The sequence below is a fragment of the Bactrocera oleae genome, chromosome 3, assembly GCF_042242935.1.
Source record: "Bactrocera oleae isolate idBacOlea1 chromosome 3, idBacOlea1, whole genome shotgun sequence".
In the NCBI taxonomy this organism is placed as follows: domain Eukaryota; kingdom Metazoa; phylum Arthropoda; class Insecta; order Diptera; family Tephritidae; genus Bactrocera; species Bactrocera oleae.
The window spans coordinates 32587652-32653748 of NC_091537.1; the positions used below are offsets into that span (position 1 = coordinate 32587652).

The 66097-nt window shown below is 34.9% G+C and overlaps 1 protein-coding gene and 1 long non-coding RNA gene across 4 annotated transcripts; both read left to right on the top strand.

Annotated features, from left to right (window-relative positions):
* The first annotated feature begins 13175 nt into the window (after positions 1 to 13175).
* SmydA-3 (SET and MYND domain containing, arthropod-specific, member 3) lies at positions 13176 to 45263 on the top strand. Of its 2 annotated transcripts, none has more exons than XM_036372504.2 (4): positions 13176 to 13916; positions 43720 to 44049; positions 44123 to 44349; positions 44422 to 45263. In XM_036372504.2, the coding sequence occupies exons 1-4, from the start codon at positions 13570 to 13572 to the stop codon at positions 45015 to 45017; spliced, it is 1500 nt and encodes a 499-aa protein (XP_036228397.1). In that variant the 5' UTR covers positions 13176 to 13569; the 3' UTR covers positions 45018 to 45263. The 2 variants fall into 2 exon arrangements, with proteins under 2 accessions (XP_036228397.1, XP_014098807.1); XM_014243332.3 differs by lacking the exon at positions 13176 to 13916 and adding an exon at positions 38415 to 38806.
* On the top strand, positions 18567 to 20137 carry LOC138855978 (uncharacterized). 2 transcript variants are annotated; one of them, XR_011395120.1, is made up of 3 exons: positions 18567 to 19226; positions 19306 to 19978; positions 20048 to 20137. It is a non-coding gene; the product is annotated as an uncharacterized lncRNA (long non-coding RNA). The 2 variants fall into 2 exon arrangements; XR_011395121.1 differs by having other exon boundaries at positions 19306 to 19995; positions 20048 to 20134.
* Positions 45264 to 66097: the final 20834 nt, after the last annotated feature.

Consider the following 66097-nt stretch of genomic DNA (forward strand, 5'->3'; position numbering starts at 1 on the left):
ATAAATTTAATCACTATTAGTAACAAGTATCATACAAAATATTAATTAGGAATGCATATTATATAAAAACTGTATAGTAATATTATTAAATGCCCAAACTGACTATAAATATTATTTTGAAAATTACATAATTTAATAGAGTCTTATCAGTTTTGCATGCATTCATAAAAATTGGCATAATGATATTCATATCAATAAATATGATTGCATATACGCGTATAAAAATATTTATAAGCCAAAAGAGTAACATGCGGCTGTAATATCAATGCAAACTTCTGAGCATAATTTTCATTGAATGCTCAGCTCTGTTTACGCACCACTGTTAAAATTTCTCCTTTCGAGCTAGCTGTGGTGAAACACACTCATCGTATTTTGTTAGGTTTTGACAATTCACACGCTGGTCCGTAGTTGGTCCTTCTCTATATTTTACATTCTCTGCTGTATATGCAAACGGATTCCATCGGAATTTTTAATTAGATTTGTTGTATCAACAAAGAGAGGCATATACTACTTTCGCCTGTCGAACGCTTTACTGGATACTGTTCTCATTGCCGAGGGTATCGACTACATGATTGTTTACATGTCATCAATTCAATGTCGTCAAATCAAAATTGTTTAAGCGTAATTACCTATGCGTTTTAAACAAATAATTTCATATAGAAAAAGATTACATATATAAATTAGATTATGTATATAAATTATTTTAAACTCATATGTACAAGGTGCAATTCAAAAGTTTCAGGACTTTTATTAAAAAACGAATATTATTTGTTTTTTTTTTGAAAAATTTATTGGTCGGTATAGCGTTGAGGATGGCGGTCGTCGCCTTTTGGATGACATCAATGTCAGCATAGCGGTTTCCTTTCATGGCCAAATGTAGTTTTCCGAACAAATAAAAATCGCAGGGTGCCATATCAGGCGAATAGGGTGGATGGTTGATGATATGAATGCGATTTTTGGTCAAAAAATCTGTCTGATTCTGAGGTATTTTTCGTGTTGTTTCAAAGTGTGCGGGACAAATCGAGCACAAACCTTTCTGAGGCCCAAATTTTCTGTCAAAATACGATAAATTCACGCACAATTTCCGTGTTTTTTTCGTTTACAACATCTTTTGGCCGGCCCGAACGTTCGTCGTCTTTCAAGTCCTCCCGTCCCTCTTGATAGACAAGCATGTTGGCTCTTTGTTCGATGCTCATTTTCCGACCGACACTACAAATGTAATGTCACATGTAGCGCGATATCTCAGCTGTTATACAAGTCAGCTGTTATATACATTTTATACGACAACACTGAAGAATACACAATTGAGGGATAACAATTTTAGACAGATGGCGCGACTAGAAGCCGCGTTGTTTAAAAAGTCCTGGAACTTTTGAATTGTACCTTGTACGTGTTAGCATATCAAATATTTATATTTACATATGTAAGTATATGTACATACAAGTACAAATGTATCAAAATCTTCGTCTTCTATTGGCGTATCTTTAATTCTTAAAATATAAAAAATATAGTTTTTTTAACCTATGAAACGTCAACCGATTTCTCGAAGGAGTACGAACATGGGCTGGAAAACAGTTTTTCAATCTGGGCGGAGGAATCAGGTATGTTCAACAATTTGAATGATGGTTTTCCTAGTGTTGTATATTTAATTGCTGCCATACTCCCAAAAACGATAGGTTTTTTAATATTTTTTCGTACAACATTGTAAAGAAACCGATTTTGTATCGAAAGAGATCTCACTCTTCAATGCAAGCTCAATCTAGGATTTAAATAACCGATAATTTTTGCGTACTGTTTTTGACCTCATCCTCAAAAAATTTGAATCGTATAGAGTTGCAACAATATTTCTCTTCATGATCGAATCAGCAGCAACGATTTTCATACATTGAACATTGTTTAACAAGTGATTATATGCATCGCGATGTGAACACCATCGTGTTTCACAATGAAGTTTTATTCGGCCTTTTTAATAGCTTTATCTTTATACCCGTATACTTCAATTCCTTCAAAATGGATGTGACTTTCTGATTCAGCTCTCGATTCAAAACATCTTTTGCTTAAGTAAGTAAGTTTCCCGTATAGCTAATGCAATTACTCTTTTAAATAAAATGATTGGTTACCATTCCAAAATTTTTCATATATAATATGTACTATTTCCGATAGTTTCTCTGTTGCTCACTTTCCTTAGTGGGATGAAATGCTTCTAAAAATGCCTGTTCTCCAGTCACGTTATGCAACATAGCAACGACTGGTTTGCTGTTACTGGATGATTTTTTCCTTCCATCAATCAATAACACTGAATCAGAACTTATCGTGCCCTTGGCTGTGGACATACGCTTTTCATATACAGTGTCCCACAGTCTGTTTGACAGAACTTTCCCTTTTCTTGCTGGAATTGGACGGCATATACTGCCCTCAATTTTTTAATGACATTTTGAAAATGAATAGACTCTGAAATATAATAATGGAATATTGCATTCAAAAAAGATTTGTGCCATAGACTTACTAATTTCGCATTCATCTTTTTGTGATAACGTGTCAGCGAAACTAGACCTTGATTTGCCAGTCGGTTTCGATAACATACGATTTTTGTTCTTACTTGAATTTTGAAATGTAGGTAACAACGACGATGGTTGTTCGAAGCTAGATTCACCTGAAGCTGGCAATGATTGGTCACTGCTGGACTCTCCCGCCGTTGCAGAACATGGTGTCACTGGAACCAAAAAATATATACATACATATGTAGGGGAGTTTTTCGGGGACGGATTCATGATTGACATTTATTTTTTTTTATTTAAGCACAGCAAGTTCACTTTTTCTTTTCGTCTCAATGCCGCTTTTTCTCCATCTAGTAGTTCGACCATCTCCATCTAGAGTAAACTTTAAAATTTTAAGTCAGGCTTTGTTTGTTGATGCTCTTCGTTTTTAGCAACACATGGTCTCCTACGTTATATTTCATCATTTTTGCCTTATTCTTATTAAACCTACATTTGCCTTAACGAGCATTAGCTTCCATGTTTTCTTGACTTTGTTTTCTTAAAGATTCTCTATCAATTAAATTATCCTCTTCTTCACTTATGGGCAATAGGACGAAAGGTCTAGCTTCCACACCGATTAACATTTCTAATGGGCTGACCTTAGTGACTCGGTTGGCCATGCATTTCATTTCCAACTATACTTCGGTTAAGGCATCTTGCCACGACCTCTAACTGGTTCCGATGGTGATTAAAATACTCTTAGTCGTGCTCATTATACGTTTAACCTACCTAGCTCAATTTTTTGGGAAGAAAAAAATTCACAGAATCCTAAGCTTGAAAAGTTACGGCGCCGGTCGGATATAATTCGAGTAGTACACCAAACAAACACACGACGGCGTTGGCTTTTTTTGATTGAACTTTCAGTGTCAATGTTTAAGGTGTGATGAAAATAAACAAATTTTGTGAACGCATCCACCAAAAGATTGTTTTTAAAGACCGTCTTATCGGAGTTACTCTGGTCGCCATCGGAATATACAATATTTTCATAATTAGCTAAAGTTACGACATCAACTCTTTTTGTTTTGTAAATACTGACTTTTTCAGCGTCTATTGTCACTTATACATCGTATTTCAGATATTTGTCCATCACAACGTGCAATAAAGTCTCTAACAACACTGTTTAATATTTATATTAAAAAGAATTCGCAATGTACTAAGGATTGAGTCGTTACATATGCCATTTAGTTTTACAATATTGTTAAATTTGTCTGCAACACTTTTCTTAACCAATGAATATTCAGCTCTGAAGTCGAAGCAAAATGGAACGGACTCACCTGAAAATTTTATTATTCCACAGTGCAAATAACCACACTCTTCTCGTAGATCTTCTCATTTGCGGTGGTCTGGATTTAGAACACGAAGTAGTGTAATGTTCCATTTCGTTGTACTTGAAACATCGTATATTGAACCGATCTTTTACTTAAGAATTATTGCTTCCGTTTTGATTGTTTCTTTTTGCGTTCTGTCCCTTTTCCAGTCGACTACGGCATTCGAAAATTTTATGATACATTTTTCTGCAATGGTGACATTTCACTTGGAACTTGCACTCTATACCGATTGAATATGCCTCCACTTCCGTATTACGCTTCTTAAAAGCGTGGACCTGAAGTTGCGACTTATTACGATGATGGTATATACTCAGAGCAGCATACTGTTGTCGATTTTCGCCATGTATGTCAACGCTACTGACACTGCGATTTTCTCCAAGTCTTCAGCTTTTCACTTATACATGAGGGACGTAATAATTCATCTGGCATATTTTGCAGACCCTCTCCCGATTCAGGACGACCATTCAAAACGCTGTAGTTGTCCCTACTCCCATGAATCGTTGAAGAAACAACTCTTTAAATTGTGTCCCGGTTGTGCCTGCGAAAGATATTTAGGATAGCCATTGTGATGCGCCTCGAGCGTAAAACGAGCACTTACGATGGGATACGGTTGCGGACGGAGATCTATATTTGACGTATGAAATTAAACTATTGTAATTCTTATAGCTGAAACAGCCACCGACATTCCTCCCTACCGTACTTACCGCCCGTATCAAACCAAATCAGTTGTTATCTTTTGTTTTCATTTCACCAATGTTGCCATTGTTCTGTTTGTATACACGATTTTTCACACATTTAGTTTTTAGTTATATTTTTCCATAATGTAACTGCTCAAAACTAAAATCCAACTATTACAAATAGTTTACCTATTTATAAATAAATGTATTCGACTGTGATTTTGAGTTATTTTAATGATATTTCAAATATATTCAAGTTTATTTTTTAATTACTACAAAATATCGAGATTAACAACCCTGCATTGCAAGATATTGTTCTCTCACTCTCAGCTCACTCATTTCTACAGGAAGAATCCAATTTTCACGGATATCCTAACGTACGGTCTGTTGAAGCGGACGGTAGAAGCGGTGGTGAGTGTTCATTTACATTGCGCTCTCATAAGATAGGTCGTAGCAGCTGACGTACGGAAGGGAGAAATGTCGGTGACTGTTTGAGCTATTACTCGATAAAATATCATATAGTCCCTTTTTATATGCGAAATTGTTCAACTCCAATCTAATTGTCACTCAACCTTAAATATTATAAACTTTGATACACTCATTTGCACGTGCACATATACAGACCGGTCGCTCCTTATACGTTTACGTTATTAATTCAATTTTAATTTTTTTATGTAACATATTCTTATTTTTTATTTTACTTCATATTATTCTCATTTTTAATTCAGTACACCTTTCTGGTAGACGAGTAAAACATGTTAATAGTATAATATAGTATGAATATAATGTAAATATGCATAGCAAAAGGAAAATTGGCTCAAGTATTTCAAATTAAGAGATATTAAGAGCACTTACAGAAATCTTCATTTTGAATGCTGGCAACACTGAAGTTATTTCAAATTTCACAGCTGTCTAGTGGTCGGAAAACTATTTAGTAACGCTGCCACTGAATATGATTGCGGCAACCCTGTTCATTTATTGGGCCAATGGCTCATCAAACAAAAATGGACCAAAACGGTAACCATGGTTGTCAATACGGAAGGGCGGCTCGCCGGTTACTAACAGATGCATGACCATTGTATAAGCCTAGTACGTATATTAGTATAGGTATAAGTATAGTAGATTTATACAATGAGCATGACTCTGCGAGCGCGGCGTCCGATTATTGGACACTCCTTCTTTGCTTTCCAAGTACCTAATGGTTTCTGTCTCTCTCCTCTCTCAGTTCGCGGAATACGATCAGACTTCACTCAATGACAGTTTCTCTATTTCTGCAACTATATTTATTTGCTCTTATTTTCGGGTTTGATGTTGATTGGTCACATCAAAAATTACTTGATGCTGTTGAACTTGGTTTTATAGAAGCTAAGGAATCTAAGCTGCACGTTTTAACATTATTACATAAATATATGTGCTATATTCGTGGTTTCAATTGTATTACTTCCTATCTGACCATATTAGAAAATATTATCTTAAATATTAGTATTTTGCATTACTTCCAAAACTTACGGTGATATTCAGTGTTTTTGTTTCTGTGTCCAAAACATTGTTCTTTAACAAATAATCAATTGGTGTTGTATCTGGATCTCTTGTCTTCAGTTCCATTACTTTGCAAACATTACTATATTAAAAAATTTAATAACCAAATACCCAAAAACATAAAATTTCACCTGGGAGCTCTGAGACGAACTTTCTGCAATGTAATTTTTTTTGCAAATATTGCAAAATGCTTCAGTTTTATCTTTTTAACACTTCAAAGTCCAACTCAACAATTGCTCTCTCATTTTCAGTGGGAGATGAGTTGGACATATCTTTATCTCTGGTGTGGACGGAAATCCATATTTTACATATGAAATTCAACTAATTATTACTCGATAAAAAATCATATAGTCCCTCTTTTAAATGCCTAGTTGTCCAATACCTTTGCCACTCAACCTAAAATAACATTAATTGTGATACATTCATTTGAACGTGCACATATTCAAACCGGCATAGACCCGCTGATTTGCATTTTCACACTGTAAAGCATTGTATAAGCCTACAACCTAGATTTATACAATGCTGTAAAGGCAGTAACACAATGGCATGTTGTCGTTTCGTTGTGGTCGTGCCCATCCCTGGTAATGATAATAAAGTAGAGGTGGTAAACTGTCGATATTTTTCTGTCAGGCGACACGTGAACAACATTGACGACACAATTATCGACATTGTCGATTGTCGACACCATTGCGTCGATAATTAAAAACGACGCGTATTGGCACAACATTGATTGTTGTAAAACCAGAGTAAAGGTTGTTACGAAAAGCAAAGAACCGCTAAAAACTGGTGCTTTATGTTTTTAAGCGCAGACAAAGTGTTATACAAAACAGATGCCGTTCTTTAATCTTTCTTTTCTCTCTCTTTGTAACATAATTATTTGTGTATATTTTTAACTGTTTGATATATGCGTTATTTTAGTTAGCAAGCTTTCTAATTGCTTAAGAATATTAGCATTGTCATATCTACCCTGAAATCGATAAGTTCCAAGTATAGTGTAGTAAAAAGCAAATTCAATGATTTTATTTAAGAAAACTGAAAATATTGATCTAACATAACTGGTGATTTTGGAATTTATTTTAAAAAAAATTTAAAGCCATTTTGAAAAGAAATCCAGATTTTAATATTGTTTAAAAAAAAAAAATTTAAAAAATGGTTGGCCTCAAAGGCCATCCCTGCAACTTTAATGGGAGTTTAATATAAGACTATTTCCCAAATTTCTCAAAGACTAATCAATTTTGGTGATTTCTTTAGTTAACGATGTCTCGTTTTTAAATTTTTTGTTTTCGATATCTCGCAAGTAAATCAACCGATTTCGACCTGGTTTGCGGCATGTGTTTTTTTAAGGTTTAGAACTGATCAGTTTTTTGGTATCGATCGGTCGAGTCGTTTGGAAGTAATTTGAAAAATAAGCGATTTTTTCGGAATTTTTCGTTTTCGATATCTTGCAAGTAAATCAACCGATTTCGACCCGGTTTGCGGCAAACGATGATAAGTAATTTGAAAAAAAAACATTTTTTCGAAATTTTTCGTATTGGTCCGATTGAGTCCAAACTTACACGAAATTCAAGTGCAATGAAACCCTTTGGAATGCCGTTTAGTTTATTCAAATCGGTTGAGCCGTTTAAAAGTTATAAGAGGTTCACATACATCCACACACACACATACATCCACACATACATATAGACATACGAACATCATCGTAGAAATGTTCGGGGAAGCTTGCTCGACCCTCAGAACGTCGAGATCTGTTGAGAACTCGATTTTTACAAAATGGGGTGAAACCAATATCTTCCCGATTTTTAGAAAATTTTCAATTTTCTTAGCGGGAAGTTAAAAAAATTTAAATCTAAATGCTGAAGCCTTTTACCAGTCACAAACGAAAATATCAGTAAATATAAACTTTCTGCAATTACTTCCTGTGTCGTTGAAAGATCCTTTTTCGCTTTCAAAATGGGTTTCGGAGAGAAACGTCAAAGCGGCAGTAAACACATACACACCACCACTTTCCATCCGCAGTCGAATGGAATGGTGGAATGTCTTCACCGCCATTTGAAGGATGCGATTCGTTGTCACGAAAACAACTCATCGACATTCTACCAATCGTCTTTCTTGGAATTCGCGCTGCTTGGAAGGAAGATCTTGGCGCATCTTCTGCCGATCTCGTTTATGGAGAGCCAGTTCTCCTACCAGGTGAATTCCTCGCTCCTTCACCACGATCTGGTTTGCCACCATCCAATATGACAGAACGCTTGAGAAACTACTTCGCAGACCTCGCACCTCAACTCAACGTCAGATATGGACAGAGGAAAACATTCATTTTTAAAGAACTGGCGACATGTTCACACGTTTTTGTTCGTTGCGACGCTTCACACCACGCATTCACTTCACCGTATGAAGGACCTCACCGAGACATTTCAAGGCATGAGAAACATTTCACCATAAACGCAAAAAAAAAATAATTTAGAGAAAATTATGGTTGTATATAGTAATACGAATTGTTTTGAATAGTTGTTAAGCCTTGTATAGGTATATGACGTATCATATATTCTTCTTTAACCATTAAATGCATAGCGTACCGTGTATGGTTCATGCCTTAAATCCTTCGTAATTCGATCAAACTAATTTATATCGTAGTTTTATAGTACAGGAAATAGGCGTCTTATAAACTAAAGGGTATTTAAAAATTACCGCAGCTTTCTGAGGTTTACACTCAGTTGACACTGAGCTTTCGAAGTGGTTAGAAGTAAACTTTGCAAAAAATTTAAAGTTTTTATTTTATTTATCCATTAATAATAATTTATTACATTGTTTGTCCAATAAATATTACAGGTATTTAGTTAATTTATTATTTAGTGTTTATTTTAGCTAAATATCATGATATAGAATATAACTAGCCAAAACTTGTTTTGCTTTTTTTCTTTCGTATCGTTTATGTTTAAGCCAAATAAGAAATTGCATTTTGTTTAGCGCTTGCTATTTTATATTTACTTTGTGTGCAGACATTGATGAATTTGGAAATAATGGAAAGAGATATAACGCAAATGAAGTGGAAAATATGTTAACATATGTATGTGAAACAAAAACATGGAAACGTGTGTTATGATGAAGAAGAATTTGCAGATACTTTGAAGGAACTAATAGATGAAACCCAAAAATCGGATCGTATTAGAAATCAAGCCGAAATAGGTAGACTAAGAATTACTGGATAAAGATTCGCAGTCTGTATCCTGTAAGGATAATCGGGTAGTTATTGTGTCTCTACTTTCCTTGGGTTCTTTTGAAATGTAGCCAAACATAGAGCATGCAAGAGTCCAATAGGTTATAAAATATTAAAATTAGATTTTAATTTTTAATCCAATATGTTCGGGACTAGCGCACCCTAATGAAACACACCACACCTGAGAACACTCAAGGAATTTCACCTCACACGACGACACCACACTCAACATCGCTCCGGATGCGATTCATTTCACTATTTAAATATATAAATAAATTAAGTGTAACAATAATTTGTGTTAAAATAAATTTTCGCATATTTCCTATTATAAATATTAACCGCGAGAGTAAGTGACTCACAAAAACTTAAATACTTGTATGCTGTGCTGTGTGCTTCCCATTAAAGTGTGCACTCAACTATTCAATTTTTTTTTTATATATTTTAATCCGGTAAGGGGGATTAAATTTTTTTTTATAATTTTTTAATTCCGTATTTGGGATTACAAAATAAAAAAATATTTTAATTCAATTAATTTTTTAATGCATTATTTTCAGCCCTTGCTAGGGGTACTGACGCCAGTCTCTCGTGCAGCAAAACATACATCACCACAAAATTTTCATTTCGATGGCATTGATTATTTTCCTGAAGTTAAAGGTTGTGCAAGATACAAAAATGAAACATGTTATGTTGAGGACAAACACGTAAACACCCGTGTTTAAATGATAGTTGTAATTGTTTAGTAGCTTATCATAAAGATGATCAACAATAGTTCAATATTTATACTCTCGCAACATGTTGCTACAGAGTATAATAGTTTTGTTCACCTAACGGTTGTTTGTATCACCTAAAACTAATTGAGTTAGATATAGGGTTATATACATATATAAATGATCAGGATGAAGAGACGAGTTGAAATCCGGGTGACTGTGTGTCCGTCTGTCCGTCCGTCTGTGCAAGCTGTAACTTGAGTAAAAACTGAAATATTTTTATGAAATTTGGTATACATGTTTGTTGGTACCGTAAGACGGTTGATAATGCAGATGTGCGTAATCAAACCACTGCCACACTCACAAAATGCCATTAATCCAAAACAAATAAATTGCCATAACTAAGCTCCACAATAAGATACAAGGCTGGGAGGGGCATCTGCGGTATACATTTTTTAAAAAGTGGGCGTGGTTCCGCCCTTAATAGGTTTAATGTGCATATCTCCTAAACTGCTAAAGCTAAAATAACAAAACTCACTGAGAACACTGGTTTTTAGCACCTCTATCTATGGTGTGAAAATGGGTGAAATCGGGTGACAACCCCGCCCACTCCCCATATAACAGTACTATTAAAAACTACTAAAAGCGCGATAAATCAAGCACTAAATACGCCAGAGTCATTGAATTTAAACACAGGGATCGTATGAGCTGCCTTTATAGGAGCCGCATTCGAAATTAGACAATAGACGTGGCGTATATTTAGGTGAAAACCCATATCTTAGGATCTGCTAAACCAATTTCAACCAAATTCGGTACATAATATTCTTTTCATATTTCTATGTTATAGTGCGAAAATGGGCGAAATCAGATTACAACTACGCCTCTCTCCCATATAAAACCATTTTAAATTTCATCTGATGTTTTCACGTTCCAATATACAAATCGAGCAACAATGATTTAATCGGGGTAAGACTTTGCGTGAATAATACGCTTAAAGTATGCCACCTTGTGACCAAAATTATGCACGCCGCTAGGTACTGAATATGTGGACCCCAGTGCCTATAGCTAACCTTCTACCGAAAATATCGGTCAATCCGCAAAGAAATCTCAAACGAGTATACCATTTGACTTTGCGAGAGTAAAAAAGGTTCGGTTACATCCGAACTTAGCACTTCCTTACTTGTTATAAACTATTTTTATTTAAATTAATTTTTCTTATATTTCTTGCCAACTTAAAAGAGTTACTCCTCTTTATGTACATTTATTTTCCTTAATTTTAAAAAACTGAAGAAAAATTTTCATTTAAAAACCTTTCTCACTTATTTGGCACCAATGCATAGTGTAAGATATAGTACATATAGAAAAGCAAACATTTTGGACTGTTGGATGGATTGCCCTTCACAACGCAATTCACTTTCTCAACGCCTTACAGAGTGACCCCCTTGCAAGTGAAAATATTCGCTATTGCGAAAATGCTACTCTGTAAGTCGATAACTGCATTGGAAATTAAAATAGGAAAAAGGAAATATAAATAAGCTGTTGAAAAATTCCAACACAAAAAAAGAATTGAAAAAGGATGAATTTAGGATCAATGACATTAAAATCTGATAGTTATTTTTTTAAATATCCTATTTACATTTACTATAAGCCATATAATTTATAATCCATATTTTCACCTTTTATATTTAAAACTTGCACAGCTAATTTAAAATACTATGCAATTTGAATAAGGAAAAAAGTAAAGTAAAAATACTAAAAATTGCTTATAACAAATAAAAATCTACTATTTATTTTGAAGAGCACAGACACATTATAACATATTTAATTCTTTAGTTTTTACATTTCCTATTATTTCAAAGTTTAATTTGTTATCTCGATTTATGATTTTTCTAAATTTAAAATGTAATAATTATGTTTATAATTGTAGCACATACCTTTACTAGGTGCTTGACCGAGTTTACCTTCCCATTTGTGGCGTCCACATTGATGTACATGTGTATGTATGTATGAAAAGAATTTATTTCGGAATCCTCCTCTTACTTGTGTTTGTTTTGTTTACATTCACTAAATTTTTTTTTCGGAATATATGCTAGAGATTTCTAGTAAAACGTAAATATAACAAGTAAGGAAGTTCTAAGTTCGTGTGTAGCCGAACATTTTATACTCTTGCAACTTGAACTAGGATCAAAGGACGGGAAATTACTTGAGGTGTTAGCAAAATTTTATATGAAAGGAAGTATTGATTCGATTCAACCCATTTTTGACACAAACCGTATTATTTTTGTTATATGCATTTCAATTATATTATCTTACACATTGACCGATATTTTTGGTAAAAAGTCAACTATAGGCACTGGGGGCCGCATATTCAGTACCTAGGAGATTGAACTGTTTTGGTTAAATTTAGGAATTTTTTGGTCACATGGTGGCATGCTTCAAACGCATTATTCACGCAAAGTTTTATCCCGATACAATCAATGATGCTTGATTTGCATAGTGTAAAGTGATATAAACATATGCATATTTAAAATGATGTTATATGGGAAATACCAAATAACAGTCTTGTATCTTATTGTGGAGCTTATGGCAATTAATTTGTTTCGGATTAATGGCGTTTTGTGGGCGTGGCAGTGTTTCGATTACGCACATCTGCATTATCAACTGTCTTACGGTATCAACAAACATGTGTACCAAGTTTCATAAAGATATCTCAATTTTTACTCAAGACGGACGGACAGAGAGTCACCCGGATTTCAACACGTCTCTTCAACCTGATCATTTAGATATATACTTGTATATAATATATTAAAATATATAATATATTTAGATATATATATCTAACTCGATCAGTTTTAGATGATACAAACAACCGTTAATAGAACAAAATTATTATACTCTGTAGCAACATGTTACGAGAGTATAAAAATATTGTAACATACAAACGAATAGAAATTAAACTAGCACATACTCTTATATTGTCCTAACCGGATTATTTCGCCTCTAGTTTATAAATTGTGAGAAAATAATGTTGTTCAGAGTTAACAAAAAAGTAACAAATTTTTTGCAGAACATTGTAGATGTAAAACTTAAAAATAAATAAGTCTTCTTTTGTAGAATTTTGGTACAACGAGATTGGAGCTCACTTTAGGGTAAAAATCATGTGTGCACAAGAAACAAAAACTAAAAATAAAATTATCTAGAAACACATATACATGACGTCGGTGCAGTGCTATTGACATATAAAACCCATCATTGAGTATTTTCCTTGAGAAAAGTATTATTCGAAAAGTGTGTTTAATCACGAAATCACGTCTATCAGTTAACACAAGCAATTGAACTTTATTAATCTTTTTCGTCGGGAGATTTTAGAAAAATTTACAAATAAATTCAATAAATCAAAATCGAATAAAATTATTATTTTTGATTTCAATTTTCAACTTTTCTATTACATAAATATTAAGATACAAATATAATATACAATATATACGATTGAAAAATTTAATAATAATTGAGTTTTACGAATTATCTCAAATATATTCTGCCCAAACCAGAGGAGCTGAAATCATGCTTAAATCGCGTATCGAAGTGGATCCACTTATGGGTCGTTCTTTAGTGACTACTGAAATTATAAAGAAGGGTGAAATGGTGGTAGAGGAATCACCATTTGCGATTGGCCCCAAGCAGAACAGCGGCATTGTTTGTCTGGGCTGTTATCGTGATTTATTTTTCGGTGAAGATGGTGATTCGTTGGATCGTTGTGAAATATGTGATTGGCCATTGTGTAGCGCTTGTTTTGATACACCCGATCATATGGGTGAGTGTGAGATATTTACTAAAGCTAAAGTTCATTTTGCGGGAAATGTAAGCGAGGATGGAGTTTGTACACAACTTGATTGCATAACACCTTTGAGGTTAGTGAAAATTTTATTTATCATCACAATTTTGCTTACTAAACTTTTCGCTTTGGATCTGACAAAAAATTAAAACAATTAAAATATTCCCTTTGCAATAATTCATTAGTATACATAGAAAGCTTAAATCGTTCGGGGTTTCCACTCCAATTCACTACGTAAACCTACAAGTACCTACCTATAATTTACATACATTGTCCTTCAACTTATTAGATTTACTCAGGAGAGCTTGTATTTTGTTATTTTTCTCAGTACATATTAAATCTATTTACATTCTCCATATTCTATTCAATAATATTTTGGGGACAATTAATTTGTGCTCAAACAACTAACTGCAAATTTTTACAATTACTTTGTATCTTTGTTTTGATCATTCGCTTCCAAGATTCCATACTATTTTTTGGTTCAAGAGAAGAAATTGGGTAACTAAACGACACAAATTTATTTGATTATGTAATTCATTATATTTATTGAAAAATGGACCACGGAAACCATTATACTGACTATTATCAAGTTTAAATCGTATCTATTATATCTATATCGCCCAAAAAAATTCGTGGGAGGCAAAATGTTACCACCAATTTAAGGAAACCAACAAGGCTATGGCGAAATAATAAAGTTGGTATTAAGCTCGTTAATACCGTGACAATCACACGAAACTTAAAATAAAAATCTATTCTGAAAGATGCTTGTAAGTTTACTTCATTATAAATATTATATTTTGTTTGTAATTACATTGACTGGTCGAAGCATTGGCACACGTTGATTTTCTCTAGTGAAAACAAGAAAAATCCTTTACTGCGGCTACACCGAAGCTATTCACAGGGGTATTTCTATTAGCGATTTTTTGTATTTATATTTAAATCTAAAAACGTTAGCGGCCAATGGTTCGCATACAACGGAAAACGTTTTGCTGGTTCTTTCAAGATCTTTATATTGATTTTGATCAGTCAGTTTGTATAGCAGCTATATGCTATAGTGGTCCGATTAGAATAATATATTCGGAGATTGTAGCGTTGGCTTGGACAATAATCTATGCAAATTTCGTGAAGACAATTTGTCAAATAAAAAGTTTTCCATATAATAACTAACTTTTGATCGGGCAGTTGGTGTGATTGTATATGCCATAATGGTCCGATCTAAAAAATTCAATCAAAAATTGTAGCGTTCCTTTGATGATGTCTTGTCAACTAAAAAAGTTTTCCATACAAGAACTTGATCTTGAGGGTTCAGCTTATATGGCAGATATATGCTATAGTGATCCGATACGAAAATTTATTCAGAGATTGTAGCTTAAGACAATAATCCATGGCAAATTTTAATAAGATATCTCGCCAAATAAAAAGTTTTCCATACAAGAACTTGTTTACGATCGGTCAGTTTGTATGGCAGCTATATGCTCAAGAGGTCCAATCTGAACAATTTCTTCGGAGATTAAAGCGTCGATTTCAAACATAATTCGTATAAAATATCGTGAAGATACTTTGTCAAACGGTTATGGCTAAATCGACTCATTCTGATCATCAATGGCAACGAGCAAGCACTGACAGTAACAGATACTTTTTGATGGTGCTGTCTTACTAATGTCTTGTGATTTCCGATAGATCAGTCATTTCTGGCTCAACTTTATAGTATATTTAAAACAACCATTCTTATGGCGAAGCTTTGAGACTCTTCGATTGGCTTTAAACATGCGAATTCAATTACCAATTGATCCATCGGCACAAATACTTTCCAAACAATTGCTAGATATTAGGAACGGTAGAATAGAACTGAAATCAAATACGCAATGTTCAATTGATTCCTAATTTATCTACTTACAAATATGTATACTCGAAATGCCACTATATAATCTTCGATTGAAGGTTGGTTTACCTACAATTCTTCTGCGGTAATTGAATTCACCTCGATTATGCAACGAAAGGCATTTTCCAATCAAAAAGATCACCGAAGATATTCTTGAAGCAACCATTTTGACTGGAAAATTCAAAGGAAACATGGTACTGTTACCACATATGCCAATCATACTGTCAGAAAATATGATTCCCTATTCGTTTAGCTTTCACCATGTCTACTCGTATATGTAAATAAATTTCAAGGCCAAACAATGCCTATTTGCGTTTTATTCCGATATATTTCAACAATACTGTATAAAATAGTTTACTATACTTTTAATATAATTTAATGTATACCTTACCAACATAAATGAACATTGAGTAATATTTTTGGAATTTTACTATGTTGAGCTTAGTTTGTAGAAACAAAACACATGTTAGTTTGTAAAAATTGCAGTAAAAAAATCACACAACACCCAAAATATAATTTCATCATGCACCCCTTGCATTGTCTATGAAAGGCGAATTGTGAAGCTTTAATGTACATACAGTCAAAGACAAAAGTTCAAATATACCAATAAAGTCTCACTTTTTATTGAAAAAAGTATTTAAACGCAAATATAAGTTTATTTATAGTAAATTATTTACTAACATTTTTTAACAACACCAATTATTTACCAACATAAAAATACACGGGACAAAAGTTTAAATATATTACAATTAAACTAAAATAAAAGTCGTAAAATATACTTAGTATTTGGTTAGTATACCTCGTGATTCAATAACTGGTTTTAGACGGCGTGGCATAGATAGAACCAAATTTCCTGTTTCCGTTTCTGACCATGCCTTTTCCGAGCTTCTTCAAGTATTGTTTGCTAGTTAAAGGCGCAATATCAATATTCCGTGCCAATAGTTCTTTTATCTCATACGCGAAGGTTCGGTTATGTTCAAAACTATTAAAAGTGATATAACTCTCTAAAGTTGCATACTTAGTCATTCAAAGGATTTTTGCATATTGTGAGTGTGTCGAAAGCAACTCAACTGTCCTAGTGATACAAAATAAATTTAGTATCAGTACGTATTCAAACTTCGAAAATAAATGCAAATTAAATTGCATGTACTAACCTTTTGACCCAATTTAGCAACAACCATATAACGGGACATTCTTTTCGCATGTTTTATTTTCATGAGTGAGGGAACTTCAATCCGCTAAACCTAAACTACTCCCAACTCATGTCTCTTATACGGAACTAGCGGATTAAGTATTACTTTATGGGGGAGAAAAAGACATTTAAGTCTCCTCTATAATACAAACTGACTTATTCCTAATCTGTTGTAACTATCTTCATGCCGCTTCACTGACAGCTTTCCATTTATCAGAGGTACGACACATATGTGCTGCCAAAGTTTCGATCGTTACACACTGGAAAAATATATGTTCAGAGTCTTCTATGCACTCTGTTCATGTCGAACATCTGGTATAGGCGCGCGAATTCGTCCCCCTGGATGTCAATGGGCGGCATACTGGCTTATACTTCAACAGCATCGCTTCAATTCGTTCAGAATGCATATATTACTCAGATTAAAGAAAGCACTTCATTTATTGATATAGCATATGATTTTGTGTCTACCGCTTGTATCTGCATACAATATCACGGAATGCTTATGCGTTTAAAAATTTCCGGCTGGAACGCACGGCTTTGTTAGCTTGGTTTACGTGCCTTTGACCAGCCATCATATTTTCCAACACTTGAATTTTACTACCCAGTGTGTTAAAATTATGAGAAGTTTCATTATTTTGTGATTTTTCTTTTAATGTTCTACTTTTGTTGCAGTTTCACAATTAAATGATGATCTAGCAGTTCTCAAAATTTTAAAATTCCTCCGAAAAAGATTATTTGGTGTATGATCCATACTATTCTCAGAGACCATACCTCAGCGAGAAAATAATTTGAGTACACCTGTCAATGGGTATGTTCAATCCCTAGCGTTAAATCCTTATTTAGATTATGAATGGTTGCCAACGCGAAAACCAAAGGCAAAACGAAAACGAAGAACAGCTGGTTAATCAAAAAAAAAAAAAAAAACGGCATATTGAAAATAAGTGAAGAGTTTAAGAACCAGTGGATGGTGGACTGCTTTACCAAAGGTGATATTTTGCTTAACGATTCTCCTATAGCTACCTTACATGAGATCGGGAGCCACTAAGCTCAGCGAAGGTAACTATGACGTCACTAAGGTAATACAGACAGCCTTTCGCTACTGTTTTATTGTTATCCTTTGCCTACTAGATATTAACGTAAATTTTTTTACATACCATATTTCTGCTAAATAGTAGCGAATACATTAGAAAATGGTGAATTCATTACTCGGTCTTATTTAGCTCTGTTAGCCGTCCGTTGTTTTTGTACAACAATGTTTGTATTTTTTGCTATTGGATGACATACTTACATTTGTGCGTATAACTTACATATATGTACAGGTATAGGTTTGTGGTAATATCATGATTTGAATTCTTGAATGCGTATATATATACTAATATTCGTGTTTAGATGATATGTATGTATGCAAATTCGTAGGCTCATATTAAGTGTATCAATTTACATACATATGAACACATACCTCAATATAAAGTTTTTAAACGATAAGTAATTAATTATTAATATAATAAATATTGGCAAAACAATGGCAATAAAATTGCTGACGGCAAATCAATACTTGACTCCATATTGATTTCATATTCATACATATCTACATGTGTACATACATAAATTATTTAAATAAATATTATAAAATATATGTTAATATGTCGTCTTAAGGCTTTAAATATCTTCTTAAAGCTTGGTACACATGTTCCTTAGCATCATAAGAAGATTGGTATTGCAGACCAGCAGAATCGGTACATTGCCACGCCCACAAATCACAATTAATCCGAAACGTATAAAGTGCCCTAACTAATCTCTATTATAAGATACAAGACTTTTATTTGGTGCAACGAATCGCATTAGGAAGGGCGTATGCGATGGTCCCGCCCTCTAATAGGCTTAATGTATGCACATACATATCTCTGCAACAATTTGGGCTAAATCAATCCAACGTGCTCAGAACAAACCTTTTAACATAAATTGTAAAAATGGATGAAATCGGTTTACTCCCCTGCCCACTCCCCATATAATGGTTATGTTGTAAAATATCAAAAAAGGTATAACTCCACCAAATTCGGTTGCTACTGTTATCCTGACATTCCTATGCGAAAACTGGCGAAATAACACTACAACCACGACTACTTCTTATGCTACCTAATATAAATATAACTTGAAAATACCGCGTGGTCCTCTTTGTCGCGTAAATCGACGAAATAAATGACAATCGAATATCAGAATTCCAATTTATTCCGGTTTATCTAACAATATAATTCAGTTCTTGGACAAATAGTTTATATATTTTTCCACTATGTCAACAGATAGCGGTTCAGGTAAGTTAACGACAACGTACTTATTATGTGATTATAAGGATAATAATATGTTGCAACTTGATAATATGATGATCCGCAGATACTTCCAATAAATGGAAAAGAATAAGGCAATTATCATCTTCAGATGAATAATACCAAGACATCTCTGAAAATTTAGAAACCCCAGAAATGGTGCAAGACGAAGAGACAAAAGAAAACGGGCAAGAAATGAAGATGGTTACGCACAAAATATTAGAAAAATTAGGAAAAATTGTGGCAAAGAATACACGACGAAAAAATCAAGACTTGTGATTGCTAAAATTTTTGAAAATAAGGATTGCTTTTGCTTAAAAAATTTTTTAGATCACGTAGAATATAATGATAGAAAATATAATTTTGATAATTTTTTTGAAACCCAGAATCTATACCTGTGTACTACAATTCATCAACAATTAATAAAACAAAGGCGGCCCAGAAATTTTTGAAAGACCAATGAAAAAATGCAGCTACAAGTATTTTCTGTCAAGAAGCAATAAGTCAGAAGTAGTGTCGGTTTGCAGATAGTTTTTTTTAGACACCCATAAAACTTCTGTAGGATGGTTAACTCGTGTTCTGAATGCTGAAACTCCTGGAAGTGATCGTCGTGGTAAGGTGCCTGGATCTTTTCGAAAAGCAAACGAAATTAAGATATGAGCTGTGCAAGAGCATATTTTAAGTTTCCCAGCATATGAGAATCACAATACCCGAGCGACTCAAAATATTTGAGTCCTGAGGTAGATATTCGATAAATGTATAGCCTGTATGTAGAGAAATGTGAAGAAAATAACCAATCTTTTGTTAAGGAATGGATTTACAGGAAAACATTTAACACTGAATTTAACTTAAATTTCCTTGGTCCTCGAAAAGACACATGCCAAAAATGTGATTTACACAAATCAAAAATCGAAGCTTGCAATAATGAGGAAGATAAATTACATCTTAGAGAAAGCCATGATTTACATTTACTAAATTCGAACGAGCCAGGAACTGTCTTGCAGAGGGTCAAAAGAGAACACAAGAAAATTCCATGGGAATATTATGGACTCTCATTTGATTTGCAAAAAGCATTTCCGTATCCTAAACTGCCTGTTTCCGTAGCCTATTTTAAGCGAAACATGTATGTACGTATACAACCTGGGTTTCCATAATTTCCAACATGACAATTTTAAAATGTATGTATGGGATGAAACAACAGCTTCAAGAAATGTACAGGAAGTAGCATCGTGCATTTTAGCGCATATGGAAATATCTTTCCAAAAACACGTAATAGTTTACAGTGATGCTTGTTCAGACCAAAATCGCAACATTAAAGTAGCATTGACATGGATGAAAATTGCCCAAGTCATCGAATGATACAAGTAATATTGAAACGATAGACCACAACTTTTTGGTATCGGTTCCTTCCTTTCAACCGAATGACCGTGATTTTGGTTTGATAGAGATGGAAATAAAAAAGCAAATTACTTTTCCAATCCTGAACATTACTATGAATTGATCGAGAATTGTAGAAAAAGAAATACATTTTCGATTAAATGAGCGTCGCAGCCGGATTTTATTTCAACGAAATCACTTGAAAAATCAATAACAAGGAGATTAAATAATACCGCGGGCAAATCTGTCTCTTGGCTAAAAATTCAATAGATGAGATTCTTGAAAAATTAGCCTTATAAAATATTTTATAAGACTTCTTTAGATGATTCTGAATTCCAAGTTTTGGATCTTTCACCTAAAAGAGGAAGACCAAAAATATAAGAAAATTGTCAATTACTTCCATTATGCAAAACCACTAGACCAGTAACGGAAGAAAAGCATAAAGAATGTATTTATTACCATACATCCCTCCAGTTTTTCTGGAACATTTTAAAAATCTTAAAAACTCAAAATTGTGATAGAAATGGATTACTTTTTAAAAATAATTAATAAATGTTTATATTATTTCGTTAAAGTTGTTGTTTCAAGTAAAAATCACAATTTTTTATTACTTTAAGTCAATTATAGAACATTCAGTTAATTTTGAAAATGGTCTAAGTCAATTCAAGGTCTAAAAACAACATTTTCCTATGAAATTCACACAAAATTGTATATCTATAATAAATTTATATTAATCAACACTTAGAAAATTATAAATTAAAATGTCGCTAAATGTAAAAATATTTTTAAATTTATTCAAACGAGTTTCATAAAAATATCTCGAAACAAGAAATATATGACTTATACTATGTTCGCACCGAATTGAAATCCTCTTGAAAGTTGTGGATTGTGGAACCAAAGTCGTTCTGACCGACATTGTGTGTTTTCGATGAGTTTTCATTGACAGTTCACACATCTATTTGCTTACGTTTGTTATGTACCCTACAGTGACGGTCATCTGATGGTAATATGACAGTCATAGCTGACAAAATTTAGTCAGCGCGCAGAACAAAGTTTCAGTCATTTTCTTAAGAGCCTTGTTTTCTTTTTGTTTGTTTATTTTGTTTTTTCTGAGTCATTGCTGACCATAAATCCGTCATAGCTGAAAATTGTCAGTTATGACTGAAACGCTATCAGAAGTGAAAAATTCTTTTGCGCAGTAGATAATACAATTTTTATTTCTTTAATAAATTTTAAACTTTTAATCAAAATTAGTTATAATAATATACTTAAATATAAAAAGGAATGCAACAAAACATATAATAAAATATGAAAATTAAAAATAAATTTTCACTTCATGCCATGTCCTCCTCTCAATAGCTCTGCGTACGTCTTTCTCCAATCAGTGGATAGTTCTGAATTTGGTGAACCCAGCAGCAGTTTCTTGTAGTGTACGTTTAGGCCAATTATGGAATGTAAACAAATTGTCAACTGACATTTAGGGCTGGCAAAATATGCCTTTAAATAATATCGATTAAACTAGAGCAGGCACCGATTATAGTGAGTGGAATGTAAGTTTTCAAATTTGTGAATATCAGTTTTTTGTGGACTAAGGCAAGTTTTGTCCCGATTTTATTCATTTTAGGCATAACCTGCACTGTTATTAGGAAAACACGTTTTCTCAATTTCATTAAAGTAACTAACCCCGTGCCCGAGATGTGGTATAAGTCGAAAATCTTTATACTAGGTATAGAGGGGCTAAGGGAAGTGGTCAACCGAGTCAACCCATTTTGGACTCAAGAGTATATTATTATGAAAAACAAAAACATGTTCCCCCAATTTCAACTATATATCTCAAAACCCTGGTTTGATATCTTAATTTGCGGCTTAGTTATGGCAATTAATAGGTTTTCGATTAGCGGCTTTTTGTTTTTCCGATTACGCCCATCTACGAACTCGTCCTTCCCTTTTTTGCTAAATATATAGTTTTCTTTGCTTGCACATCAACTTTTTGCACTTTAGCACTTAAAATCACAAAATTCAAAGTTTGATATACCGGCCGTGATGGTATACTGAAATAATATAAAATATATAAATCGGCTTCCAATTTGTAATTGGTCGGAAAATTGCGGACGTCTGAACGGATCGAATGCGAACGAAAGAGAAAGAGCTCTGGTCCTGTGTTAGTCCCTTTTGAGTGTTGGGTTGTGTAGAGTTGTGGTGTGATGTAATGTGTCTGCAGGGGTGGTGTGTGTTTGTGTGTTAGTGGGTAGAGTAGTCTTTTGGATTGTGTTGATATGGTTTGTTGGCGCGCAGTGGCGTGTATGGAAGGGAGAGGCGTAACTCATCTAGCCATCCCGGTTCCCTAGGCGAATTCTAGCCTAGCAATCGCTGTAATTGCTGCAGCGTGGTAACAACGCTGCTGAGGCCAGTGGAGCGGCGGTATGATGGCCTGGGCTGCCGACGCCGCGTTGATACCTCATGTCGCCTCGGTTTGGATGGAGGAGGAGCTGCTGATCTTCGGAGTCGATCCGGACGGCTGGTCTACTGCGATCTGCTCGCGGCATGGTGGCTTAGGGCGAGTTGTCGCCCGAGGGCCCTCTTAGGGACTACACTTCGGAGTCGGGTATGCCGTAGCCAAAGAATTGAGGCAGTACTTGGGCAACCTGCTGACGTTGCATGGGCTGCATACCTCGGAAAATCCCGCAGTGTTGCAGCCGGTGTGTGCGTCAACACATTGGGATCGGCCGCGCTGAGTTTCCTTGATTGTGTTGACGAAAGTGGTTGTGGTCGCGGGTCACTATGGGGAGCAGTTGCAGGAGCGATTGCCGCTGTTTTTCGTGGCGCTAGAGTTGCCCCGGGGCGCGGCACGTTAATGGCGGACCTCACAGCTGGCGTTGGTGTTGCTGCCATATCCACATCCATATTTATCTGAATGAAGAGATTATTAAGATTATATGTTACATTTGTTGCATGTAAATTGGGATATGGGATTGTGCCACTTTATATGGCAGAAAGGGGTCGTCATGTGGATCGACCATTGCGGTTAGGTTTGTTAGTATTTGTATCGGTTTTTATTATTTGCGGGTTTATCCGTTTGTTATACGATTAACTCATTTGCGTTGTGGTAATATCGCCGGATTGTTCGTTATTTACGGTTTCGTTACTAAATGCGGTTGGCAGAAAACATAATTCTACGAGCGGTCTTGTTAGCGTTCCGCTTTGAGTACGGAGATCAACTACTCGTATATGACCGTCGGAATCGTAATGTAGTTTTTCTATGCGGCCAAGCCGCCATTTTGTGGGGGGTAGACAATTATTCATCGTGTATGATGACACAGTCTCCAAGCTTTGGCGCCTTTTCTGGAGTTTTCCATCGGTACTTGTTTGAAGATCCTTGATATGCTCTTCCTTCCATCGGCGGCTGAAGTCATGACGGAGAATTTTGATTCTTTCCCATCGATTTAATAAGAATATCGACTCCACGCCTGGCTCAGGTATGGCCAGAATGGACGCTCCTTTGAGAAAATGCCTTATAATTAGGGCTGTGAAGTCAGAGGCATCTCGAGAGTGTCGAATGAGTAATGTTGTAAGTTCTTCATAATTAAATTTGTAATTTCCAGCTACTTTTTTTAAGGGGGATTTGAAGCTTTTTACAGCTGATTCCCATAAACCACCCATATCAGGAGCGGATATATTGCCAATTAATGCCTTGGGGCGCGTACTTTTGTACAATCTCAGGTGAGACCTGTTTAATAAAGTCCACAAACTGTTTTTCGGTGGCTCTTTGAGCGCCGATAAAGGTTTTACCATTGTCGCTCATTATCTTCGATGGAAAGCCGCGTCGTCCGACGAAGTGAGCAAATGCCGCAAGGAAAGCCTCCTTTGTCAGATTAGTACAAAGCTCAAGATGTACTGCTTTTGTCGTAAAACAAAACAAAATCGACACTTGTGATGGAGAAAGATAGAGCGAAGTTGCAACTGTGTTCGCATCTTTTGCTTGTGCGTAGTACAGATTTTGCACATGAAGATGCCCTATTTTATTTGAGGCTTCAGTCGGGGAATATAAAATTCTTGGCGGACCATATATTGCATGAGGCGATGTTCGGCGTGAAGTATTAATATGTGGATATAACTTAGGAGTAATGTGGCAAGTCGAGACTTCTCTGGTATAATTATGAGATGGCGTTCGTTAAACGTTAGGCTTGAATTGGCAAGCCGAGCATTCAACCGAAGCAGACCTTTCGTGTCTATGAATGGATTTAGTACTAAGAGTGAGCTCTTTTTATCAATGTCTTCGATGCTCTTAGTCATGATACTTCTCGGCAGAAGTAACGCGCTAGGTTAGATGCGATATGAGCGACCATTGTCGATTTTTCGACATTCTGGGGCAATTATATTGCGCATGGGCGATTGTGGCCAAGAATCAGAAGATTCTGTTAACCATCGGGCCAAGTGGTTGATCCCACTAGGTTAAGCATTTGAGACGTTATATTTCTTCATGTTCAAATGGGTGTGCACCATGGAAGCTTATTTTGCGCCATGGAAGCTTAGCGCGCCACATAGCTCAAGTCGAGGTAGACTTAGCGTTTTTAGAGTAGTCACTGTTACTTTGGCTTGTGGTCGCGGTATCGCTTTGTGTGCGCACATGGATAGTGTCACGGTATGCCTTCTCAGAGGCATCACAGAAGCCGTGTATTTCGACTTTGTGTTCGGGGAAATATTTTACCCAACGTGGGATTTGTATCTAGGAAATGTCTTCCAGATTGTTTGCGAATTGTGATAATTTTTCTAAGCGAAGAGGTTACACTTGTTCGTCGAAGTCGGTTCCGTCTAGCCATAATTTTGGTATCAAGATTTTTGCTTGTATCATTATTGGCGAAAGCCATCCTACGGGGTCGAAAAGTTTTGCCGCAGAGGATAAAATTTGGCGTTTCGTTATAGCGGATAATGCTGATATTGACTCTGTAGTGCATTAAAATTTGTCAGATATCGCATTCGATTGGATCCACAGAGTTTTTGTTGTAGTTTTCTTTTCGAATTTAAGGAAATTAGTGTCCAACAGATTTTCTTTAGGTATGTCCTTTAAGATATTAGGGTGGTTCGCCGTTTTCTTTTTTAACGGAAACCCTGCGGTTTTGAGGGCTTTTGTCACTTGTGCTAGTAACTCGTATGTTTGTGAAAGACTGTGACTTCCAGACAGGATATCGTCTACGTACGTTTAAGTTTTTAACACTTCGGTTGCCAGAGGAAATTCTGACTTTGTGTTTTCTGCTAATTCGTGGAGTGTTCAAATGGCCACAGTTGACGCCAAAAGTAACTGTTTTTAGTTTATAGTCGCGTAGTGGACTATTGGGCGATTTTCTGAAAATGATTCGCTGAAAATCTTGGTCGTCTTTATAAACGACTATTTGTCCATACATTTTCTCAACGTCCCCATTGAATACGTATTTGAATATACGCCAGTTTAATATGAGGAGCATTAAATCTGGTTGGAGTATGGGTCTCTTAAATAGAATATAATTTAGGGAATTTCCTACGATAGTGGACCGTGAGGCATTGAAAACCACTATGACTTTTGTTTTTTTTTATCTGGCTTTATTACTGCGTGATGAGGCCAGTAAAATGAGAAATATTTGCCACATATGATTTTTTCGCCTGCGCTTACTTCCCCCATGTGGTCTAAATGGAGGTATTCTTCTAAAACGCCATCGTATTCTGGCTTAAGCTCATTTTTTTTATACTCTCGCAACATGTTGCTACAGAGTATAATAGTTTTCTTCACCTAACGGTTGTTTGTACCACCTAAAACTAATCGAGTTAGATATAGGGTTATGTATATATAAATGATCAGGATGAAGAGCTAAGTTGAAATCCGGGTGACTGTCTGTCCGTCCGTCCGTCCGTCCGTCCGTGCAAGCTGTAACTTGAGTAAAAATTGAGATATCTTTATGAAACTTGGTACACATGTTTCTTGGTACAGTAAGACGGTTGGTATTGCAGATGCCCACGCCCACAAAACGCCATTAATCAAAAACAAATAAATTGTCATAACTAAGCTCCGCATAAGATAAAAGACTGTTATTTGGTACACGAGATCACACTAGGGAGGGGCATCTGCAATTAAATTTTTTTTTAAGTGTGCGTGGTCCCGCCCCTAATAGGTTTAATGTGCATATCTCCTAAACTACTAAAGCTATAATAACAAAATTCACTGGAAGCAAATGTTTTTAGCACCTCTACCCACGGTGTGAAAATGGGTGAAATCGGGTGACAACCCCGCCCACTCCCCATGTAACGGTACGGTTAAAAACTACTAAAAGCGCGATAAAGCAAGCACTAAACACGCCAGAGACATTAAATTTTATCTCAGGGATGGTATGAGATGACTTTATAGGAACCGCGTTCAAAATTAGACAGTGGGCGTGACACCGCCCACTTTTAGGTGAAACCCCATATCTTGGGATCTTTTTAACCGATTTCAACCAAATTTAGTACATAACATTCTTTTTATATTTCTATGTTATGGTGCGAAAATCGGATTACAACCACGCCTATTTTCCATATGACACCATTTTAAATTCCACTTGATTCTTTCACTTTCCATTATGCAAATCAAGCAACAATGATTATAGCGGCTTAAAACTTTGCGTGAATAATACGTTTAAAGTATGCCACCTTGTGACCAAAAATTCTCTAAATCGAACCAAAACTGTTCAAGCCCCTAGGTACTGAATATGTGGACCCCAGTTCATATAGTTGACTTTTTACCGTAAATATCGGCCATTGTGTAAGATATATAATTGAAATTCATATAATAGAATAAATAAATTAAACTATCGATAATAGTATGTCTTTGTTTCAAAAATGGGTTGAATCGGATCAATAGTTCTTGTAGCCCTCATATATCTAATATAAATATTTTTGAACTTCCGCGTGTCTTTATAACGCATATGTGAGTTATCTCAATGAATATCAGAGAGCGTGTTTTACTCATAACAAGATCAAATCGGGTGAAAATTTTCCTTATCCCCCATGTAACTAATATCAGGATTTTCGAACATTCGTCTGACTTTACTCCATTTGATTAGTGATGGTATGTGAGGTACCTTAATGAAACAGTGGGAGCATTTTATTAGTCTGTGGCATGTTAGTAGTATGTGGTATTGGAAAAAATTAATAAAATCGGGTTAATACTGCCCTCAAATTCCATATACTACTTATAATGCTTTTCGTTATTCTAACCAGTTTTATGCCGAATATGTCGGTCAGTGAGTATTAATATTTTTTTTTATATAATTATTATTATTATTAATTAATTTATATAATATTTTTATATAAAATTGCTTCAAAATATGGTCTCGAGTATAGCTGAGCAATGTCAAAATTAATATATTTCTCTATCCCCAATATATATATGATTTCCGTCTTTCCACCTGACTTTACACCGTTCCGGTTGATCAACGTGATATTTTAACGATATTAAGTGGAAAAGATTTCTTAAAAATTATGTGGTTTGACGCTGAATTAGAATGAAATTAGTATATACTAAGTCTAAACCTCACACCTTCATATAATGAATTCCGATTCTCTGGTTGACGTTTGCCACCTAAGCTTAGAATATAAAATTTAGCCACTTTGGTGGAGTTAATATCACATTCATACTTATGTATATCTCACTTTAAGCAATAAAACTGAGACTAAGTTTATGGCCTTTAATATAAGTCAAGAAGATACCAAATTTGATTGTAATTTAATCACGATATCATTTAATAATGGATGTTTAATTCAACATTTTTTAATATACGGTTTGAAGGAATTTTTTGGTCTTTGATTTTCCCAGCTCACATGTACTACTTATTATATAATTTTTTTCGTCAATTTGATAATTTAATGAAATTAAATGGACAGTTTTTCTTAAAAATAATGTATATCGCTGCATATGAATGAAATTGGTCTAGACTTTGTTTAAACCTTATAACCCTAATATACTGATTTCCGCTCCTCTGGTACAACAGCAACCTCATATACCCCACATATTAAATCTAACCCCTTTGGTTCAGTTTATATCACATATACCATGTTTGAGTTAAATAGCTTCTTTTTATAAAAGTTAACATTTCGGAGAAAAAAATAGTATTGACACAAAATAAATCTATGATCAATAACATAAGTTAATAAGATACCAAATAATAATCGAGTAATGAATGTTGAATTCTTTCGCAACATTTTTATACTTTCGCAACATGTTGCAACAGAGTATAGTTTTGTTCACCAAAGAGTTGTTTGCATCACCTAAAGTGATAGATATAGATTTCTATATACATATATTTCTACTTATATTTGGTGATAGTCAGTGGTTAGGTATATTTTCTCAGCCATCATTTTGAACTTATTATAAAATATACCAGTCAACAATGCTAAAAAAGTTTCTTAGAGTGCTGGACTTTGTATAGAGCAAAAAAATCTTTCTAGAAAAAATTGCATGAAATAAATATTAGTAACGTAGTATGAAAAGGGCTAAAGACCCTTTTTATGTGGTTATAGATAAACTGCGACCCCATCGGTTTACATGCTACTGTCTATTATTTCGGTTTTGCGACACATTTTAATATGAAGGTCATGAGGTGAACTGAAAACTCAAGAAAATTACATTTTTACCTAGCGCCGTTGGCAGCTTATGAAAGGTTTAGATATTGAGGCAGAAAGAAGAAAATCTACTTACCTGCTCTACATATGTGTATACCATACTTATTATATGTAAGTTATTGTTAATTTAGCCTTCATGGGTAGACCCTTCAAAATAGGTACCATAGATCCCCCTGTTTTAGAAAGCGTTTAACAAAAGTAATTTACGGAGGGGTTTTCCGAGAACTTAATTTCAATACAATGAAATAAACTACTAATTTCTAAAATATAAATATAACTAAATATTATGTATTATTATGTTAGTGAATAGCTAAATAATATATAGGTATACAAAAGTACGTAAGCTGTACCAACATGTTGCAAGAGTATAATAAATATCAGTAAACTGTGTTTGTAGTTTCAGTTTCACTAGATGTCTTTACCAGCAAAGTGCTTTATTCAAACTAATTTTAGTGTATTAGTTATATAGTGTTTAAAGTATTATTATATACAGTGACGAGCAAAATCGTATTATATACAGTGGCGAGCAAACACATATACATATATGCACCAGTATACCATAGTACCTTTACACGGAACAGGAAAGGAGTTATAGCAAAGACTTACAAGGAAAATCAGTGAAAGAGAGCAGCACCTAGGATCCAACTTTTAACACCCTTACGGACTGAATTATATAAGTATTATCTATAAGTATTTTATATATTAATCCATTTATTATTAATTAATTATGCCTAGATTAAGTAGAAAATCTATATTACTAAGTCGTCTTCAGAATAGAAGACGTATGAGAGTTCTTCGTGCAAACTCTTTATATAGAGATAGTGAGCAGTCACAAAATACTGTAAGTCACGCTAATCGTAGATTAGATTTCGATGTACGTCTGTCCGAACAAGTTATCAATACAAATCAACATAGAACCAGGCGGGAAAATCTCGAGGTACGGTCTTTTGAACAAAATTTAAATACTGTTCAACATAGAACAAGGCGGAAAGATCCCCAAATTCGCTCTGAAGAGCAAATAAGAGATACTCGAAGTCATAGGTCTCGGCGTGAAGACCCCGAGGTTCGATCTGTTGAGCAAGTCGCAAATACTGTTCAACATAGAACAAGGCGGAAAGATCCCCAAATTCGCTCTGAAGAGCAAATAAGAAATACTCGAGGTCATAGATCTCGGGGTGAAGACCCCGGGGTTCGATCTGTTGAGCAAATTGCAAATACTGTTCAACATAGAACAAGGCGGCAAGATCCGCAAATTCGCTCTGAAGAGCAAATAAGAGATACTCGAAGTCATAGGTCTCGGCGTGAAGACCCCGAGGTTCGATCTGTTGAGCAAGTCGCAAATACTGTTCAACATAGAACAAGGCGACAAGATCCGCAAATTCGCTCTGAAGAGCAAATAAGAAATACTCGAGGTCATAGATCTCGTCGAGAAAATCCTGAGGTACGTTATGATGAACAAAGTAGGAACACTAGGGATCATAGAGAACTTCGTTCAAGAAATCCTTAGTATAGGAATTTAGAGCGCATTCGTGATCAAATGCAAAGGGAACACTCAAGAAGAAATCCTGAAATAAGGAGAGAGGAGCGTGATAGAGAAACACAACGTCGACAGCTTAGTAGGAGGGGTATGAGGGAAGAAATTTTGAATCAGAGACGTCTTAGACAAGGTCAAGTTCGCCTTCGTAGAGATAACCCAGTCAATAGACAAATTGAAAACCAAGGCAGTCCCAACGAACCGTATAACAAGAGAAAATAATGTTATAGAAACTGATAATAGTGGCAATTTAACAGATTTCAAAAACATTTATTTCCAAAATATAAATAAGGGCCCTACTGAAATATGTATTTGCTGCGGCGGCTTATGGTTTTCACACCAAGTTCGCAAATTAAATTTCGAAACTATTACGCAAGGTCACCCGAATGCTGCATCCGCCTTCTTTCAAATGCAAAAATTTACTTCAGAAGATGGAAATTACAATTACAATGCAAATGCTACTTGCAAAAATGCGATTGTTAAAAAGAACCTTCCAAACATATGTTTAGCTAATGGTCTAGACTTTTCTGAAATGCCGGATTGTTTAAAAGGTTTAACCCCAATTGAAGAACGTCTCATAATGCCTAGATTGCCTTTTATGACAATCCGTCCGTTAGGATATCAGGGTCAGAGTTTGCTCAAAGGTGCTGTTGTTAATATACCAATTTCTGTTAACAATATTGCGACATCTCTACCAAGGTCCTTTGATGAGGCTCATGTTATACAAATTGACTTAAGAAGGCGTTTGGAATACAATCATGATTATATGATCGATACCATACGCCCCGCAAAGATTATGGGAGCTTTGCAGTTCTTAGTGAATACCCCTCTGTATCGTGAGCACAATATACATATTATAGAAAACTGGATTTTAGAATTTAATAACCAAGAAGAAGTTCCGTTTGTTGCATCTGCAGAGGATTCCCGATTGGTTCAATCTTTTCATGCGGCACAAACTTCTCATGATAATCCCTCAGGTAATAATATTACCACGGGTCTTTTACCTTCAGAGCTTTATCCAGGCGGTCAAGAAACTCTTTTGGACAATATTCCTGTAGAAAACTTAGACTATAACGGTTTAGTTATAGCGCCAGGTGAAGGACAAAGACCAATTGACATAATTCAAGATCATAATTCAGAAGAGTTGTCATTTGGAACAATATACGTTGGGCAGAAGCGTACATGCTCTGAAACGTATAGCAAGATAATACGTTCTGAAATTCGCCGTTTTGACAAAAGAGCGTGTACTATTCCAAAGTTGTTCTATGATTACAAAAAATTAAAACTGCTACAAATTAAGAATAGTACATCCATTTGCCTTAGAAAGTTTTCAGGTCGCAACCGAGTTACGGCCCAAAATCTATTAAACGAAAACTTTGTTCAAAACTTCATTCAACACGATGATGGTTAAAAGGTTTTGAAAGGAGTTAGATCCTCACCTGCGCGCTGGGAAGCTGAGGAGAAAACGGCAATCGCTATGATTCGCCAATTTGGGTTTCCAACCTTCTTTATCACTTTATCGTCTGCAGAGTCTCAGTGGGTTGAGCTTTTGGTCATCCTCTCTAAAACTGTTGATTCTAAAGATATTTCGGAAGAGGAAGCCAACAGTTTAACAACCCAAGATAGATATCGCTTAATTCGGTCAGACGCGGTTACTTGTGTTAGATATTTTGACTACCGCTATCGACATATTCTTAAGCTTTTTAAAGATAACGCCGGCATTTTAGGAGAGCATTTTGTTACAAATTTCTACTGGAGAGTGGAGTTTCAACAGAGAGGTTCCCCGCATGTACATGGCATGTATTGGCTTAATAATGCTCCCAGGATCAACCTTCAAGATCCTCAGACATTCCCTGATGTCATTAGTTTTATTGACAATTATATTTCTACCGATGGTTCGATCAGCCACTTAGAAAATTATTTGGGTTATCAAAAGCATAACCACACTCGGTCTTGTACTAGGGAAATAAGAGGACAACAGTTTTGTCGTTTTGGTATACCATATCCACCAATGCCTTCAACGCAAATACTGTTACCTCTTACAGAAACAAGTCAAAATTCAGAAAGACACCAGGAAAACTTTTTTAAAATTCAAATCGTTTTAAATTAAAATATGACTACAGAAGACATTTCTAATTTAAACGATTTTGAACACTTTCTGTCTGATAGTATAATAAATATGTCTTTTGATGACTATTTGTTAGCCCTTAGGTCAAGTTTAACAAAACCCAAAATTTTTCTAGAAAGAAAATTACAGGATCGTTTTATAAACGCTTATAATCCTCTGATTTTGGAACTCCATAGAGCAAATATGGATATCCAATATAGGTATACTGGATACATATGCTTGCTGTTCATATATAATTAATTATATTAACAAGTCTAACAGGGGAATTTCTAGGCTCTTAAATGAAGCTATATCCGAGGTAAATGCTGGAAATAATACTATTAAGCAAAAACTTAAACATATAGGTCACAAATTTATATCAGGCACAGAAATATCTGCACAAGAAGCAGTATATTGCTGCATTGGGCTCCATCTTTCGGAAGCAACTAATGCAGAAATATTTATAAATACCTCTCGACCTGAGGAACGTGTTCGAATGGTAAAACCTAGAGCGGAACTTCAGAACCTTCCTTCAGGTTCGACTGAAATATTCGTAGCCGGTATTTTAGACCGTTATGTTCAAAGATCCGATCAGTTAGAAACTCTTTGTTTAGCTGATTTTGCATCTAGGTATAAATATTTTAAATCTAGTAGAAGAGCAAAAGATAGTGATCATAAAGAAGAAGAGAGGGAAGACGATAATTTACCAGAAAGCGAGGTTGTCATGCCTCTTAAAGACGGTAGCGGTTTTGTGAAAAAACGTACCAAAGCTTGTATTATTTGGTATAGAAGGTTTAACCCAGACTTGGCCAGAGTTGAGTATTTCCGCGAAATGTTAATGCTTTACTATCCTTGGCGGAATGAACAGCAAGATCTCATTGGAAACGATAATGAGCAGACTTGCATAACACATTGTATTATAATTGAGGAAAATCAAAGAAAATATGATGTTTTTGAGCAAAGAGAACTTGAAAATGTTCTAGAAAGTCTTTATAATAAAATAGACTTGGACGAAGGTGCTCAAAATGAACTACCTATCGTGGAAAATGAGTTCAGAGTATTGGCACTTCCAGAAATAAGCCCAAATATAAATTTGCTGGACTTGCATGGCGAAGATTTAACAGATAATGGCACTGTATCTGATTGCAATCTTAGACTTATTAAACTACCCCCTTTAATTCTAGTTGAGGAATTATTTTCTTTAGTTCAAAGTCTAAATACTAAGCAAAGAACCTATTTGCACATTTGATGCACCACCTAAAAACAAATCTCCCATTTTATGAGTTCATTGGCGGCGGTGCAGGTGTAGGAAAGAGTCGTTTGATATCTGCAATATATCAAGCTCTTAACCATCGTTACAATTCTACACCTGGATCCAATTCAAGTTCCTTAAAAGTTCTTCCTTGCGCACCTACGGGTAAAGCAGCATTCGGAATAGGTGGAATGACCCTACATTCAATATTCTCTTTACCTGTTAATCAGTTGAATAGAGAGTTGAGGCCACTTAGCAATGACACTGTTAATTCATTGTATTCCAGACTACTCGATTTAAAATTAATCATAATTGATGAAATATCGATGGTAGGTGCTCGTATGTTTAGCTTTGTTGATGCGAGATTAAAACAAATTTTCAAAACAGACAGCCCCTTAGGTGGTATACCGATCATAGTGTTTGGTGATGTGAAGCAACTCTCACCTGTTGGAGATAGGTGGATATTCTCTCCTAATCCCAATGATGCATACAGCACTTTAGTTGGTTCCCTTTTGTGGGAGTTATTTAAATACTTTGAATTAACAGAGATAATGAGACAACGGGAGGATCAGGCCTTTGCAATTGCATTAAATCATATGGCATCTGGTACTATGGCAAATGAGGACATATCATTCATTGAAACTCGAGTAGTTAATTTCGAAGAAGTTCCCGATGATGCCATACATTTATTTTGGTCCAATGAAGAGACAAATAATTTCAATGCTCTTAAGTTCAGTCGAATCCCAACAGAAGCTTTCCTTTCAACTGCAAAAGACTCAGTTAAAGGAATTGGTAGAAGTGAAAATGAGAATATTTTGGAAAGAGTTAAACTTTTCAAAACTTCTGAAACGCAGGGACTGCCCTATGAATTGACACTAAAAACCTTCGCCAAATATATTATTACAGTGATGGCTTGGTTAATGGGGCAGCTGGACAACTTATGCAAATTGATTTCCATAGTTCTTTTCCAACAATTCTGTGGATTACATTTTTGGAACCTTCTGTTGGTTTAATAGCACGATCAAAAAAGCCTCATCTTTTTCTTGGATACCAATTGAAAAAGTTCTAAAATCTTTTCAATATAAAAGAAATGAACAATCAGTTTCCAGTTGTTCCGGCTGAGGGAATAACTATTCATAAAAGTCAGGGTGCCACATATAATAAAGTTGTGTTTAGGGAAGTAAAGGAATTGAACACAAATAAAGCTCTGACAACAAGTTTAAATTTTATGATTTCCCGAACATCAGGACATCAAATTTTATTCCATAATGTTCAGAGTCTTCACGCTCACATTAATGATATAAAAAGCGACTGTTTGATGCTATCTTCAGATATTTTATGTTTTGTAGAAACTTGGAGTTATCCTTGCGAAAGTTTTGATATACCAGGATTTACTCCAATTAACGAGCTGAGGATAGATAGCACGGAAACAACCAACAGAAATAAACGGGGCATTATAATATTATATATGCAAAGCATAGTATTGCTTGCTCTATAGAATCAAAGGCTGTAAAGAAAACTTATTCAGGCCGCAAAGTTTGAGATGCGGTTTTGTTTAAATGTTTCAATATTAATATTCTGGTTCTATATAGAAATTCAGCTTTCTCTGTCAGACAATTAATTGTAGAACTTCAGGAAGTCCTTACTTCTGAGTTAGGCAATCAAAATGTGCTAATTGTTGGAGATTTTAACATTTGTTTAATGTCTACAGGGACTGCAATAAGAAATCTGCTCCAAGAAAAAAACTTTAGTTCCTTGCTTGGTGCAGAATATTCAACTACACCTGCCGGTACACAAATTGATTGGGTATTTTCAAACATGGATCCTTCCCGTGTAAATGCAATTACTTTTGAGACAGTACACAGCTATCATGACAGTATTTGTGTCTCTATTGCGAACTAAAGTTTTCAGACATAGTGCAATAGTTCTTCATTTTTTTTTCCAAATATAATCGAATTGGAATGGTATAGGAATTTTGACAGTAGTTTTTAAGACAATTTTAAGAAAAATATGTAAATAATCTAATTAAGAAAATTTAAATTATACATATATATAATTTGTTATTATATATGACATTATTGTATAAATATATGATAGAATTTAAATAGTACAAGAAAAAAAGAAATATAATTTGGATATTTGTATAAGAATCTCTACAAAAATTTATGTTTAATATTGTAAATATTATATACAAATTAATATAATAATATTATATCATTTTTAAAGTTGTTAATATTTATTATTTTTAAGCTAAACATGTATAAAAAAAATTTAATAAATAAAAAATGTTATTCATTGTCCAAAAACGATTTATTTTCATACTTTTCAATACAGTTGTAATGCATTCTATATAAAATCAATTATAAGCGTACACAAAAAGCACAAGAACGATTTCTCATAATTTGAGTAAATTTAGTTAACTCTAATTATTTTCACTGTGAGTGAAAAGTAAATAACTAAGGCAACAGTTCCTACTTCTAATTATTAAAATATATAAAGAAGTCTCAAACGAATATACCATTTAACTTTGCGAGAGTATAAAATGTTCGGTTACATCCTTAACTTAGCCCTTCCTTACTTGTTAAGTAAGTTTTTTTCCATACTTAAAAACTACCGTATTGCAGAGGTGCGAGAGTGACCTAAGGCGAGTGTGTTAGAAAATTGTTGTGTTAGGGGTAGTCGTACGACGTACCGACCATTATCTGATCTAGTAGTTGGTGCTTTGTAAATGTCTTCACAATATTGATCTTCAGGGGTTGTGATTGATATAGGGGGGAGCTCTTCTAACTCCAAAATTTCTTTAATTGTGAGTTGAGGTATTCATTTGAGATTTCCTCATCTTGAGTGGTCATGGTGGTAACTAGTTCCGAAACTAGGCCACTTAGAATCCAACCGGAAGTGTGTTTGAAATTTTCTCAATACCTTCGACTATTATCTGTGGTATAAGATCGCGAAGATGAGCGAAGCGCGCGAAACACATTATTTACAGAACGGTTATTTTCGTAATAAAGTTAAATAATTTGAAATGTGTCAAGAAAAGGCTATTGAAAAAAGTACCTCTACTTGGATCACCGGTTATTATGCCCTCTCGTACTATCTGTTGTGTAAATTTTAATGTCTCCTACCCATTTATTTATTTATTTATCGCATTTAGATGTCTTTAACAAAACCGTTAGATGGGGGTTGGGTCATCATCCGATTGGACTTATTTTTACACTGTCGTAAGAGATGCTAATGTATTTGTCCTGTGCAAATTTGGGTTATATACCTTGAATAGTTTGGGAGGTATATACTTTAAGCCAATTAGGGGGCGGGGCGACACCCACATATTTTAATATTTAATAAAGAATCCATTTTAATTTCGTATTTCGTTATAAAAGACGTCTTGTTTTAAATATTTTATATATATATTTATATTATTAAAAATCGATTGAAAGATCAATTCAGATGTATTGCTTTTAGTTTATTTATGTGTTTATAATTTTTTTTTCCTCGCAGTGTCTAAATCAGCTGAAATAAATTCCTCTACTGGAAAACAGATAGTGCTAAATCAGATTCTCACAGGGAGATTTAGAGTAGATTAGCTTCCAATCTCCTCGATGACGAGATTAACAAGTGTCATTTTTATATGGCGAAATCTTGCTTAATCTCGTAGATTAGTGAATCTTGTGATTAAGTGTCGGTCGGAACATGGTATTAAACTTTATTATTTAAAGAGTATTCGTACTGTAGTTGTAAACCTATTATAAGGAGTAGTCATGGCCAATTTCAAAACCTGTTCGTCTATAAAACTTGCAGTCTGTTTGGAATAATACCACTTCGAGTCAAGATAATGATCAGATGTATATGCACCATCTTAAAATACGTGTATAAACGTAGAAAGCATACGGAAATTAATTAAACTCGTGATTCTTAAGAGTTCCAGCTTCTATACAGAATAATTGTGTTTTAACTTATATTTTTTAATTACAATTGCTTTCCTTGAGCTTTGTATAATACGTTTTAACTAAATATTAAAAAACATTAATTCACCTAAAATATATTTATAAACCCATATATAGGTACATGAGTAGTACCCGTAATAAGTAAATCACAAGTACATAGGCCAAAAGACTAAACACTTATAGTATATACAAGTAAAAATAAATATAATATATATGCTAACGCTCGGCGTTTCAGCCTAAAAAAATCTTTATATTAAAATTATTTTCTACGCCAGACAAATACATATATACTATATGTACATATACCTCGGCAGATTTTAGTCACCTTAAAAGAATTTTAGTCGATAAAATGGAGACGTCAAAAGCGCTTCACAATTTAAATCGTACAATCGTGCGGAGAAATTCACTTTATGGACGTTATCTGATAGCGGAAAGTGATACAAAAGCAAACGAATTATTGGTGGAAGAGTTACCTTTGGTACATGGCCCAAAGTGTAATGGGCCGATAGTGTGTCTAGAGTGCTATGCTCCCTTGAATTTAGAGAGCTTATCTGATCAACGTTGCTCGAAATGCAATTGGCCGTTGTGCTCAAATTGTTCTGACAGAGGTGCGTCTTACCATTACAGTTGGGAGTGTTCAGTATTTTCACAAGCGAAAGCGAAATTTTACCTCGTGCAATGCGATGCAAAGGGGTGTCCACAATTGGATTGTATAACAGTGTTAAGGTAGTGATTTGAAGAAATTTGGTTGATCAAGCTCTCCTTAAACAATTCCAGAAAATATTACCTTATTACAACATTGATTTGAATTGGTGCATCTTAACTAAAGCTCACTAATTTGGGATGAAAACTAATCGGACGTACACATACTGCAAAGTTGTAAATGCTATGCCTAAAAAAACTAAATGAAATAAATATTATGCATATATAATGTCCGATGCTTTGGTTTCACAGAGAGCGAACGAAGGACTTACTTCGATGATATGTACATTTTACTAAAAATCATAAAAAATCGTTTTTAATTTTCCTGTGTTCGATATTAAATCGGATCTTAATGAGTTGAAGACTTGAATGGCAGTGAAGAAGACGATCTTATATTTGGTTCTGATAACTGAGTCGGTATCAAAGCCGGGGATATACCTTCAGGTGTTGGCACAACTTCGTATTAAAAAATGTTGCGAAAGAATTTAACATTCATTGTTCGACAAAATCGTGAATGATTTACAATCAAATTTGGTATTTTATTAAGTTATATTATAGGTCATAGGCTCAATTAGTTTTATTATATATTTTATTTCGCGTCCGCGAAAATTATTCCTCAATTGAGATTTATCTGACATAAACTTAACCTAAAGAGGCTAAATATAATATATTGAGTTGATGTGCAAAACGTCAACTAGATGATCGAAACTGTTGATATCAGGGATAATAAGGTTTGTTAGAATGACGATAATTTTTATACGTAGTGTAATCAAAGCGTATCCAAAATTATACGGTATAAGGCCAACCGGAGGTTTGAAAATCTTTTACTAGGTATATGGGAAATAGGTGTAGTATTGAACCGATTTTATCTATTTTTGGCTATTACAACATGGTATTAAAAGAAACAGATGCTACAATTTAAAACAAGATCACTCACATAACATATTGGCCGAAATATTGGGTATAAGGTCTGCCGCATGGGGGTTATATCAAATATTGACCCTATTCAACCCATTTTTGACATACAGACATACTATTATCAGGAAGGGATTCTCTCCTTATTTCAATTAAATATCTCACATATTGACCGATATTTTGGGCATAAAGTCAGCCACATTTCCGGTATTTAGGGGCTTGAATAGTTTTTGTCCGATTTGGACAATTTTGAGTCATGAAGTACCGCACTTCAAAGGCCAGCCGGAAGTTTTCGTGCACAGTTTTATTCAGATATATTAATTAGTGCTTGAATTGTATACTGGAAAGTGAAAGAATCAAATGGAATTTGAAATTGTGTGGAATGTCAAAATACTTGTTGTATGTGATTTTACTTAAGTGATATATGGGGAGTGAGCGTGGTTATCATCCGATTTCACCTATTTTCATTTGTCGCAAGAGATGTCGAAATGTCCTCGATATGTCCCGTGCTAATTTGGGTAAAATTTGAATTAATCCTATTAGGGGGCGGGGCCACAACCACTTTCAAAAAAATTTCTAACCACAGGTTTCCCTCATTATTGCGATTCGTTGTATCAAATAACGGTTTTGTATCTTAATTTGCGGCTTAGTTATCTCAGTTTATAGGTTTTCGATTAATGGCGTTTTCTTTTTCCGATTACGCCCATCTACGAACTCGTCCTTACTTTTCCGCCAAGGAACACGTGTACCAGGTTTCATTCAGATATCTCAATTTTTATTCAAGTTATCGAATGCACGGACGGACAGACAGACAGTCACTCGTATTTCAACTCGTCTCATCAGCTTGATTATTTATAATCTATATATAACCCTATATCTAACTCGATTATTTTTAGGTGTTACAAACGTTAGGTAAACAAATGTATTATACTTGTACTTTGTAGCAACATCTTATACACTCAGCTTTTTCCAAAATGCTTATGATTCTTTGTAAATTAATTATTACACCCTGAACAGGGTATATTAAGTTTGCCACGAAGTTTGTAACACCCAAAAGGAAACGTCGGCGATTCTATAAAATATGTACATGAATGATGAGCATGATGAGCTGAGGTGATTTAGCTATGTCCGTCTTTCCGTCCGTCCGTCTGTATATATGCAAACTAGTCCCTTAGTTTTTAAGCTATCGATCTGAAATTTTGTACCTGCCCTTTTCTTTTAAGAAGCTTCTCATTTGTCGGAACGGCCGATATCGGACCACCATAGCATATAGCTGCCATACAAACTGAACAATCGGAAGCAAGTCCTTGTATGGGAAACTTTTTTATTTGACGAGGTATGTTCACGAAATTAGGCATGAGTTATTGTTTAAGGTAACAATGTAATTCCCGAAGAAATTGTTTTGATCGGATGACTATAGCATATAGCTGCCATACAAACTGAACAATCGGCATTAAGTTCTTGTATGGAAAACTCTTTCATTTGACGAGGTATCTTCACGAAATTAGGCATGAGTTGTTGTTTGAGGCAACAACGTAATCTCCGAAAACTTGAACAGATCGGATGACTATAACATATAGCTGCCATATTAACTGAACGATCATAGTAAAGTTCTTGTATGGAAAACTCTTTCATTTGACTAGGTATCTTTCCGAAATTTGGCATGAAAACTGAACGATCAAAGTAAAGTGCTTGCATGAAAAACTTTTTCATTTGACGAGGTATCTTGACGAAATTTGGCGTGAGTTATTTTCTATGGCAAGAATATAATCTCCGAAAAATTTGTTTAGATCGGATCGCTATGTCATATAGCTATCATATAAACTGAACAATCAGAGTAAAGTGCCTGCATGGAAAAAAATTTTCTTTTTTATTGCCGATTCACGAAATTAGATCTGAATCAAGTTATTGTAAGGAACCTTTGCATCTGTGAAGGGTATTATAGTTTCGGTGCAACCGAAGTTAACGTTTTTCTTGTGTTTTTCAATGAATTAAGCCTAAAGCGAAATATTATATTTCCCTTACTTCATGTATTTTAATTAACCGTGTTTTAATATCATTATTTCTTTAATAAATAAGTTAAATGTGATTACCAATGCACCAATGCAAATTTTATAATCTATCAAAAACTTTAAACCGGTTTTCTGAAAATGCGATTTTGTTTGGATAGTGATGGTTTTCTGGTAAATCAGTTATATGAACATATTCGTAATATTATCATATTTTTTTAATCAAATATTACCGGGTAATATCCCAACGATATCAGAGTCGTATATGTTTACCGTGATGAAAAGACAGTAATGCCCAATAGTATGCTTCTTATGTAGCCCTATAAACGTTTGCCTTAAAAACGATTAATTTATTTCAACTTTTATCAATAGAGCACTATTTAAGTATATGCAATGGAATGAACTGACAGCGATGGTTTCCACGTTTCTGTTTAATATGTGAAAGTGAACCGTATGATGGTATAAGTGTACGGCATAGATAAATGAATATACAATAATTAATATACTAAATTATAAGTAAAACGATATTTGGCAAAGTTACAAAAATTTTGTAAAATGCATAAGGTTTGCTATGATCATTGACTGAATACTAGTGCGAGCATAAAACAAACATAGCATTTTAAATCAGTGGCAAAAGAAAATACTTTGATGCACATACATACATATGTATTATTTTCTGTGCGTCACTAGACAAAAATTCCACATGGTGGCATATATAATATGGTATATACCATACTTGAGGGCATATAATTCTTCCGCCAATGCAGAAGTGTACACTTTTGATTTATTATGTCATTTTATATACATTTGCACAAATTTCGAATTTTCTTAGTAAACGTTTAGATTTTATTGCAATATATTATTATTTTTTTGTTTTTCTCACAAAGTTTGTAACACCCAGAAGTTAACGTCGGAGATCTTATAGTATATACGTAAAGTATATAAATGATCAGTATATCGAGCTGAGTCGATTTAGCCATGCCCGTTTGTCCGAATACACGCAAATTATTCCTTCAATTTTTGAGATATCGATCTGAAATTTTACACATGTTCTTTTCTCTTTAAGAAGCTGCATATTTGTCGGAACCGCTGATATCGGACCACCATATATGGCAGCTATATGTTGCTGCTGCGGTATAAATTAACCGATCGAAATCAAGTTATTTTATGGAAAACTTCTTATTTGACAAAATATCTTCACAAAATGCGGCATTGATAATCATTCAAGGTAACGCTATAATCTTCACATAAAAACTAGAAAGTACTACAGACGTGTTCAAAATAGTAAGAATAACCTTAATGAACATAAAAACCCATAAAAATTTTTGCAAAAGTATTTTGTTCAACCTTTTTTTCCACAAATATTTGTGCTTCATTAGAGATTAAAAAAAAAATGCAAAACTTGGTTATCATATGGCTGTTATATTTTTTATGGCGTGTTTGTTGCTCTGAACCCGAAACAATCTGCTCGAAAAAATAAGAACAAAATATGAATTGTTATATGAAAATTTATATACGATAGAAAAATGTATAGGACTACTTTTAGATTTAGTATTAAAATGTTTCTTCATGGTATTTAACTACTTTAGTACATCTCGACACATCTTTTTTCAAATCCTTCCAGGGGTGTTCGAAAAAGGTTCGGAAACCAGGCCAATCCACAGGGGTCAATCCATTAAATTAATATTTTGGCTATGAAATCACATTTTATATCCTGTCGAGATAAGTCTTTATCTCATTATCTTCTTAGTAGACCCATCCGAATGGGATATTCTCTTTGACGTAAGATATTAAAGCGTCGGTGTAGTTAAAATGAACCTTTTTATACCCTGAATACCCTGCAGACTTGAATACCCCCTTAACTTAACTTGTCGGTAGTATCATTCATCTGGATATTTTCATTCTTCCATTAGCATTGAAAAGTTGATGAACTTTATGTTTGAATTGAATCGGACACATATATACTATTTAAAAATACTTCAGATTTACTGTTTTACCCATCACTTTTTACAGGGTTCTTCTTGCCAAGGAATCTGATCCAGATCGTTGGGAGCGTGAAATCGCACCAATGGAGTACCACAACGAGGAACGTCGAAAAATGGTTGATGTTTGGAATGCAGATTTTGTAAATATCGCACAGTACCTTAGAGGACCATGTCGTTTGGCCGAACGTTTTTCTGAATATCTCATTATGCAAACAGTGGGTATCTTGGAAGTTAATGCATTTGAAGCTCGGACAACACTGGGATATACTCTACGTTGCTTATACCCAATTACTGGAATATTAGCGCATAATTGTGTACCAAATACCTTTCGTACAATACATCCAAGTGAGGGATTCAAGTAATTATATAGTTCATATTATATATATATGTTAAGAATATAAATATTGGCCATCACTTTCTAAAATCCAAAGGATCCGCCTGAGGGCTATGTGTAATTTGGACGAGGGCCAACAATTGCAGCACTCCTATACATACACTTTGAATGGCACTTCGCAACGACAGGAACATTTAAAGACTGGTAAATTCTTCACTTGCGAATGTAAACGTTGCAAAGACCCCACCGAGTTGGGTACGAATTTTAGCACGTTCAAGTGCAGTAAATGCGAAGATGGGTGGTTACTGTCAACTAATCCATTGGGTTAGTTTGTTTTAATATTGGTTTATGTACTTATATTTATATATAACATTTTTAATATTGCTTTGACTTTAGATTCTTCCTGCTGCTGGAAATGCACACTTTGCACCTTTCAAACATCTAATAATGCGATACAGAAAGCACTATCTGTAATACAATCCGAAGTCGCCACACTACAAGCTATGGATCCTAGTCCACAGAAATTACAAGAAACAGAAAAGCTAATGAGAAAATATCGTGTAGTTCTACACCCTCTACACTTCATACAAATAGGATTGCGTCAAAATCTTATCGAAATGTATGGTCGTGTCGCAGAATATGAATTGTCTGAATTGCCCGATGTTATGCTTGAACACAAAGAAGAGCTATGTCGACAAGTGTTACATGTTTTGGATGTCTTTGAACCGGGGTTGAGTCGAGCACGTGCTATGATTTTATACGATTTGCATGTACCGTTAGTATTATTGGCCAAGAGCGGTTTTATTGGCGGCGTTATAACAGCAGATAAATTAAAGCATAAACTTCTTGACGTTATTGCTATACTAAATGAATGTGTGGACATACTACAGTACGAAGATCCAGAGACACAAGAGGGGAATTTATGCAAAGTAGCACAGCAAGCGAAGGATCAGCTGACACAAAGTGTGGAAGGTTTAGCAATCGCTGATTGATAATAATAATAATAACCCAACGATTACCCTCCTCCCCCCAACCGACGCGAGGGGCGCAATCCGCATACGTGCGGAATTAGCCGAGTCAGAAAAGACAAGAGAGTTTTTTAAGTGTTGAGATCTAAAACTACTCAGCTACAGAAACAAAAATTTCAACAGCTAAGATTTATAGTTACAATATAATAAATTGTTATATTTTCATTAATTAAGAGAAAACAATAAAGTATTTTTAATTTTGAAAAGTGAGTCAGAGAAGTCAAATGTGTTGAAATGAGAATTAAAATCATAACATATACCGCGAAATGGCTCGTTTAGTTCAAAATTTGATCTACAGAATTTTAACAGTAAAGGTCTAAACTGCCTCGAAAAGCGAACCGAGATATTAAATTTAATTTCAGACAGGAGAAAAGAACTGCAAACTGTTCGAAAAGTAAAAATTGTTATGAACAGACTCTAACGTAATGGGACCACAATTTTGATTCATCCTCTTCAAACATTTGTTTTACTGTTATTTAATAAATTAATCCGAAATATAGCTTACAAGAAATATTTATAATGGCTTAAGTTTGATTTTAATTGCATTATATAACTACCTACAATTTGAAGGCATTTTACATATTTTACACAAATAAAGTATCCTAAGCACATAACATAAAAATTGTTACTTAAAAATAAATCAAAGTACTTTTTATGAAATAAGTAAAAATTAGCATACCTATGTGTGTGATTAAAATTAAAGTTGCAGAGCCGTGTAAAGCACATAATTTTTCAATCATACCCAAAATTAGTATTTATTTCAGATTTAGCGAAGATCAGTTCTTTTCAAATTTCCCCAACCGAAATCGACAAAGTACCGTCCAAATAAGTGCGTCTGACAGCTCTTATTCAATGGTTCATGAAATAGTCACCCCTACAAAAGGAAACATCAATGAGTTTGACCAAATTCGACCTCTGTACCATAATAATCTGTTACCTAACACCTAGCGGCAATATATACGATTTTCAAGACATTACACTGGCGTCAGAGCGCATAGTACATACACTGAAGTAATAGGAAGTTTAGGAACATTATTCTGGCAGTGACCACCAGTATATAACCTTCCAAACCAAGTCACACAAACCAGCTCACACTGCGCTATTAGAAAATGAAACGTTTCTAGACTTAAGGGTTTACATGGGCTTCGTCGACCAAAAAATGGCCTATTTTCAATTATTTTTTTCTCATATAAAAATTATTTATTTTATTCAAACTTTTTATTATTCCAAAGACACATATCTTTGTTATATCAAAAACACCGTTTTTTATTTCATTAAGATAACGCGCGTTTTGTCCAATATTTGCAGTATAAAGTTAATCTGATTCAACCCATTTTTGGCACATGGACATATTGATATCAGCTAAACATTCTCTCTGAGTTTGTATAATATTATATAATATATCCCTCAAATTTATAGCTATTTTCCATAAAAAGTTCGCAATAGGAATTGGGGTCTATGTACTCCGTACTAGAGGTCTTTTACAATTTTTGAAAGGGACATCGAGAAAACAACTTTTGTTACTCTGGCCGGACTATAAGAATACCTTCGAATGCCTCTCGGGTAGAAAAATGTGAGAATACATAAATAAAATATATGTCGAATATTTAGACGACATACTAATTTTTCAACTTCATTAGAAGAGCATATAAGCTCATTGAAAAAATATTTTTAAAATTAAGAAAAAAAAATTAAAAGTACAGGCAGAGAATATTACAGAAAATTCATGAAAGATTATTCAAAAATAGCTTATTCCATGATAAAATATTTGAAAAAAGGCAATAAAATAAGTGCCAAAGACCCACAATATATTGAAAGCTTTGAGACCCTAAAAGCACTAATTTCGTTTCACCCAATTCTAAAATTCACAGAGTATGATAAGGTATTCAGTATCACAACTGATGCTAGTGACAGTACTTTCACAGCAAGGTCAAACAGTGTGTTACATTTCAGAACACAACACAAAGAATTTTTAGCAGTAATATTATATTTCATCACATCAATCACATATTTTCGACCATATATATATGGCAATAAAGTCAAAATAATAACAGATCATTGTCCAATCGAATACTAATTAATAAATATAAAGGAAAATAATTTTCTCAACGCCATCAAAGGGGGTTATTGAAATTGCAGGAATACAACTTTGAAGTAGAATATGTATGTGGAAAAAGTAATGTTGTAGCTGATTTCTTGAGACGAGTAACATAAATGAAATATTTAATACATTAACAGATTAAATATATTATCCGAAATTCAAGGAAGATATACAATTGATAATAAACAACTGCCAAAAATGCTAACAAACCAAGTACGATAGAAAACCAATAAAACTAAAGTTTCATATAACTGAAACTCCAACCAATAAAAATGAGATAATTCATATAGACATATTCTATTTCAACAAACAATCATTTGTTACGGCGATTGCTAATTTACCAAATTTGCAGCAGCTTATACTATGTTCGCACCGACACAAAATTCGTGTTTTCATCGACAAAAGAGGTTTTCACGGTGCCTGCTCTAGTAGCCCAAACAAGAAAGATGATGATGAATATAGTTTAAGAGCATTTAATGGGGATAATAACCTATAAAAAAAAAGAAATTTTGTATCATGAAATAAAAAATATAAAAGCAAAGATTACATCTATAACATATTATATCAAAGAAAGAAAGAAAAGGGGCTTAACTAATATTAGGGGAACAGCCTATAAATGGACGTTTGGAGTAATGGATGATGATGACAAGAAAGACATTGTGGATCATTTGAAAATTATTGAAGAAAATGGCTATAATGCTATTGTAAACTTAAATAAACAAATAGTAATTAATGAACATTTCAATAGATCATTAAACTTATTGAAAGAGACTACAGAATCAGATAGGAAACAAATAGCAGAAACTCTAAACAAAATAAACGAAGAAGAAAATAGAATTGAAAGAAAATTTTGTTGTTTGACCAAATAAGCAAACTAAAGTTCATAGAAAATAGCTTTAACGATTTAGGAAATATGCACATTAACGCGATTAGGGCGCGGGACCACGCCCACTTTCAAAGTTTTTTTAACTGCAAATGTCCCTCCCTAATGTGAGCCTGTGTACCAAATAAAAGTCTTGTATCTTATTGTGGCGCTTAGTTATGGCAATTTATTTGTTTTTGATTAATGACGTTTTGTGGGCGTGGCAGTGGTCCGATTACGCCCATCTGCAATACCAACCGTCTTACGGTACCAAGAAACATGTGTACCAAGTTTCATAAACACAGACAGACAGTCACCCGGATTTCAACTCGTCGCTTCATCCTGACCATTTAGATATGTATACACATGGCAGAAAAAGTCTGCGTTCACCCATTGTATTTAAGCATTAACCAAAAAAATATATGCAACTTAAAAGTTTCATTCATTTCGTTCCACTTATTTTGAAGACAATTGATCGATAAGTTTATGGGCAAAATTTTGTAGAATTTTAGCTGCGTCGTTCCGAGTTAAAGGGATTTTAGTACCGCTACTTAAGTAAGTTGAGCAGAAAAAGTGTGCGTTCACTTTAAATATCGATTTTTAGTTGTATGAAAAGTACAAGTTTTTATATCAAATTTATTTAAAATGATAAACGATTGTTAGCGCGTTTAATAACACGTCTAAAACATATATAATCACATGAGTTATTCTTCTTTTTTTAATATGGACCAAAAGCGAAAAGAAATAGATATTGGCGAAAGAAAAATCATTGTTGGATTGTGGTAAAATGGCAAAAGTTATCGAAAAATCGCGAAAACTGTTGGGAGAGAGTACTCCTCAGTCCAGAGAGTAATAAACAATTACAAGCAAACAAAATGTCATGAGTCCAAGCCACGTTCTGGACGTCCAAAAAACTAACTAAAAGAAAAGAGCGCAATATAACCTCTCTTGTAAAGTGTAATCCACGACTGACAGCAAGCCAAATTTCAAAAGACATAGAATTTAAATACCAAAAGAAGTTATGTCCAGATACAGTATGAAAAATTGTGTGAGTGGCACGTTGAAAGCCCTACATATTGAGAGTAAATCAACTTAAGAGGATGGCTTTTGCAAAAGAGCAATTAAACAAGCCTCAAGTTTTGCATTTTTGGAATAAAATGTCGTAAGATTGTTTGGTGGAAAAGTGGAACAGCACTGGATGAGCAAAATCTCGTACCTACGGTAGAGCATGGTGGTGGATATGCTATGATGTGGGTAGAAATAAATTTAAAAGAAAGTGCAGACAAGTTGGGACTAGGTGAGCGATTTATTTTCCAACAAGACAACGACCCGAAGCACACAGCAGAGAAGCTGAAGCTGTGGTTGCTCTATAATATTCCAAAATAACTTCATAAATTTGTAAACTTTAAATATAAATATTGCAACGGGAATATAAAAAAAATAAAACAGAGTATGGTGATACAATCGTATACCCCGTCGAAAAATCAAGTCAAAGTTACACACCAAAATTAACATTTAATGCTTAAGCAATAAAAAATATTACAAATATAAAAGAAGGTGTAAAACTAAAATACCATAAATATGTATCATATGGTATTAATATAACATTGATAATCATAGTACTGGTGGTATTAATTCTTGTAAGAATGGCAAAGAAGAAAATAACAAGTACAGTAACGCTGGGGGATTTGCGTCATAAAATGACTCCACCATTCCAAGTTGTCAAACCTAACATAGCAAGTAAGGAAGGGCTAAGTTCGGATGTAAAATGTTTACTCTCGCAAAGTAAAATGGTATACCCGTTTGATATTTCTTTATATTTTTTAATAATTAGAAGTAGGAACTGTTGCCTCAGTTAATTACTGATAACACCGTTTATTATATCAATATCAAATATATATCTTGCAAATTAAACGATATTTTCGGTAAAAAGTCAACTACAGGCACAGGTCCATATATTCAGTACCTAGGGGCTTGAACAGTTTTGGTTCGATTTAGACAATTTTTGGTCACAAGGTGGCATACTTTAAACGCAAAGTTTTAACCCCATACAATCATTGTTGCTTGATTTTCATAGTGGAAAGTGAAAGAAACAGATGGAATTTAAAATGGTGTGAAAAATCTCAAGCTCTATGAACGTACCAATTGCCTGTGCCAAAATTAATTATATGAAAATTATGGGACCGATAAAAGAAGATCGCGATTGCGGTTTTTATACAATTGAATTCTTTATTGCAGTTCATATGTCACTTAGCCTAAATCTTAAGCTAACAGTGAAAAATAGTTTTAACGTAAGTATGTATTTACAAAAAGGTGTAAGTATAATTCATTTCGTTAAGTTATGACACAAGATTAAATTGTGGTAAAAGAATTAATTATGGTAAAAGATTAAGGTGAGTATTGTTAGGGTAAGTATGTTATATAAACTATAAACTTTATAATTTCAGTTCAATTCTGTAATATTACAATTTATAGTATTTTAAATGGACTTAATACATATATATTTTAATTTTAGCATTTATGATGTCGCTTGACGCAACACCTGCCACTTTGACATGATCATGATCCTTCAACGTAAGGCAAGTTTAGGTATAGGGCGCTTAACTGTGCCCGCCATGGTTGCCACGTCTGCCACACGTACCTTGCCGTCTTGCCTATCTGCGGTTGCGACGACTCGTCCTAGTACCCACTGCTGTGGTGGTACGTTGTCTTCGTGAACAAGGACGAAATCGTGGGCTGAAGGTTGCGTTTCGGGTGCAGCCAATTGTTGCGCTCTTGAAGGCCCGTCAAGTACATTTTAGACCACTATTGCCAAAACTGTTGTTTGAGACAGCAAACAAGTTGCCATCTATCGCAGCAACGAAATGGGTCCGATGGCACTTGAGCTGGTGGCAGTGCTCGCAGAGAACAAACGATTAGAAGTTGTGCTGGAGTTAGTGCTTCTCCGTCGTTAAGGTCCTGGTGCAATGCTGCCAGGGGCCGCGAAATTAAAATGGCCTCCACTTCGACCAGAAGAGTTGATAGCTCCTCCGCTGTGAGTAGAGCGTTGCCAAGTGCCCGACCCACCAGATGCTTTGCGGACTTCACCGCCGAACTCCGGCACCCTGGATGGAATAAACCGAAGTGGAATCCTTCTACGGCAGCGAATCCCATCAGGTCTGGAGCTTGCGCTAGGAACCACTCCTTCAGCTCGCGCAGCTTGCGGTCGGCGCCGACGTAGTTGGCTGCGTTGTCGCCTAACATAAAAGAATTAGTAGATAAGTCCGAAACTATTGTAATTCTAAATGTACTGCTTTTGAACTGCTGTTTACTGGTGGTCGGCCGCGTAGTTTTAAAGTTGTATATATTGGACTTTAAAAATTTACGCCACATATAAGAAAAAGTCGTAGCGCTCGAAGTTTTTCGACTGGCAAATTTCCCGTTAATTGGGCTTGTAATGAAAGCAGTGTGTACAGTTTCTTACGGTTCTACTGCATGCTTCTCTGGCATTAATCAGCCATATGCGTTCTCGAAGAAGCGCAACCATCGCTTTGTCCCCAGCGTGGTGAATTCTAAAGTGCAGGAACCGTAAATAAGTGATAACGAAGTGTGAATTTTTATTAAGTAATAATTGGAATTTGGCATCGTATGGGAGAGGTGCATTTAATAGGCGACCTCCTACTCGCATTAATTTGAATGAAAGTGACTTAACCGAGTACTCATGCAAGAACGAATTAAGTTTTTACAAGTTTGCGGGTAGCGTGGTGCCTTTAGTCAGTTTTTGCATTTCATTCGCAAATTCCGAATGTTGAACCACCTGAACAATTTTTAAAAAACTGTTGTGAAATTCAATACAATAGGCATTTTTGGTCGTCTAATCCACCGTAATAAATATGCGACCACATGAAGCAATTTTTGATGAGAAGAGATTTTTACGATAAGGTTCATTATTGCATTTTCTTTCACATTTGCAGCTAGTGTGAAAGTATTTTTCTTCTTCTCTAATGCTTCGTCTTCTGGAGAGAGCTGGAAGTGAGTGTTAATTGGCCACAAAGCGTGGTCTTCTAGGAGGAACTGTGGACCGCCAAACCATATCGAATTATTCAATTCGTCCACGTTGCAACCCCGAGGCACTTGATACGCAGGATTTTGTTTTGTTGGCACATGTCACCAATAAACATTGTCAGCCAGTTCTTGACACTCTGTTTGCTACAAAGGTTTGTAATGTGGATGGATGTGTTTTAATCCAATGCAACACGATTTCAGAGTCTGTTCAAAATGTAATTTTCTCGAATCGTCGACTTAGCATAGGCGATCCTCGTGACCATAATTTCACAAGAAAATGTGCTGCCGAGAGCTCGCATGCTTATTTGGCGGCACATTTTAGTAATGTCTGTCGTTAAAGCATACTTATGTAAGCGGAAACGAAGAAGAGTTGACTACAACTCTTCTCGGATGGTTGGACCTACCATCAAAAGTTCATTTAATGCTATGGGAGATGAAGTACGACTCGAAGCGTCAAAGACAACACGTAATTTGGTTGTTGTGTTCTCAGGCCTTAAAACGCATTGATGTGGAATGAAGTAGTGTGGGTCACTCGGGACCTTATTGTTCGTTGGGCTCATGTGACCCACTGCTTTATATTTATTCATAAAGTCCAAATACATTTTGCGAAGTTCTGGATCTTTCAATGTTCTCCTCTCACGGGCCTGAAACCGCCGAATTGCGGTTTCATAGGAGTGACCGAGTAACGTACGATCAGCTTTAAAGGGCATTCTGACTTAAAGCCGTCCTGAAGGCAATACTTGAGTAGTATTAACGAAAATGTTTCACAGTCCTTTTGCTCTGGTGTGAATTTGATGCCATTTGTTTCTGAAGGTAATTCTTCTAGAGCCCAAATGTTTGGACTACCGAATTATTTGACGTTAAGTCTTCTTCAGCTTGGCATAATGTGCTAGTTACAGAAAGAGGAGAACTTAGATTGCTGACATATTTGCCAGACACAATCCACCCTAAAAGGGTTTTCTGTAGCGTTGGTTGATTAGGACCGCTTTTAATTTGGCCAACCGCTAATAGATCGAAAAAGGTTTCTGCACCCAATAAGATATCAATTTTTTTTGATTTATGGAATTCTGGATCCACCAATTCAATATAGTGCGGTATTTTTTAGTCATTAACATTGATGTTATGGTCTGGATGATTAGCCGAAATACTCCGCATTATCCAGAATTCCGCCGAAAATTCGTAAGAATTAAACCGCGACTTAACAAACGCGCTTAAGTTTGTCTCCACTTTCGTATTGGAATTTCCAATTCCTATTGCACTTAAGGTTTTGTGTTGGCATCGAATCCGCAACTTCTGTGCCAAGTCCTCCGTCATAAAGTTGACTTGGGTGCCTGAGTCCAGCAACGCTCTCGCAAGCAGGTATTCTCTATAACTGGTCCTCACATTACCCTATCCGGCATACTCGCTGTATGAATAGCATGTGTGGTGGATGGTTACGGATAAGGTGGTGCGGGGAAGGAAATCGGATATTGGTGCAACAACGTGTGATGGAACCGATTACATACACGACATCGATCCGCTCTGCTTATAGTCTGCTTATAGCAGAGCGGATCGATGCTTATAGCAGAGCGGATCGATGTCGTGTATGTAATCGGTCCCATCACACGTTGTTGCACCAGTATCCGATTTCCTTCCCCGCACCACCTTATCCGTAACCATCCAGTATGACCCTTACGCAAACAATTTATGCATAAGGGCACCGATTTTCCAAACTCGAACCTCTGTTGTACCGGAAGCGCCTTGAAAGTGGGGCAGGCAGTTAAATGGTGCTCCTTCGACTTGCACTCTTGATACGTTGGATGCTTAGTATTTGCAGCAACTAAAGCTAACTTCATCCTGTCCATGTGTTGCAGCTTCATGTGATTCGTGCTGGTTGCGGCTACCGCTTTCGTCCTCGAACACGACGCTTCTTCTGCTGATAGATGCTGGCACCTGGCATAAACAGCAGATACTTCATCGATCATCGCGCGCAGTGAAGGTGCTGATGGCTTTGAAATAGTTGGCAGCTCAAAAAGTTTTGAAATTTTATTGAAAAATATCAAACATTTATTATCGTAAACCTTTGGCTAAAATATTTTTAATTATTGATTTAGTTTCAACAATTATGTCCTCGGGCCATGTCATCTTCATCAATCTTCATCAATCTTTTCAATTTTAGATTGGCATTTCATTAGCTTTTTACTGTGTGAATTTAATATGTCGAGCCGACATTCCAATTCAATTGGATCTAACGACATGGTTTTTCCAGAAGGCCAGTTTTAATACGTAAAATGCTTCTTTTCGCCACCGTCCTTTGACGCTTTAACGACTTTAAGTCTGTAAACTCCCTACTTTTAGAAAAGTGGGCGATAGTTGCCTTTGGCTTGCTCATTTTGGCTTTTTGAATTAAAATTCACGATAAATTGAAAAACTTTGGCAAAAGAAATAAATCTGGAAATATTGGGAATCGATTGACGAGAACGAAAAAAAGTATATCAATTCTCAATTACACGAAAAGTCAAACGAAAGAAATAAACACAAAATGAGCAATAGCACAATTAAAAAAAATTGAAAGCGAAACAATTTTGTTCGAAAATTAAATTTGCGAAAACTAAGATAGTCTGCGGAAATCTCAAAAAAAAACCATATTATTTTTAGATTATGCAATTTACAAAAAGGTCGGTTTACTTAATGTAAATGAAAATGCTACCGCAATCCCAGAATCCCTTCACATAATTGTATATGAACAAGGGAGAGCCAAAAACTGAAAGGGTGCGTTTGATTCGTTAATTTTTTTTGTTTTTTTGCACCACTTTCAATAAATCACACTCGTTACCTGGTGCGTTAGCTGTTTGCCGCGTTTACGTCCCTTTGGCACAGGATGCAGCGGCACTTCATTCACACGACGGCAGCGGGGTGGGTTAAACCAAAAATAAATAGTACCAAACAAGCGCAAAAAATTACAGCAGGCACTTAAAACGGTGTTTTTTTTAACAGCTCTGAAAAACTGTAAATTAAATTTTTTTTGTTTAATTAGAGCAAACACGTTTTGTGCTTTTATTTGTGCATATCACTGTACTGTAAATCACTTTGCGCACTTGTACGTATGTACGTATGTATGTATTTTTTGTATTTTCTATTTTTCGCACACTTATTCGTTTTTTCTTACACTTTTATAATTTTTAACTTATTGCACCTCTTCACCACTTCACTTTGTTTTTTTTTTGTTTTAAACTATTACTTTATAATTCTTTACAATTTTGCGTATGTGTATTGTTTGGTTAATTTTAATCACTTTTTTATTTATTTAAATCACTTTATTTGTACTTTTATATTACTGTTTTCTTTATATGTAATTTTATTTCACCAAAAACCGAAAAACGAGAAACGCACAGGCAATTGATACCGAAAAGATAAATTAATTTAATAGTAATTTTACGAAAAATTGGTTTATATAATTTGAAATTTAGTCACGCATATGTCCCTGCTCGGGCGCCATGAAAAATCTCAAGCGTTTTTGAGAAAAATAAATGAATTTGGAAAGCGCGACTGCACTATGAACTTACCAATTGTCTGTGCCGAAATTAATTATATGAAAATTTGGGATTATATAAACTATAAACTTTATAATTTCAGTTCAATTCTGTAATATTACAATTTATAGTATTTTAAATGAACTTAATACATATATATTTTAATTTTAGCATTTATGAAGTCGCTTGACGCAACATGGTGTTATATAGAAAGTAGCTAAAAGCATTTGTTCTCAGTGAATTTTGTTATTATAGCCTTAGCGGTTTATGAGTTAAGTACATTAAACCTATCAGGGACCACGCCTACTTAAAAAAAAAAATTTAAACTGCTGACCCCCCTCTTTAATGTGATCCTGTTTACCAAATAACAGTTTTGTATCTTATTGTGGAGTTTAGTTATGGAAATTTATTTGGTTTTGATTAATGGCGTTTTGTAGGCGTGGCAGTGCTCCGATTACGTCCATCTGCAATACCAACCGTTTTACGGTACCAAAAAGCATGTGTACTAAGTTTCATAAAGATATCTCAATTTGTACTCTAGTTACAGCTTGCACAGACGGACGGACGGATTCCAACTCTTTCTCTCTTCATCCTGATCGTTTATATTTATATAACCCTATACCTTACTCGATTAGTTTTAGGTGATACAAACAAAGGTGAACAAAACTATTATACCTTGTAGCAACATATTGTGAGAGTATAAAAATATACATTGAATTTATTAGGAGGTGGAGCTACGACCCCCCACAATACAATAATCGACGCAGGAATTGCGGAAGCTTCTAATCTCGACCACATTGAATGTCTTGCTCTATGGAACGGGCTTATGGGCAGACTCATTGAGGAAAAAGTGTATTGCACAGCTGTTCTAAGGGAAGTATCGGCATACCGCATCGGTAATAGGCGGAAGTACACCCATTGACTTACTAGCATTCGAAAGGAAGAAAATGTGGACTCTGAAAGAACAAGGAACAAATGTTAACACTGCTATTATTTTTCATAAATTCAGCAATTTATCAAAGAAACATTTTATTCATAGGTATACATCAGAGAACTGCATGAGTGCCTAATTTTCTCACTGAAAGTATACTTGCTTTAAACTATGTGACGATGGCCACTTACACCTAAACGCATGTCTGATGTGCAAATATCAAAGAAATATGAGCGAGAGAAGCAGCTTAGCAAATCGCGTTTTTGTTATTGCGTTGAAGTTGCATTTTACGTCGATATCTTGAATTGAAAGCGTACAAAGTACAGCTTGTGCAAGAACTGAAACACTCGACCTTCCCGAGCGAGTTAACCACATAGCCGCACACCGCATACATATCTGCATACAATATGTGATCTCTACACTTCACATACATACATACATACATATCATAGATATACTTATATATAAGTGACATAGCATATCACTTATTAGACATAAATAAACAAAATCAAAATAAGCATATGTAAGCATATCTATCAGCTAACACACATTGTAAAATATAAATACTAGAGATAAGAACATATAACAATAGAAATGCACTATCAATAACAACCCAAATATAACAATAGAAACTAATAGTTTTATCTCTAAGTAAACAGAAAACTATCGATACAGCTCAATAGTATAAATAGCACTAAGATTTATGTAAACTAGTTAGTCTTAAGAATATCAATAAAGAGTACACATTTCAGTTCAGCTCAAAAGTATATTTTTAATAACTCATATCGTGTAAACGATGTTAACGGGGGGCTTAGCCAGTATAGAAAATTCTTACTTGCTATTAAAAAAAGCCAGGAGACATCCTAGAAAAGACAAGAACTCCGCGATCCTAACGAAGGATAAAATTAAAATACCACGGGAGGTAGGACTTCCAGCACTAGATTTTTAAAAAAAGTGCTTAAAATTAAAAAAAAAAAAAATCCTGAAAAATCGGAATAACATCATACTGGAATCGCGAAGCAAACGGCAAGCATTCAATTCATCACGTGTATCGTTGGACATAAACTGCGATATGACAACACAGGAGATTGCAAGCCTGAGAGCACAAATCGCTGCTCTAACCACAACGCTCACCAAAACCCAACAAAGAGTGAATTCCTTCGCAACTCACCCAACACCTAACGTCACAGTCACCAACCAATACCAGGACTGTACACCAAACATTACCGACGCATCACAAATCAACCTAGAAGTGTTCAAAATGTTACCAATATTTACAGGTGACGCGAACCACTAAAGGTCATGGAGAAAACTTGCCTGGACACACATGGAGAACATCAAGGATTACGTTACTACACCCACATATTACACGGCACTCTCAATTGTACATTCGAAAATTCAAGGAGAGGCGGCCGATATTTAAATAAACCACGACACCAAGTTCAATTTTTATTCAGTAATAAACCGTCTTGATTACACCTATGCGGACCAGAGACCTTTGTATGTGTTGCTCGACGGAATAAAGAGATTAAAACAGGGAAAAAGGACCTTGGCAGAGTTCCATAGCGAAGTCAGCAAGTCACTTAATCTTGCATTCACTAAGGTTGAGATGGACAGCTCAGGAAATCCCTCAGCTATGAAAGAATATGTGAACCAGAAAGCTGTACGGACATTCATTCTCGGTCTGAACAGCAAAGGACCAAAGGACCTAGAAACCGCTTACGCTATCGCAAGTACGATATATCATGACAATATGAACTCACAATTCGACGTTCCACAATACAATCAGCACAGACAATATAATACATCGCAGTATCAATACACAAGCAGAAGACATCACGAGGAACCACAAAGGTACAAGCCTAACGTGCGGGTGCAATAAAATCAAACTGCACCCCGCCAACAACACCAACCAATGGATGTAGATTCATCACAGCAGTACATGAGATCCACAAATTACAACAGGAATCATCCCGCACCACAACAAAACAGCTATGACCGCCAAACACAAGGACTACCTCCAAATAACCCATTTCGCGGGGATCCACAGAAAAGGGAAAGAAATTCTTCTTCTCGAAACGTACCACAGAAGGTGCAACGTATCAACCAAACACGCGACGTACCAGAATATGAAAATGAGGAATACGAAACAGGCAGTGCTTTTTTAGGCGCATGAACGATTCGCCGTGTTTGCAACGCCACTGCAGGGTACAGGCAAACTTATCAACGTCCTAATCGATACCGGAGCAACGAACAATTATATTAGCACAAAGTGCAATATAGGTAAGCCAATTAAAATTATGCCAGTATAAGTGAAAACCCTTCATGGTTACTCTATAACCAAATCAAAAGAAAGTATTAAATTATTAGAGCATAATCTCACATTTTTTGAAACAGATGCATTAGAAGAATTTGATATGCTTCTGGGTGAACAGAGACTTAGAAAAATTAAAGCAGAGATCAACCTTTTCGAGTACAAGTTCAGTTATAAATATAGGGCCAAGAAAGAAAGTGAATCTTTGCAAAAAATTAATTATACGGTTAATAGTGAAAATTATAGCGCAGAAATCGAAGAAATTATGCAAAAAAATGAAAGCACAAACGAAGTGCTACCTTATACTACCGCGATACAAGCTACCATTAGGACGAACTCCGAAGATCCTATTTGGACCAAGTAATATCCGTACCCTATGTCAGATAGCGATTTCATTAACAAAGAAATTAACAAACTTTTACAAAATGTAATAATTCAACCCAGCAAAAGTCCGTACAACTCTCCCATTTGGACAGTCGCTAAAAAAGGTACCGATGAACAAGGGAAACCAAAGCGCAGAATGGTTGTAGACTTTTAAAAGCTAAACGCTCAAACTATTACAGATAGATACCCCATACCTGATGTGGCTATGACCATACAGAATTTAGGAAATGCAAAAGTATTTACAACTTTTTAGTGTAAATGGAGCTAAATGCGAATTCCTTATTATGCCTTTCGGCCTGAAAAATGCTCCATCAATTTTTCAAAAGATGTGTAGATGATATTTTGAGACCATATATCGGCAAGTTCGCCTACGTTTATATAGACGACGTTCTCATTTATTCTTCCTCTCCCGAAGAACATATCGAGCACATCCACACACTAACAAACGTGCTTCACCAGGCCAACATGAAGATCTCCAACGAGAAATCTCACTTTTTCCAGGACTCTGTAAAATATTTAGGTTATATAATTAAATATAACAGTATTACAGTTGATCCTTCAAAAATACAAACCATTAAAGACTTTCCTATTCCCATAACGCTTAAGGAACTCAGATCCTTTCTAGGCCTTGCGAGTTATTATCGAAAATTCATACAGAATTTCGCAGCCATAGTCAAGCCACTAAAATCAAAGTGCAAAAATAAAAATCAGCTTAGACTAACGTGCTTTAAAAGCATTGAACAAAATAAAAGAAGAATTACAAGCCCAGGTTGAACTCTTCTAACCAAATTTTACCAAACCCTTCGAATTAACCACAGGTGCTAGCAATTACGCTATAGGAGTCGTATTATCTCAAAACCAAAACCCATATCATTTATTTCACGAACGCTCAGCGAAACAGAACAGAATTACTCCACGAATGAGAAAGAGTTACTCGCAATTGTGTCGTCACTACAGAAACTACGTAATTACTTGTATGGTATAGCAGATTTAACAATTTACACTTACCATCACTCATTAATCTTCTCCATATCAGGAAAAAACCCAATACAAAATTAAAAAGATGGAAAATTTTCATTGAAGAATATGGTGCAAAACTCGTTTACAAACCCGGACATCAGAACGTTGTCGCTGATGCATTTTCTTGCCAACAAATAAACAACACTGTAAATTCTGATGACTCCCAACATTCAGCACCCCAACACAAAAACTCAAACAAGTAAAGCAGCCAATAAACTCCTTTAGAAATCAAATTATTGTGAATCAGTCAGATCAAAACTCCGTCGAAATATCGTCACAAAACATATTTTCTAACAGCCGACACACGCTTTTTTTTAACACAAAAACTGAATTACTAGATAGACTAAAAACTATAATTAGACCAAAGGTCACTAACGCACTTCATATAGACGAACAAATATTATTTTATGTAGAAAACGAGATTATCAACATATTTCCGACTGTATCAATTATACTAGCGCAAAAATTGGTAGACGACATCACCGAAACCGAACAATACAACGAATCATACAAGACACACACAGACGTGCTCACAGAAACTACAAAAATAACGAACAGGAAATTTCGCTCAGATACTACTAAGTGCCGTTTCACATTGGGACGCAAAAGAGTCTCATACCAGTTTATTGTGGGTGAGGGGATGACGAGGAAAGACGAAGGGACCGTGCCACTCGTGTTCGGGTGGCACGCTTTGTGTTCTTGTTCGTAACAGCTCGCGGCTACCCTTTTCAGCATTCCTTTTCACTTTCAAATCCTTTGAATGGTTGCAAGAGCGCTCGGTTTCAAATGAATTCGATCGCAAATTTGAGTTCTGTTATCTATTTTTGTATGTAATATGCAAATACGTATGCATAGAATAATAGAAATATTATGACAAATTGTAAATAAGGAGAAAATTAAGATATAGATTATGGAGTAAAGAAATTATGAATTTTTAATACGGAGTAAAGAAATTATGAGTTTTTAATACTTAAAGATTAGGAAATTGCTATTATAAATTTGGCCTTAAAAATATTAGTTGCGGATATTCAATACATTCTTGTGGATTAGGGAATTCCCGTCTTTAGTATTTTTTTGAAACTATTTAGCGGGTAGGTACTTGTACTATGCATATTGTTCTACCATATTCATGGTAATTCATTGCAAGCAAAATGTGTGACCATCATCTCAACATACAAATGAAATACGCAGCACGCAGTGTTGCGCGGTGTTGCGCAGTCGAACCGCACAAATATTTACGAACATTTTGTGAAAAGGAATGCAGAAAAACTAGACTCGAGTTGCTGGACTCTTTTTGACCGTGTGAATGCCCAGAGCGACACCAAAAGAAAATTTGAAAAACATCAGACTCTTTTGCATCCCTGTCTGAAACGGCACTAACCAAACATACGTGACGCTTGTAAAAAATAAGTTCAGGACTGCGTAATTTGCCTCACAAACATGTATGAACGCCGACCAAATAAACAACCAATAGGTTCAGCACCAATACCGAACACAGTAGGCGAATACATACACTTAGATTTATTTTTTATGAACAATAATATATACATTAGTTCAATCGACAAATACTCAAAATTCTGCCATTTGAGACAAATACCATCAAAGAAGGACACATACAAATACGTTGACGAGATACTATCGCAAATATAACAACATTTGCATACCAAAACGCCAGCCTATCATTCGACAACAAACGGGCAAGTTGAACGGACGCATAGAACGATAATTGAACTCGCGAAAGTTTTGAACACAGTTCGGCACCTGATGAACAGCTATTCGAAGCAGTCCGACAATACAACAAAACAATCCATTCGGTAACCAACGAGAAACCCGAGGACATATTTTTCAATCAAAGAGAGTATCCTGACATCAAAAAGCGTCTTCAAAAAAACCAAGAGAGAGTTTTGCGATCCCATAACCGCAATCGCAAACAACTGACCTATAAAGAAGGAGACGTAATATATTCCAAGAAGCACAGAAGGAACAAAAACGTAAAAAAATACGCGAAACACATAGTTAAAGGAGATAACGGGAAAACAATAACAACCAATAAAAGAGTTATTATACATAAGGACAATATCAGAGTAAAGGCATGTACAGAATAATATTTATCTCATTTTTCTCTATCGTACTTTGCGATAGTATAATAGATTTAACCGATAGGAGATATGTACTTGCAGAAACAGATCCTGTTTACATATATCAGGACACAGCTTTCTGATATCACATATCTAACCTTACAAAAATAATCGCGCCGTACGAAAATATATATAATGAAATCATCATATAATCTAGAAAACCAACCTGAAACTCAAATATTAGTGAAAAAATCAGAATCTCTGAAAAAACAACTCATTCCAAATATCTATAGATCCAAAAGATTACTTAAAGTCCTTGGTTCCATGTTAAAATTCATCACTGGCACACCAGACCACGATGACCTTGTAGAAAAACTTCACTTAATATGCTAATAGAAAATAATATTAAGCAAAGAACAATTAATTCACAATTAGTTCACACATTATTATATTAGTATTATATATCTGTTACCTACAAGAAGCAATTATAACCATACACATATATCCTATCCTCAAAACTAAATGCAGCCTATTTAATGTATACCCTTTAGCACATAAGCATGGTAAAATTAATTTAGACCCTACGATCGCAAAATGTAACAATTATCAAAGAATATCTAAATGTAAAAATTATATGAGTAACTTTATTTGTAAATCAGAACCCTCTGACAATTGTACTATAAAAATATTAGAGGACAAATCAGCCCAATGCGATACAATCCATGAAAACAATGCTCCACTCCATATCTTAGAGAATGGATATATTTTGACAGATTACCAGCATACAACAACATACATATATCAGGCCCTAAATTGATACATTTTATTGAATCCACAAACATCGATAATATCACGTACTACAATCATCAAGGACAACTCAGAGAAATCATACACAATCAACACAGCGAAAAATTTTAAGTACTCCGTATCCTTTCCTAAAATTCAATCTACAAATTCAGTAATATCCAAAAACTCTCAACATTTTTGATACCTATTGAAGAAAACCCAGTACAGCTGACGTTCTTTATCATAATGGGATTCCTTATTTTAGCAGTCATTACTTATGGTATTGTAAATCTCTGCCGATACCACGAAAATAGAAAAGCACTTAACAGACAAAGGCAAATTGACGAGTTATACGAAATCGAAATGAACCGTCTTCAGCAGCAACTCGTAGCAGCAGCGTAGCGAGGACGCTCCGTTTTAAGAAGGAGGGGAGTTAACGACATAGCCACACACCGCATACATATCTGCATACAATATGCGATCTCTACACTTCACATACATACATACATACATATCATAAATACTTATATATAAGTGACATAGCATATCACTTATTAGACATAAATAAACAAAATCAAAATAAGCATATGTAAGCATATCTATCAGCTAACACACATTGTAAAATATAAATACTAGAGATAAGAACATATAACAATAGAAATGCACTATCAATAACAACCCAAATATAACAATAGAAACTAATAGTTTTATCTGTTAGTAAACAGAAAACTATCGATACAGCTCAATAGTATAAATAGCACTAAGATTTATGTAAACTAGTTAGTCTTAAGAATATCAATAAAGAGTACACATTTCAGTGCAGCTCAAAAGTATATTTTTAATAACTCATATCGTGTAAATGATATTAACTAGCGACATCGTTTGCTCTATGGGCTCTTGAAAAGTTCCAAGAAGATCCGACGTTTTCGAGCCAAATTTTGTTCATCGATGAGGCCTATTTCTGGCTCAATGGGTATGTAAACAAGCAAAATTGGCGCATTTGGGACGAAGAGCAACCTGAAGAGATTCAAGAGATGACATTTCATCCAGAAAAAACAACGGTTTGGTGTGGTTTGTGGATAGGTGGTATCATCGGTCCATATTTCTTCAAAAATGATGCCGGTGAGAACGTTAATGTCAATGGCAATCGTTACTGCGCCATCATAACTAACTACAAGTATTTGATGTCTGAAATTGAAGCTTGTGATTTCGGCGACATTTGCCACTTTCCACACATCGCATCAATCAATGGATTTATTAAGAGAACACTTCGGTGAGCAGAAAGCTTTACGTTTTGGGCCGGTCGATTGACCCCCAAGATCGTGTAATATCACACCGTTAGAATTTTCCTGTGGGAAAATTAAAGTCTAAAGCCTATGAAGACAATCCCGCTTCGATTCAGCTCTTGGAGCACACCATCACGCGTGTTATTCGCCAGTTACCAGTCGAAATGCTCGAACGAGTCTTTGAAAAGAGGACTCAACGGATGGACGTAGCCAACATTTGAAAGACATAATCTTCAAAAAATAAATGCCAAAGAATGTTCTTTCGAATGATAATAAACATTAGGCATTAAATTGGAATTTTCTCTGTTTTTTTCTTTAAAAAAGTTGGGAGCCTCGAAATAGATCCCCTCTATAAACTGACAGTAATATTGACCGCAAAATACTAGTATTATTGTGAGAAAAGTGTGGTATGCTTCTCTCACAATAATATAAGTATTTTTCGATCAATATATAAGGTCAGTTTTCGATCAATATATAAGGTCAGTTTATATAAGGAACTATTTTTCACTTTTTAGTTTTAAGTGTTTTAAAATCGTGTTTCGTAGGTTTTTTAAACTATATATATTTTTCACTTTTTAATGTGCTTAAAAGTATGTTTTTTAGTATTTCAAGAAATATACGTATTATTTAGCCACATGTGGTGTTTTCACTTTATGTATGAGTTTGAGTAAATGACATCACCAAAGTTGATGTTTTCAGCTTAGTAGTTTTCAACATAATCGTTATATGGAGACTGGGCGTGGTTATTACCTGATTTTATCCATTTTCACATCCTATGAAGTCTTCTTCCCAGCAATTTTGGTTGAGATATCTTCAGAGTTTTGGAAGATACGTACATTAAACCATTTAAGGGGCAGGGCCAATAGGTGTCCCTTGTTATCGCGATCCTGTCTACCAAATTACAGTTTTATTTCTAAATTAAATGCTTAGTTATGGCACTCTATAGGTTTTTGTTTTAAAGGCATTTTGTGAACGTGGCAGTGGTCCAATTATGCCGATCTTCAATGCCGACATCTCTTGGGTGCCAAGGACGTACTTGTATGTAGCAAGTTTCATCAAGATATCTCAATTAAAACTCAAGTTATCGCTTGCACAGAACAAAGTTACAAACATACATACATACAAACATACAAATGAAGCTGGTAAAAGCGTTTTAAAAATGTCGACAATTGTTTGATAAAGCGTAAAAAGATGAGAGTTGCCTAACGTTTTGCTTGGCTTCGCGTCAAAAACTTTTTATGTGAACGTACTCATACAAAAGCGTACATCGAAATTTTCTTTCAAAACAAATGTTTGATGGAAAGCGAAGCAAAAGTTCTATGTGAATTTACCATTATAGTTTTGAGCGTTGTTTATTTAGAACTGTTAACATTTTTGTTGTGTGTTTTGTATGCTAATTAATTTTTAATAATTTATTTTTGAATAAAACAATTCATACATATAGTATTTATATATATGTGTTAGTACAAATATAAGAATAACTTTAGAGATAAAATTAATGTTTATATAAAAAAAGAAATACATGTTACTATATAAGATCAACTAGTGTTAATAAATTAATTTACATGCTGTTCAATGCTTTTTCTTCTCAACTCAAAAGAATTACGTCACAAGATGGCAGTTGACGTAATCTTGTATTGTATCATTTCTGGTTAAATAAAATCAGATACATATTGAGCGGACACTTTTGTCGCTCAAACCCGTTTTTTGTGGGTGAGGGAACGAC

What these genes read in the sequence shown, in the direction of transcription:
- SmydA-3 (XM_014243332.3), top strand. Translation starts at nt 38,430, where the DNA reads ATGGAGACGTCAAAAGCGCTTCACAATTTAAATCGTACAATCGTGCGG. An exon ending in GATTGTATAACAGTGTTAAG is followed by an intron (nt 38,807 to 43,719) that starts GTAGTGATTTGA and finishes CACTTTTTACAG; the next exon opens with GGTTCTTCTTGCCAAGGAAT. An exon ending in CATCCAAGTGAGGGATTCAA is followed by an intron (nt 44,050 to 44,122) that starts GTAATTATATAG and finishes TAAAATCCAAAG; the next exon opens with GATCCGCCTGAGGGCTATGT.